General features: G+C 32.7%; 7 protein-coding genes across 9 annotated transcripts; 2 read left to right on the forward strand and 5 right to left on the reverse strand.

Moving 5' to 3' along the window:
• Window positions 1–5,432: 5,432 nt before the first annotated feature.
• LOC101259281 (subtilisin-like protease SBT4.15) lies at window positions 5,433–12,198 on the forward strand. The gene is made up of 11 exons (XM_019215464.3): window positions 5,433–5,582; window positions 5,778–5,869; window positions 6,382–6,482; window positions 6,571–6,711; window positions 7,366–7,471; window positions 7,836–8,343; window positions 8,742–8,842; window positions 9,572–9,793; window positions 10,369–10,477; window positions 11,029–11,245; window positions 11,593–12,198. The coding sequence occupies exons 1-11, from the start codon at window positions 5,502–5,504 to the stop codon at window positions 12,147–12,149; spliced, it is 2,235 nt and encodes a 744-aa protein (XP_019071009.1). The 5' UTR covers window positions 5,433–5,501; the 3' UTR covers window positions 12,150–12,198.
• An 89-nt stretch (window positions 12,199–12,287) lies between these two features.
• Window positions 12,288–21,320, reverse strand: LOC101258988 (uncharacterized). 2 transcript variants are annotated; one of them, XM_026032753.2, is made up of 8 exons: window positions 20,916–21,141; window positions 20,750–20,828; window positions 18,028–18,223; window positions 14,131–14,244; window positions 13,976–14,053; window positions 13,677–13,742; window positions 13,422–13,487; window positions 12,288–13,308 (listed from the first exon to the last, which is right to left on the reverse strand). In XM_026032753.2, exons 2-8 carry the CDS (start codon window positions 20,752–20,754, stop codon window positions 12,532–12,534), a joined length of 1,302 nt encoding a protein of 433 aa, XP_025888538.1. In that variant the 5' UTR covers window positions 20,755–20,828; window positions 20,916–21,141; the 3' UTR covers window positions 12,288–12,531. The 2 variants fall into 2 exon arrangements, with proteins under 2 accessions (XP_025888538.1, XP_019071008.1); XM_019215463.3 differs by lacking the exon at window positions 20,750–20,828 and having other exon boundaries at window positions 20,916–21,320.
• Window positions 21,321–21,751: 431 nt separating this feature from the next.
• LOC101256319 (IQ domain-containing protein IQM3-like) lies at window positions 21,752–25,817 on the reverse strand. The gene is made up of 9 exons (XM_004246473.5): window positions 25,035–25,817; window positions 24,751–24,865; window positions 23,987–24,052; window positions 23,800–23,888; window positions 23,506–23,593; window positions 23,164–23,310; window positions 22,977–23,069; window positions 22,640–22,741; window positions 21,752–22,366 (listed from the first exon to the last, which is right to left on the reverse strand). The coding sequence occupies exons 1-9, from the start codon at window positions 25,418–25,420 to the stop codon at window positions 21,875–21,877; spliced, it is 1,578 nt and encodes a 525-aa protein (XP_004246521.1). The 5' UTR covers window positions 25,421–25,817; the 3' UTR covers window positions 21,752–21,874.
• A 6,734-nt stretch (window positions 25,818–32,551) lies between these two features.
• LOC101255822 (glucosamine 6-phosphate N-acetyltransferase) lies at window positions 32,552–34,670 on the forward strand. Of its 2 annotated transcripts, none has more exons than XM_004246471.5 (2): window positions 32,552–32,736; window positions 34,129–34,670. In XM_004246471.5, exon 2 carries the CDS (start codon window positions 34,142–34,144, stop codon window positions 34,610–34,612), a length of 471 nt encoding a protein of 156 aa, XP_004246519.1. In that variant the 5' UTR covers window positions 32,552–32,736; window positions 34,129–34,141; the 3' UTR covers window positions 34,613–34,670. The 2 variants fall into 2 exon arrangements, with proteins under 2 accessions (XP_004246519.1, XP_004246520.1); XM_004246472.5 differs by having other exon boundaries at window positions 32,643–32,736; window positions 34,094–34,670.
• Window positions 34,671–35,110: 440 nt separating this feature from the next.
• Window positions 35,111–37,740, reverse strand: LOC101258691 (putative pentatricopeptide repeat-containing protein At3g08820). The gene has a single exon (XM_004246835.5). It carries the CDS (start codon window positions 37,705–37,707, stop codon window positions 35,641–35,643), a length of 2,067 nt encoding a protein of 688 aa, XP_004246883.1. The 5' UTR covers window positions 37,708–37,740; the 3' UTR covers window positions 35,111–35,640.
• Window positions 37,741–37,864: 124 nt separating this feature from the next.
• LOC101258404 (uncharacterized) lies at window positions 37,865–58,669 on the reverse strand. The gene is made up of 17 exons (XM_004246834.5): window positions 58,234–58,669; window positions 55,070–55,442; window positions 54,913–54,984; window positions 54,754–54,816; window positions 53,166–53,336; window positions 50,078–50,680; window positions 49,231–49,974; window positions 47,683–47,967; window positions 46,511–46,666; window positions 44,438–44,853; window positions 43,765–44,203; window positions 43,187–43,513; window positions 41,634–42,405; window positions 41,499–41,557; window positions 39,651–40,136; window positions 39,059–39,097; window positions 37,865–38,277 (listed from the first exon to the last, which is right to left on the reverse strand). The coding sequence occupies exons 1-17, from the start codon at window positions 58,605–58,607 to the stop codon at window positions 38,092–38,094; spliced, it is 5,565 nt and encodes a 1,854-aa protein (XP_004246882.1). The 5' UTR covers window positions 58,608–58,669; the 3' UTR covers window positions 37,865–38,091.
• A 9,984-nt stretch (window positions 58,670–68,653) lies between these two features.
• LOC101255524 (uncharacterized) lies at window positions 68,654–69,658 on the reverse strand. Its single transcript, XM_004246470.4, has one exon. The coding sequence runs from the start codon at window positions 69,608–69,610 to the stop codon at window positions 69,035–69,037; it is 576 nt and encodes a 191-aa protein (XP_004246518.1). The 5' UTR covers window positions 69,611–69,658; the 3' UTR covers window positions 68,654–69,034.
• Window positions 69,659–72,089: the final 2,431 nt, after the last annotated feature.

Genomic DNA, 72,089 nt, shown 5'->3' on the forward strand with positions numbered 1-72,089 from the left:
ATCCCTATCTGGTGGCATACCGGGCAGATCTGCAGGGAACACATCTCGAAACTCACGGACAACCGAAACTGACTTAATCGAAGGTACTTGGGTAGTGTCATCCTTGAGATGTGCCAAGAAAGCTAAACACCCTTTACTAACCATTTTCTTAGCACGAAGAAAGGAGATGATACGCACCGGATTGGAAGTGTAGTCACCCTCCCACACTAACGGATCTGTCCCAGGCTTGGCTAACGTCACCATTTTAGCATTACAATCCAAGATCGCAAATTGCGGAGAAAGCCAAGTCATACCCAGAATTACATCAAAATCAACCATTTCTAAGATAACCAAATCTACATAAGTGTTGCTCCCCACAAAGTTCACCAAACAAGACCTATATACCTTTTCAACTACCACAGACTCACCCACCGGAGTAGAAACACGAATAGGCATATCAAGTAATTCACAATGTAAATTTAGACCATTAGCAAATGAGGAAGATACATATGAAAATGTAGATCCAGGGTCAAACAATACAAAAGCCATGCAATCACAAACCGAAAGATTACCTGTGATGACAGCATCAGATGTCTCCGCCTCCGATCTCCCAGGGAAAGCATAACAATGGGCTCTTTCGTTTGTTTGTCCGTTGCCCCTACCATGTTGTGATGTAGTGGCTCCAGTTTTCCCATCACCCCGGCCGTTTTGGTGAGCACCATTACCTCGACCACCACGTCCTCCAGAATAACGGCCTCTACCATGACCACCTCTACCTCTAGCTATTGGGGGTCTATAACTCTGTTTAGGATAATTCCTCCTAATATGTCCAGTCTCCCCACATCCATAACACTCTCTAGAATCAAGCATAGGTCTCTCAGAGAAGTGTTGACCGGTCTGAGGTGGACCCCCAACTACAGTCAGTAGTGAAGACTGAATGGGTCGAACTGAGTAACCTCCGGAACCCTATCCTCTAGAGTAAGAACCATTAAACTCACCTCCCTTTCGAAACCTCTTTGATGTAGTTGTCATGGTGAAGTCATCTGGCTTTACTCCCTCTACCTCTATCACGAAGTCTACCACTTCTTGAAAAGATTTCGCTATAGCCGCTACCTGTAAGGCTGAAATCCGCAACTCTGATCTCAACCCCTTCACAAAACGACGAATCCGCTCTTGTGGACTGAAACAAAGTTGGGTGGCATATCTGGATAGTGCACGAAACTTAGCCTCATATGCATTGACCGACATCCTACCTTGCTCTAGGCTCAAGAACTCATCCATTTTCCTATCCCTCAAGGTCTGAGGGATATACTTCTCCATAAACAAGCTAGAGAATGAGGCCCAAGTCATAGGTGGTGCCTCTGTTGGTTGACACTCAACATGTGACCGCCACCACATTTTGGCGTTCCCTTGAAACTGATAACTCACGAACTCAACACCAAACCGTTCTACTATACCCATCTTGTGTAGTAGCTCATGACAGTCAACCAGAAAATCGTAAGCATCCTCAGATTCAGCACCCTTGAAGACCGGAGGTTTCAATTTCAAGAACTTACTGAAAAGTTCATGCTGATCATTTGTCATTATAGGCCCAGTAGTCAGACGTGGAAACGTGCCTATATCCAATAAGGCATCCATACGATGAGCCATAGTGGCTGCATGTTGTACCTCTGAAACTGGAGGTGTTGGTGCAGAAAACACTGGAGGTGCCTGGCCTTGATCAGATAACCCGCTAAGATAAGCGAGAACCTGATTGATCATCTCTGGGGTAGGTTGGGGTGGCAATTCCTCATTTTGCACTTGTTCATTCTCCCCATCCTCCCCTTCTCTTATTACTTCCTCAGTCGGTGGAGGAGTCACTGCCCTAGTATCAGATGGGCTAGGTGCTCGTCCTCTTCCCCTAGAGGACGTCCTCCCACAACCTCTTCCACGGCCTCTTGCCGCTACTCTTCCTCTAGCTACAGCCCCAGTGGCTGGCTCAAACGCACCCTGTTCCGCCGGTGCTGGTGTTGGCGCGGTTGTTGCTCTAGTTCTAACCATCTGCGAAGTAGAGTGAAGATGGTCAGATACCAATTTGTATCACCTAGATACCAATTGGACCCAAGTAATAGCACGAAAGAAAGAAAGAAAGAATGGAATTTTCCTAAAGTCTTATAGCCTCTCAAAGAAAAGTAAAGGCATCCCCCTACCGTTCCTTAAGACTCTACTAGACTCGTTCTTGTGTGATGATACCAACGAACCTAATGCTCTGATACCAAGTTTGTCACGACCCAAATCCGGGCCGTGACTGGTACTCACACTTACCCTCCTATGTGAGCGAACCAACCAATCTAAACCTTAACATTTCAATATAACATCAACAGAAAGTAATGCGGAAGACTTAAACTCATTAATAAAATCAATAACTATTATTATCCCCAAAATCTGGAAGTCATCATCACAAGAACATCTATGATCAAATTACTAAACTAAGAGTATTCTGAAAGCTAAAACAAATAAAAGCTAGTCCATGCCGGAACTTCAAGGCATCAAGACATGAGGAAGAAGATCCAGTCCAAGCTAGAAGCATTAGCTCACCCTGATATCCGGAATAATGAAGACTGGCTAGAGTTGCAGTTGAGTTGAAGACGATGGCACGTTTGCTGCACTCTACAAATAACAAAGGAGAAAACATAAAAGTAGGGGGTCAGTACAATCACAAGTACTGAGTAGATATCATCGGCCAACTCAAAATACAAATCAATATATACCAAGTAATATCATAAAATCAACTATGATACTCAACATGTAGCAACAACAAGTACTATATCATTAACAATTACCGTCAAGTTCACACATGAGGACTCAAGCCTCAATACCATACTCATTTGGGAATCATGTTCATTAGATTGAGTATATTAACATCTTTCAAGATTCATTATCTTTATTTCTCTTGTGTCGGTACGTGACACTCTGATCCCCTTAATCTACGTGTCGGTTCGTGACACCCGATCCCCTAATTCTACGTGTCGGTTCGTGACACCCGATCCCCTAATTCTACGTGTCGGTTCGTGACACCCGATCCCCTAATTCTACGTGTCGGTTCGTGACACTCGATCCCCTAATTCTACGTGTCGGTTCGTGACACTCGATCCCCTAATCTTCTTCTATCAATTCATCAAGCCTTCTTTCTTACCAAGGCATCATCAATCCCATTACTTTGGTTCATCACGCCTTCTTTTATACCAAGACCTCATTATTAACAAAGAGATTAGGATTTTGCAAGATTTGGGATTCAATAACTTCATCATGCTTATATAATCACAATTATATAATTACATTCATGCAAGCATACAATTGAGCACATAGCAAGGTTTACAATATTATCAATACATATCATTCGCTATTAAGAGTTTACTACGAATATCGTAAGAGAAACCATAACCTACCTCCACCGAAAATTAGTGATCAAGCAAGCAACTTTCCCAAAGCTTTGTGTTTTTCCCCTTCTCGAGCGTCTCTCTCTATCGATTCCCTTCTCTCTCTTTCTTTTTGTTCTTTCTATTTTTCTTATTCAAACCCTCTTTCTTTTACCCTAATTAACATGTAATTAAGTGTAAAAGATGACAATAATAACCCACAATTTAACTCAAGGTTACCTCTTTTATCCCCCAAGAAATTGAGTTATTAATATAAACCCACGAAATATGTAATTATAGCAGGAATAGTCCAAAACGCCCCTTTAAAACTTAACCAGAAATCCGACTCCGACTGGGATTACGCAACCTGTGACGGGCCGTCGTGCCTGCGACGGTCCGTCCTGCTGCTCCGTCACAGAGTTCAGAGACTGAAATTCTCTGAAGAGTCTGTGACGGTCCGTCACGCCTGTGACGGTCCGTCACGCCTGTGACGGTCCGTCACGCCTGTGACGGTCCGTCCTGCACTTTCGTCACGAAGTTCAGAGAGTCGATTTCAGTACCCAAATTTCAGAATTTATAAGTGTTTTTGAAACGAGACCCCTCGACGGTACGTCGTGCCTATGACGATCCGTCGTGGGTTCCGTCGTTTCAGCCTGTTTTTCCAGAAATAAAATCTGCTGCTCAAAACGACTAAACAGGTCGTTACAAGAATGTGGGAAGTATATTTCAAAGAGAAAAAAAATTTTGGCCAGAAAATTTGGTCAGAATTTGATCATAATGATATTTTTTCTATGTTATTTCACATTTTAGACATTTTTTATCCTTTTAATTTTAATACATTATAACTAAAAATGGAAAAATTATCAATTTTTTTTTAAAAAAAATATTATAGTATTTTTAATTTTCTGGCCAAATTTTTTTGACATTTAGAGCTTTCCATTTAAAGTATGTCAATGTTTTTCTTAGTAAATGTAATAAACAAACAGGTTTGAGACCCACAAACACAAAAACAATGGAAAATCTGCAACTGAAAATATTTTTAAAAAATAAAATAATCAGCTTTTAATTACGAAATCGGTTATTTTATTATATTTAATGATGAATATTTGACAATAAATTATCAAAAAATTCTAGTAAAAAAAATTATTAGTGCTAAAGAGAATTAAAAATAGGGACAATTACCCAGGATAATTGGCCACTATTTGCGAACCCTTTTGAGAGTCCGGAGCCTAAAGGATTAAAAATATTAACAAAAAATTTAAAATGGTATATGAAATTTCTTTTTAACCAAAACGATAAAATCATTCACAAAGTAGCGACTTTGTCTGTCGGAAAAAACAAAATCGCTGCTGTAGCAGCGATTTGTTAAATTTCATTTTAAAAAAAAATTAAACAAAATCGCTCCCAAAGAAGTGATTTTTATAATAAAAAATTTGTTTTAAGATTTTTTTAATACATTGCTGCTTATTTTATTAATAATTTTCTACCCCTTTTAGGCCTACGTGACACTATTTTGTAGGTCCAACGTCGGTTGACTTTTTTTTCAAGTTAGTATCATATAAGTCGAAAAGGATTTAAAAATTAAGTGTATCTCTAAAATTTTTGATACTCCTGCATTTTCTCTTAATAAAAAAATAAAAGTGATTATTTCACTCAAATTAGCCAAAAAATGGCATATCTGCTTTATTTATATAATAAGGATATAAATTTAAAAAAAAAATACCGACAGTATAAAATACATAAATGACAAATTCACATAATTGATAAATTTATGCTACAAGATTAATTATATCCCATAATTTGTGGAAACAGACATAAATGGATCTTTTTAACCACCAACCACTCCACAAAACACATAATAAATCAAATTTTTTATTTTAATTTACATAATAATATACACAAAACACATAACTAGATCTAAAAGAATAATTAAAATTGAAAAGAAAAAAAAAACAGAAATGTTAATAAATAACCATTTACCGTGAGATTAGTTCAACACGTCCCAGTAGTTATGGGAAGCAAAAAAAAAAAATTCACATTCAAAACAATATATAAATCTTCACAACTCTTACAACTAAATTAAATCTAAAAAAATAAATTATAGTTGAAGTTTAAAGAAAGAAAATGTGGAGAAGTATTTTTATTTTCATCTTCAATTTGTGTCTTCTAGTTAGTGCTAATGCAAATAATGACAATCAAAGAAAGGTAATTTATTTTATTGTTTTGCAAAATTCTTGTATTTAATGTTATTTTTCTGTGTTGTTAGCATGTCTACTTCACTCTGTTGAATCCTCGATTCACTTTTCATACTTGATTTTATTATACTTTATTTAAATCGATGTTTTATCATAAACACATCGTCGTATTAATGATGATGTTATTATAATGTGTAATTTGCAGTCATATATTGTGTATATGGGTGAACTTCCAAAGGACACAAGGTCCTTAATTAGCAATCACAACAACATCCTCAAACAAGCATTTGGATCAAAGTAAATATATTTCTACCTAATTTCATATATATATATTGAATTTATTATTATTGTTGATTGTTGATATAGTTGTAAATCATTGAAAGTTTATTGAGTACGATTGATTGGAGTATACGTATTATTTTATTATTTTATTTTTTCAATTGATATTAGAATACGTCAGATACTTGTATTCGACCTGAAGTAATTACTACTCAAGACAAACCCTAGTAACAAAAATAAGACATTTTGCTTCAATTGTTATTTAATTCAAAATGATGCACTAATAAAGTATTTAGTTAGTTATATTTCTTATATGAAAAACTATTATTACTATGAATCGAGTTATAGTAAATAACATTTGAATAGTGATTCTTTTAATAATGATTTAGTTAATGTGTTCATTTTGTAAAATGTCGATACCCTTATCAAAAATTATGTGTACGCCATTAATTTTTTGAAAGAAGATTTTAATTAGTTATTCGAGTCTTAAATTTTTTATTTTTTTTTAATGTTTTTTTTTCGATTTTCAGTTTAGCAGTAGCACAACTACCAAGGGTACTACACAGTTACCACAAAAGTTTTAACGGATTCGTGACAAAATTATTGCCAGAAGAAGCAGACCTTCTATCTCGTATGAAATAATATCGAATATCAATGAATTTCAATATCAATTTTTTATTTAATTTAATATGATATTATTTTTTTATTTTTTTTTTCAGATAGACAAGATGTTATTTCAGTGTTCCCAAACACAATTCGACAACTTCGAACTACAAGATCATGGGATTTTGTTGGCATGCCATTAAATGTCGAAAGAAATCAAGTTGAAAGTGATATTATTGTTGGTGTTATTGATACAGGTTAGTATCTATTGTTTAAAAATTTGTCAAAAATTATTCGATACGATATTTATACGGATGAAAGATCCTAGGTATCTGATGATAGAGATTAGTGGCAAAGCTAGAGTTCTAACTAATTCTTTTGCAAAATTGTATTTGTTAAGATATATTATAATACTTCGACAAGTTTCTTTCTAGAATTTAGAACTCAACACAAAATTATGAATTGGCTTATGCCAAATAAAATTATTAATGTACATTTAAACTAGCGTTTACACCATCATCATGATATGTGTATATGTTTTTAGGAATACAGGTCAGAATCCATTATAAACGATTAAGAATTTTTTTTTTTATGTAGTATTTGTATAGGTGAGATATAGTAAATAATTAACGATTTCTTTTTTGTTTTGGCTAAAACCTTATATTTATTATGTTAAGAAATCTACGCGTATATATATATATAGTTATACAGAAAACATATTTTTTCTAAAATTTATAACTCATAATTTGAAAATTCTTATTGATCCAACTATTTCACTAGGTGTGCGCAAACCGACTCACACTATAAAATAATAAAATATAATTGATTTTATTCAATCACTTGATCAACATATTATTGGTATGTCACCAATACTTCATTTATTTATTTATTTTGGAATTTAAATATTTTAGGAATATGGATTCAATCAGAAAGTTTCAATGATAAAGGCTTTGGTCCTCCACCTTCAAAATGGAAAGGCAAATGTGCCCAAGGTGCCAACTTCACTAAATGCAACAAGTAAGTTAAAAATTTATTCGCACTCGATAGTTTTTTCAATTTAATGAATACTAGTTATTATTTAATTTTAGTTATGCAATACAATGTTTTACTTCAATTTGTAATTACTAACGTTAAATTATTTGATTTGATATATATCAGACTATGACTAGCTAACTAACACATAAGTGGTAAAATTTCAATATTTCACTATGTGATTCCAAAATAAGATTTTATTATTACGAGGCTATTTTGTCATTAAATAGATTTAGAGAACATATTTTACTATTTAGGAAGTTGTTCGTATGTTTCATGTTCTTTTATAGTGATTCTTTTATGTTAGTGTATAAAAGTTAAACTCGTACGAACATTTCTATAAATGCAGCAAAGTGATCGGAGCACAATTTTTCAATCTTGGAGGTGCGGGAAATGACAACGAGCTCTCACCGGCCGATTTCGAAGGCCACGGGACCCACGTGGCGTCCACGGTTGGTGGAGTACCCGTCCCGGGCGCTAGCTTGTACGGTATAGCAGAAGGCACTGCACGCGGAGGTGTCCCATCCGCGCGCATTGCCACCTATAAAGCGTGTTGGTCCATGGGGTGCACGGACATGGACATTTTAGCCGCGTTCGACGCTGCCATCTCCGACGGGGTGGACATAATTTCCCTCTCTGTCGGAGGCGGAGGGCGCGAATTTTTCGAGGATTCGATTGCTATTGGAGCATTTCATGCCCTAAAAAAGGGGATTTTGACAAGTTGTGCTGCTGGAAATAGTGGGCCTGATTTGGGAACTATTGAAAATGTAGCCCCATGGATTTTCACAGTGGCTGCTACTAGCTCTGATAGAAAATTTGAAACTGATGCTATGTTGGGCAATGGAGTGGCTATTTCTGTAAGTTACACGAACTCTTTTGAGAAAATAGTCATTTTCTATAATAGTAATAGACTTCACCGGAAATACCAACATCGATTGTGGTGCAGGGTCAGGTGTGAGATTGTTTCACCATTATCCAGAGATCTCGAGTTCGAGTTTTGGATATGGAGAAAATTATGTTGAGAACATAACTCCTGAGCGAGTCATACAGTGTCCGATTCGAATTTAGTCGGAGCTTCAAATACCTAATGGAAAACCAAAAAAACTCCATGAAAAATAATTTCCTAAGAAACAATGACTAACTGTTCAAATTTAACTTAATTTGTCGATTTAACACCTCTATATATAATAAGTAAAGAAAAATTGTTGTAATTACAAGTTCTATATGATAAATTAATGTATTTTTCCTTTTATAGGGAATTTCAGTCAACACATTTGAACCAACAAAAAAATGGTTTCCATTAACCTCAGGAACTCTTGCACAAGCAAAGAATGCATCTTATTATGGAAATTACAGGTGTGTCTCAATTTATATGACATTATCTTTTTATTAATTTATTTGGAGTCAAACGTACATTTCTATACTCTAAAAAATAATTTAACTTCATGACTCACCTTACAGTAATATTTATAATATTGTATAAAGTATAAACATGTTCTCAGTGACCCAGTTTAACAACGCTACAAGAGTCTTCAACATCCACCCAAGAGTCAATGGCCCCCCAATCAAATCACTTATTCGTTCAGCATCAGGCGAACTCCGTGTGGGTCCGCCTCTAATTGCTCGCATAAACATTATGACATGTTTATAACCTCAATTTTTTTTAAAAAAAAAATCTTCACTTTTTTCTTCCCGACCCTAATAAATATTTATGACTATTTTTAAAATCATAAATTGCAAAATATCATCACAACATTATTAACATGACATATTTAAGAATATCACATTGTCTCCCTATGATGATAAATATATCAAAGGCTTTTCATTCAACTTATTTATTCAAATGAAAATTGAGATGTTTTTTTTACTTATCCTCTCCTGTTAGCCTTATCTCATCATTACTTTTTAAAATGCGAACATGTATCGACCATAACACATATATTAGTCATGAAATATAGTATAACATGTGATTTTCATCGAACAAAAAGGAAAATACTACTGTACCTACATATATCCACATTTGTATGTTGTCACCACACCTTTTTTATATTTATAATTTTCATTTCTTTCTTTCTTAAACTTCAGTGCGTGCGATTATGGGACTTTAGATGATACCAAAGTGAAAGGGAAAATTGTATATTGTCTTGGAAGTAATCAACAAGATTATACCCTAAAAGCATTACAAGGAGCTGGTACAATTATATTATCTGATAAAATGACAGATACTCCATTTATTACATATATATCATCAACAAGTATCAACACAACATATGCTGCACAAGTTGACAAGTACATACAATCTACAAAGTAAGTTTTTTCTCTAATTTTTGGTATTATATATTCGTATAGGAAAAATTAATTAAATTCGAATTCGTGCCATGAAAATTTAATATTGAAGTAAAGCATTTTCTAAAAAAAGATACATCATATTTTGATATTTTGGAATAAATCGTGGTTAAGAATGAAAGAGAAACTTATTGCTCTATCACAACTTTTATAAATTAATTCTTTCATTTGGTATAAGGTGTTATTCGTATTTGAAAATTGATTAAATTCAAATTCGTGTCATCAGATATCTTTTGGAGCTTCATATTTTGGGCTCAAAACCGAAATCTGTGATTAAAAATGAAGAAAAAACATATTATTTTATCACAATTATTATTGATATTATTTAATGATTAATTAATAAAAGGGAAAAATGTATTCTCCTCATGAAATTATAGTTATTAATTTTTCACAAAGTATATATGACACCAAAATTGTTTTTCATGTACTTTTTTCATGTGTACTTATACACTTTTTTATATTTTCTTTCTGAAAATTCTAATTTCATCGCTGAATTATATATGTCATATTTATGTTTTTTTTTAATGAATATTCAGATCCCCTCAAGCTGTGATACACAAAACAAGAACTGTAAACATGACTGCACCATTTGTGCCTTCTTTCTCATCTAGAGGACCTCAATCAATCAGTCTCAACATTCTCAAGGTAAGAAAAAAAAATGAGAATCAATGGTTTCATGAGAAAATATGTTGCTTAAACTCATAAAAAAATGCTTATCAAAGTGTATTAAAATTGACATCCCTTGATTATAAAATTATTTTATATCAATATACTATTATATTGAATGTCTTTTGACTTCATTGTATATTTATTTTCTTTCATACTTCACTTAATGAAAATTTATTCAGTCAAGGGTCTATCAAAAACAATCTCTTGATATCCAAATTTCACATGTATGATCACACACAGTGTGTTGTTGTATACTATACATTAAATTTCCTTTGATTTTTTTGTCATCGTCTGTTTATTTTTAAACTACCCTTAAACTACATACACTCTACCTTCTTCTGACTTTTTTGTTATCGTGTGTTTACATTTGACTATCCTTAGACAACATACACCCTACATTTATCCTCTTCAAATATCACCCATTTTCATCAACACTTGTTTGCTTTTTAATTTTCTTTTAGTGAAAACTCTAATTCTATCACTGCTCTGACACGAAGTAATATTATTATTATTATTATTTGTGACAGCCTGACATAACTGCCCCTGGATTGAGCATCTTGGCTGCATTTACAGGATTGAATTCTATCAATAGTGATGGAACTAAAGACAAGAGAATTGTGAAGTATAATGTTGATTCAGGCACTTCGATGTCTTGTCCACATGCTGCTGCTGCCACTGCTTATGTTAAATCATTTCATCCTGATTGGTCTCCTGCAGCTATCAAATCCGCTCTCATGACAACCGGTATATTTTTTACACGTATCTCAAATTTTATACGCATATAGTTTACTTATCTCACTTATCATAAACGATCATCTTTTTAGGTGGCTTTAGTGACGATAGGATCATCAAAATCTAATATATATGGTAGATGCTCATTATGCAACTTAATAGTGTAAAAAAATATTATATATTATTGTTGTATAGAAGTTAAAACTTCTTTTTGTTTATTTTACTATAAATCTTTACGATTTAACCAACCTTATCTCTCTTGTAGTTAGCTTCATCGATGTTTAACCTGATATAGTAAATATTATATTATATTGTTGTTATATAAAAGTTAATGAACATTTTTTTTTGTTTATTTTCAGCTACATCTATGAAGATTAGACCAGTGGGAGATGAATTAGCCTCAGGATCAGGACAAATAAATCCAAGAAAGGCAATTAATCCTGGTTTAATATATGATCTGGATATTAACTCATACATAGGCTATTTTTGCAAAGAAGGCTATAACAGTACAAACATAGCTTTACTCACAGGAAGCAAAATGTACAACTGTTCAAGCATACCAAAAGCATTAGGGGCAGATGGACTAAATTACCCTTCAATGCACTTACAACTTCAAAATCCAAATGAAACTGATATTTCTGCAATTTTCTATAGAACTGTGACATATGTTGGGAATGGCAATGCTGTGTATAAAGCAAAAGTTAGGGGACCAAAGTGTCTTTCTATAAATGTTGTGCCAAATATTTTGTCATTTAGTAAAGTAAATGAGAAAAAATCATTTACAGTTGAGTTGAAGGGGAAATTCACTAGAGATAAATCATGGTATATTTCTAGTTCTTTAGTTTGGGGTGGGAATAAACCTAATGTTAAAAGTCCTATCTTAGTTTATAGGCCATTATTTAATGTTGTGTATTAAAAGCTAGATATTGTTTCAATAAGATACTAATAGATTTTGCTTTTCATCATTCTCACTTTTTTTTACTTACTCTTTCAATAGATGTAATTTACTCGCACCTGATATTCCCGAGGTAGGGGTAACGAGTTCACAGTCAAATTATTTCGAAACAACTAAAACTTTTGAAATGTTCAAAATATAGGAGCACATATATTTTACATCCTCTTCTAATATTTACTCTATAGCAAAAACAAAATTCTCACAAAACTTGTAAATGCTTTGTTGCCGTTGCATCATGATATATCTCCTACTGAAAATTAAAAGATGGCTTGTTAAAAGGAGTGCACCTTTACTGTAGAGATTGTCCATCGATATTTTTCGCGTAACTTCAGGCCTGAGTAGTTTAATGGTGGCCTTTCAAATGCAGCAGCTCTTTCCTTCGTTTCCGAGCTTCTGTTGCTGCTGCAATGGCATCTGCCGTCTTTTCGCTAGAGCAGGTGATGGGTTCTTCAGATGTCTTTTCTGATGTATCTCCTCTGTGTCCCGCGGTACAAGAGAGAGCATTGGTATCAGGGGCATCGTCCTCTTGTTGATGATGAGTGTCAATATATCCGGAGGGACCAGTCGTAGGGATCATCTCTCTAGAGAGCTGTCGCCTTCTGTCAGATGCACACGAGTCTGGTGGAAAACCAAGAAAAGCTTCCGTCTCGGTTTCCTGGGTAGTTGCTGCTTGATTGTTCTCCATGTTCATATATGATGTACTACACTGATTTGCTGAGGAAGTCTCGGCATGTTTTTCAGTAACGGTAGAGGCCCACGGAAGGAACGGATTACTTTGAGGATAAAATGGGATCAAGCAAGGCAAGGGAAGTAAATATAGTGGATTTCCTGGATTCGAAATCTGTTGTCTGTTGATAGAATTAAATTCGCCGGCAATAGGTGAAGGCACCACTGATGCAATATCAGAAATATTTTGAGTACTACATTGTAATAGGTTGAAAGGTTGAACGATGGATGGCCAAAAGAAAGGTAATATTGGAGGCTGGTTAAAAAGAGAGGTCGGAGCTGGAGTTGGAGTCGGATTTGGAGCTGGAGTTGGACTTGTAGTGGAGATTTCTACTGGTTTCGACCTAGAAGCACCATCTGTTTCCTCTGCTTCAGCCTTCTCTATTCTAGACATCTGCAGAACGCCAAAGTCATGTTTTTTCACAAGAGACTGTTCAAGTGGATCATATCTCTCTTTCATATTCTGAATTTCTAAGTTGATATTTTCCCCGATAAAACCAGGATTACCTGTCGTCTTAAGGTAACATTTTCGTTCTTCAGATAATCGTACTCCTTAGCTGCCAGCTCCTTTTTCTAATTGTAACAAACATCATACAGACAAAAGTGAGTTCGTGGAGAATTGTAGCATACCATAAAAAGAAATGCAATAGTAGGACGAGCATCTTAACATCGCATGGAGCCATGGACTAAGTTATAATTACTTTCACAACCAAGTTGTTTTTCAAAACTCGGATAATGCAAGTGAAGAGAAATTCTGAATACCGTCTTCAGATTGTTGTTCTCTGATGAAAGATCAGCTGCTTTTCTTGTCAATTCCTCATACATAGCCTAAAAAGAAATAATAACATGAGCACGATACGTGAACGACTTTACATGAAGTCCTATTGCATTAATCAAGACCTTGCCATGTCATTAAGTATTCTATTAACAAGTGAACAGGATGCAGACGTAATTTCTAACATATACCTACCGCAAGGAGATACAATCATAGAACTCGAATTAGTTAATTGAGATTCACTTATAAACTGATGTTACCAAAAGGATCCCTCAGATGAACATACCTGTCTCCGGCGAATTGTTTGCCTAGCAGACTCTCTATTCGCCAAAACACGAGAGAGTCTCCGTTCTTCCTTCTCCTCCTGAGATTACCAAAATCAAGCAACAGTGTAGGGACACCCTGAAGGATATTTAATGGGAGATCAATAATTTTCAGTACCTCAGTCATATTCTGCCTCGATCTTCTGCTGGCAACTGGTGGATAGTTCAGAACATGTCGAGGACTTGTTTTTGGTTCAGATTCATGCTCGGACTGTATCGTTATTACATGTTCCTGTTAAAAGCAAAAGAATTACTCAACTCCTCCAAACGATCTGGTAATAGTATCAAAAGTCAATATATCTGTCTGCTTAGATAAAGATAACAGAATACTTTATTTTTTCTTTTGAAGAGTACCATTTTCCTTTAAATGAGAGTTAAATGCTCATCAAGCAACTGGATTAGGCAAAAGTGATCATTTGTCTTCAAGAAAGTTGTTAGAGACCCAAAAATCCCGTCTACAGCTAAAATTAAGCCCATATTGCACTAGACAAACTACTCTAACTGTGCCTTCTACACAAGAGAGAATGTCCGCAATTCCACAACAATTTTAATGATAAACTTCAATCTGCATGATCAAGCAGTTAAATAATGGAAATGGTGGGCTAACTTCCTCTACGAGCAACCAATAATTTACAACAGTAAGTTCAGATAGGTTGCCTCAAGAAGAAATTCTTGTCAATTGTGTAAAGTTTCAAGAGCCAAGCAGCACAAGAATATATGCTTTTTTTTTGTTACCTAAATTCTGCTCTATTTCCTACCATAGAGTAAACTCATTTAGCAAGAATTCAATAAAGAAAACAGAATTAGAATCATTAAAAGTAAACACCTCGAATTCTTGTCCTTTGAAGCACCCTACCTTGTGAAATTCTTAGTGGAAGGAAACTTACAGCTCTTTCTAACAGCTTTCCACTAAACTAGCGACACGTACTATACCAATGGTGGAAGGGAAATGGAGTGGTTCCAGAGTAGTGAAGTAGTCATTGCAATGACAAATTCTTAATATCATCAAGCATCCATGATGAAGAAGAGAATTGGGAAGGGATCTTAACCTCAATCTTCATAGATGAATGACTTCCAACAAATTGAAACTCAAACTGGCATCCCTAAATCCTAAGCTATATCTATTTCTACGTATGGAAATGTCGAAATGCTATACGGTACTGATCAGACATGTCATTTGATGCTGCTCATCATGTAAGCCCTTAATAAGCTTATAAGCAAACATGACAAGGTAAGTGTTTTTGCATGGTTGGTGGCCAGAAAAGCATGCCTCACACATGAAGCTTTACAGAAAAGAGCCATACAAATAGACTCAAGATATGTTTTATGCCAGGAGGCAGAGGAAACCAACAGTCCAAGTGTCTTAACTCTTTCTACATTGAGAAGCTACAGCACAGGTTAGGGGTCTATTCCATAGTATGAGCAAGGAGGAATGAAAATGCCATAACATACAGGAGACCTTCTCAGCTGCTGGAATAGAAGTTGAGGCAGTAAGATACATACATGAAACTGTAACGTCTGAGTTTGAACTTCACGATTCATCAATGCTTTGAAAAGATGTTTCCACCTCCTATAAAGAGACAATAACAACGAGAGAAACCCTTACTTAGGATTTTCTTTTCCAGCCATATTTTCGATTCTACACTCGGGAACCAACAGTTTTCAGGAGTAAATACACGCAAACTAGAGAGTAGTATTATCCATTAGATAAAGCTGATATTATGAGAATGGACATACCCCCAACTACAGCAAGAATATGTTAGATAATCATGATCCTTCTTTCCTTATGACTTGTTTCTTGAATTCTGCCCCAGCATGTTATAATGCTAGATAGAAACATACCTTGAATATGCCAGTGTGCATGAAATTATAATAAAGAGTACGAATTTTACGATAGACGCTTCGCACAAGTACCAACATCAATGAGTATATATAATAAAGAAGAACTAAAAGATATTATTAAATAATGTGCTCGAGCTATGGAAAAATTAAAGGAAAAGTGCAACTTCTCACTACATGCTCTCGTTGATTGGACAACCAGCGGTCCCACAACCTGACCTACGGATCCACCACCACAATTAACCGATGAGAAACCAACTGATTGTTGGGGTTTAGCAAGTGTGAATGGGAAAAGAAAAGAGAGAATATGAAAAGTGAAGGAACTATTTTGGATCATTTGCAAAGTGCAAATGAAAAGTCATTTCTCACATATCGGCAAACGAAAGGGAAATTGTTGTCCTTATATAAGGAAACACTTCCATTACTTCTTAAAGAGCTAAGAAGAAGATGCCCCTCGCGCCGTCGTCGTCGCTCGCTCGGCCTCGGATTTGGATTTGGATTTGGCAAATGATGTATTTGATTGATAAATTTTTTGGACAAAATTTATTTAATCAGTAATATTATCTCCTATACATTTGCAGGTAACGGTAACATTCCGAATATTTTAGTGAAGACACCATACGATCCAAAGGCTGCATCCACCTTTGCACAATGGGTTGAACTTAACCTAGTATTTTCGACAAAAACCAGAGATATATATGTGTAAAATCCCAAAACCTTGAACAAATATTAAATTTTGAACCCATTATTTGTAAAGTTCAAATCTTGAAACCGCCTCTAATGAGCTCATTGAGCTACTTATGTTTAAAATATGTGCATTATCTTTTCCACTGGTTTATACCGGAGAACTTAGTAGTAATTTAAGTTAAAGAAGCCGGTGCAATCTACATTAGGCGGATCTAAGATTTGAACTTCACGGATTCAGAATGCAACTATACTCGTTGATCATTTGAATTAATGGGTTCGACATTTAATATTTGTTCAGGCTTATTAAATCCGTATAACAAACTACACCTAAAGTAGTACCCGGATATTTAGTTGTGCCTACAGCTCATGTGCTCTTCAGAAAAGGACATATACCCAAAACACATCAACACTTGTACAGGGTCTGGGGCAGAGTTACTAAACTCAGCTGAACCAGTAGCTCTACTTGTACAGCCGCCCCTGCTTGCGAAATTCCCCGAATTGTAGATTTCAGGAGTAAAAACAAGGTAACATATTTTGTCGTTTCAGCAAACACGCAACAACACAACATACCCAGTTTATTTCCACAAGTGGCGTCTGGGGAAGGTAGAGTGTACTTGGACCTAAAGACCTCGTGAAGATAGCGAGGTTGTTTCCGAAAGACCTCGGCTTAACACATGACAATGCAGTTTGAAAGGACAGTACACAGGTAAAACAAGGCTTAGCAACTAAGACATAACAAATAATTGAGAAAGCATAACAAATCATACAGAGCAAAATAATGTGATAAACGAAGCACAAGAACATCGTTTCAGCAAACAATGAACAAAACTATTCACTACTCAAAATTTTCACTAAAACAGAGGAGATCACTCCTAACTCACCCCAAATTGTTACCAAGATTACTAGCAAAGTTTAAGAGGCTACAGTTCCAATCATGGAGTCACAATGTACAATAATCATCGAGTTGATTTCTCGTATAGTCCCTTAACCAATAGCTATTATCTTAGCAAAGCACTTCCCTTATTGAAGGAAACTGGAATCGAGAAAGGAGTGATTTTTCCGAAACGTGAAGAACAAACCACTTTTTTGCTCCAATCTACTAACAAAAAGTCTAAAACAACTCTAACTTGTGTTCATGCCCAAACTCAATTCCACTTTTCAAATACCATTAAAAACTACTTTCTCCAAATAGTCAACTTCCATAGCCAATCGCCAGCTATTACCTGAACACGACCATATGAGAAATCAACTCAATAATCATCATAAAATACACAAATTTGCATATGACCAATGCCTGAATACATATACACATATCATCATAAATTTGCCCATTTCAACTCAATATTCACTACATAACACATCCAAAATCAAAATTTCAAAACACATACTTACAAAATCACAAACTAGTAATCACAAACTAGTTGGAATCGACTATGATAACTCGAAATAAACATGAAAAAAAAATTCTTCTCTATTCAAAAAAAAATACCTCAGAGCGACCAGATGGTCCTGGAACTGAAAATTCATCACTTCTACTCCCTGGATTAGCTAAACAAGCCAATGCTTGTGCTGCTTCCATTTCAAAATCCACCAGTTCACCTTTTTCATCTCCACCAGCAAACTTCCCTTCCTCCGCCTTGCACGGCGGCGTAAATTTGTCCTTCATTTTGAAAAGAAAAACAAAACTGCACACCAAAAAAACAACTTAAATTTAAATTAAAAAGTGAAGAGAAAAGAGCAGAAATAAAAAGAAAGAAAAAAAAAGGAGTAGTGAATGAGTGACACGTGTCATGTCAAATCAGAAAAAAATGCACAGTCCACTATTGTACTGTATCACCAAAGACCACGTGTGTGACAATGTCACATATTGAGGCTTGGCACATGATGGCTATGTGGCGGGGCGCGGGTTCGGACTCCCAACGCACTCATTCATAAATCAGTTATAGATATAAACAACGTAAAAAAACCTAGGTAAATGAGTTAAGAGTCGAGTCTATTCATGAACTGATTACTATCCATACTTGAAGAAACATAACTAAAAGATCTTAAGAGTCTACTCTAAGAAATAGTCGATTCATATACTTTGTGGTTGGGGCTCAATTCGCAAAAATTCAAATATCTCCTCGAGTTTTGCTCTACGTAAGGTCAAACGGGCTCGATATCCCTAACACATTGTTTGAATCATTGTTACTCACTGTTTCATACTATATTGTATTGTACTGTATTGTATGATAGATACCATGTTTGACTAGACTGTATTGTTTGTTGTTGTTTAATAACATTTTAATTGTTTAATTCGATCATAATATAATGAATAGTAATTTATAAACTTACTAAAAAATCCTAATTATTCTAGGGTAGGTTTGACTAGATTTAAGGAATTAAGATAAAGGGTAAAATAATATTTTAAAATATTATGTAAATATATAATTGAAAAAAAATTAAGTAATAATGAGAACACACCAAATTGGTTGTTCTATAAAATAAGGATTTTTCATTGTTATGTAACAACGAAATTTAACGATACAATACGATACATTTTAAGTAACAATTAAAACAAACATTGTAAATATAATAACGATACGATACGATATAATAGGTAACAATAATCCAAACATAGCGTAAGTGTTATGAGTTTTATAAAGAGTGAACAGCTCTTTTGATCATTCATAAAAAAAATGAATAGAAGAAAATATGCTTAAAAAGACCACAAAACACTAACAAAAACAAAAAATTGTTATAGGTGCAACAAACAGTTCTCAATAATAATTAAAAAAAAATTATCTAATCTTATGCTATTATTTTATACTATATGATTGTACCTGATTAGGAATAGATTTTTTAGAAAACTACTTTCAAAACTTAGCCATATAAAATTAACAAAAAGAAAGTATTGACATAAAATAATGTAATTTAATTTATATGTAGCATGTTGTTTAGTCATTCTATGAAGAGAGAAGAAGAGAGGGGGGTTACTGACACGTGGCCAATTGAAATACTGACACGTGGAAAATATAAAGCGTTAATTCCGTAAATTCATTGTATTTAGAAAGCTTCGAATATATCTTTGCGGCGCCTTTTGTTGTGTTACATGGCACCAACGTGGCTAAAATATTTACCACAATAGTAGGGACAAAATAGGAAATAAATAATTAATTATATCTTTAATTTAATAAGTAATTAAATATTATATTTATAAAATGTTCAACTAATATGAAACGGAGAACGTACCTCAAAAGGAAAAAGAGATGGAATTAATCCAAATTTAAATGACCAAATTGTTGTAAACAATTAATAATAATACAACAGATATAGCAAAAGAAATTAGTGGAGGGAGATATTTTTCTTTTGCTTTTCTTGAGATATATATACATATATACTAAATTATCTTTTCTATTTTTGAGGAAAAAAAACATAAATTTACTTGCAAGCTGCTTTGTAAGCTACTTATCAGCTACTTCATTCGTTTCATTTTATACGTCACATGCTAAGCAATGATGTAATTTTACTCTTCTGTCTTTATTTATTTTTAAAAAAATTCAAGTTTTCAATCTATGAATTAGCTAGGTTAATCAAATGTAAGTAAAATGCTTATAACTTACAAGGGTAAAAAGAAAACAGAAAACGATATATTAATTTATGCATTGATTTTATGAAATGATAAGTATTATGAATCAACTATTTATAAAAATGAACGACATATAAAATAAGACCGAGGTAGTGCTTCATAAGCCACTTGTCAACTAGTATTTTAGTAAGATATGCTTGTTAGGGTTATTTTTCGTTTAATTTTATTTGTCCACTTTATTAAACTCAAATACTCTTACTAGAAACGAATATAGATATTCTATTTTAATTTATATTAAAATCCAATTCTTATTAAGTTTTAATCTGGTTGTTTTAATGACCTTATGACATTTGAATTTATCGTAGTGTACTACGTAGGTCATTATGGTGGAGGGATGTGGCCCCTTCTACTGCCGCCACGTGGAAATAAAAAGGGTAATTCCGTAATTAGACTCAACTTTAAGGTTTTGATTCTATCTTTGCCTTATTATTTTTCTCTTATTTCTTACCTATATACGTAGCAACGACGTGTTTAAATAATTAACCATTTATTTCTCTGTAACTTAAATATAAATTAATACTTCAAATTAAAATCAAACTACATAAATCCCATAATGAAAAAATAGGAAAAAAAACAAACTAACCTCATAGTCAAACCTTCGATTCGATTAGGTTCACGTGAATTCAGTAACTTAAATTCAGTAACTTTTATTTATATATATCCTGTTTATTACGTATTGAAAAAGTTCAAATGAACATGTAGATTATATATTAATTTCAAATCGCCGTAATAAAAAAAGTGATCATAACCTTCGAATTTTAGATCCGTCTCTATATGAAATCGAACTTTGCGTTGCTTCCATTTCACAATCCACCAGTTCATCTTTATCGTCGTCGTCGACGTTGCTACCGGAAAACCTCTGTTGCTCCGCCGTGCACAGCCGTGTTGTTGAATTTCCGATGTGTTCATAGTGTGGTGTAAGAGAGAATAAAGGAGAAAATGAGACTCGAGAGAAAAAAAAATAAAGCGGTGAATGAGTACTACGTGTCATTGCCAGATCATAAATATAGGTAAAAAAAAGCTGTATGTATCTATAAAGTACACGTGCGAATGCTAATTTTGGTACTTAGTAGTAGTTTCTAGCATAATACATTACCTTCTTTTTCAAACCTATTCCGATACATATATTGAAGTACGATTATATTAAACTTGTATCGTGAATAAATATTTTACGATTATATTAAACTTGTATCGTGAATAAATATTTTTGAATCTGAAATATCTCATTAAGAGAGAGAATCTTATTATCGAACTTGATATTTATATAAGATAATTACGTCCACTAAGATTAAATAAATAAAAGAAATCATCTTCTGTGTTTTTATTTCTGATGAATTTCAAGTAAAGAAACATAAAAGATATTATTGCTAGTCAGAGCTGTCAATACAAACTTAGTAATTTAATCACCCATAATTTGATAGAATTAGGTCCAAAAAAATTGAGTTTAATCTAAAAATGAGATTATTGTGTCCTTTGCAAGTAAGTTGAATTCCGCTGCGTGTGAACTGTGAACTATGAGCTACTCAATATTCTTCTTCTATATTACGTGTATTCGCGGGATTAATTTGAAAAAACAATAGGAATATGCGAGGACATAACTCATACTCGAATGTTAGGAAGTACAAATAACTGAAGAACAAAGGCATTTACATTTGCTAGAGTAATATTGCAGCAGGAACATGGAATTTAAGAAAACAAAGATTCGAATTCAAGAAGACTTGACAAGTACATTGTTGAAAACTGGGGAAGAACAAGTAGGCGAACAAAGAGCGTCTAAAGGTCTAGGAGTTGATGATGGAGAAGGTTTAGGTGAAACATTAGTTAGTTCCAAGGCTTGCCATCTTAGTTCAGCAGGGTAATCAGCAATGCAGCCAATTCTTGGGCCGGCGCCTGTTGACCAGACTCGAGATAGTTGATGGCCTAGTTGATAGGATCTTGAAGATTTCTTCGAATTGATCCTTTCTAGTATAGCAGTCTTTGGTACTTCTGTTCGCGGGCTGTGAAGGCCGCCTGAGAGCGTTCTCTGGTAGCAGCAAGTTGGACTTGTTGCAGCTTGTGGTGATCCAATTGATTCTGTGGAATGCACTTGCTTCTCTTCTTCCACTGATGGTGGAGGAGTTGAAAGTTTTGGCGGACGTTTGTCAATAGATTTTATATTTACATCTGTGGAGGTGTCATAGTCTTCACTTGCCTTTTTTATCTGATGACAGATCACAAAGATGAGGATTATTTAGACATTTTGGTAAAAGGCCTAGGGACCTCCTAAAAACTGCCTCCCTTGGTATTGAAGGTGAATCTCGCCCCAAGCTTCCAGCCCGGTATTGGGGGGATTCACCTCGTATTCAATGTCATTTTGAAGAGTTCAAGCAACATAGCTTAGAATAGGCTTTAGGGGAAAATAATTTTTTGGATTATGTGTTAGATGCAGAAGAGTAATATGGATGTAAGACTAGACACATGGATTATCACTCACCTCAACTTCATCCACGTTGACTCCGTGTTCCTTGAGAATTGATAAAAAGGTATCGAGGCTATCATCTGATGGCCGATAATGGCCACTGTAAGGTGAAATAGACTGAAGAAAAAGAATGTCAGAGTGTTGCAGTATTCAAGCAAAACATTGTAAACAGCAACGCAAAAGAGTCTGTACAACAGTTTTATGGTGTAGAGTACTGGAGTTGCCAGGGAATTGCGAAAGAATTATCACAGACAGAGTTATATAAGGATCATATTCGACGAAGGTAAACATAATCTACTTGATCAATTTGATGTTTGATAGTTAAAGATTTACGATATTTAGATCAATTTACCTTCACTGTTCCATCCTGTACCACTAGTCTTCCAGCAGCTAAAGCAGCCCCACCAGCCAGAAAACTGGAATGATGAAACATTCCTTTCTTTTTCTGAAAGACATTACAGAATCGTAAGAATAATGAAGTTATATTAATAAAGGAAAACAAAAGCAAGAAATTTATGCAGCAACACTATACCACTCACCTCACCAGCATATAGTCTTTTTGATGTGCTCATCACAAAGATCCATTTTGCCCCTTCGGGGCCTTTAGTTGTGTCAAGAGAAGTTCTGGTTAGCTTATGCAGTATCTGCCCGCCAGCAATTATGTACTCATAATGTTGTCTTTCTTGCTGATAACAAAAAGATGAAGAAGGAACAATTAGGAGTTGTGTGCTGGGACATGCATAACAAGGAATCAAGTTTAGATCGTGTATGACGGAGCTGTTGGTGCAAGTATTTTAGTGGACATATGTCTGTTGCAGTGTGTAATTGATGCTAAACTACATGATATGTAGATCATGAGTAACAAAAGATTCAGCACATACAGGTCCAAGATACTTTATGCATTGTTTCTGAAGCTTAGCTCTTGGACATTCTTTGAGATCAACCTTTCTGCCATCTCCAAGATCCAACCTGCACATGCCTAGTCATTCTAAGCTACCCAGACTAAACCTTATAATATTTAACTGGTATCACATGCACTGTCTCAGATGTAAATCTTCATGTCGTCAATGTCTATGTTGTTCTACTCCAAAAATGCACTACTTTTTGGAGGATATAGACTTTGGCGACCTGAGGATTTACATTTGAGACAGTGTTTCAGCCTTCAGTTTCCTTACCAAAAGAAGAAGGGCTGACCAGCATCAGTTTTACACCATTCTTCATAATAGATATGCATGTTATGTCCATATCGATGGCGTGGATCAATCTACAGTTACCACAACACATAGATCAAATATCATATCTCATTAGTAATGAAATTGAACAAAGCAAGACCGGGCAACAGAGTAAAAAGGACAGACTCACAGCCTCAATCCAGTGTTGAAAAGCTAACGTCTGAGCTTCAGCATCTTTGGATAAACCTTTACCAACCTAACCAGAATGTACATATAGTTAATACTTAGCTTGTTTGTTTTTTTCAGATGCCAAAAATAGTCCTGATATAAATTCTGCATTACAACTATAAATTTTGATTAGAACAATAATATATTCAGTATAATACTCGGTTAGGAGTTTTCGGATTGTTTTGTTTGTAGCATAGAATAATTCCACATAGCTATTTCTTCAAAACTTTATGTGGGGACTATGCTAAATACTACACAAAATAAATAGTGGAATATGAAAGATTACCTAACATGACAAAAACAGCTTTAAATTATGGGACCTTGTGCTAGTTCTTCTAGTAAAACTAAAAAAAAGGCAAATTATATTATATTCTATATTATAAAAAACAATGAATAGTATATAATAAGATCTTTTAATAATTTTCAATTTTATATGAACTAGAACTTGCAAAACTATACCAATTGTAAAACTAATCCCTGAGCTTGGTATCGAGATCTATGCATAATTTAGCCATCAATCATCTGCAAAGTAAAATTTCTTCATACTTAAAATTATCCGTCGTAATTTATAAAAATAATTATCTCAAGTTATTTTTTATTTTAGAAAATCTAAAATAAAATTATCTAATTTTATCTTGAGTAGCAATTATTACCGAAGACAATGCCTCAATTATGGCGATGTTACGTAAAAGAAAATTACGATTAATAATTTGAGATCGAGAGTACCTTGGAAGCATTCAAGCCGACGCGATTCCACCGTGAAACCGCCGTCTCCGGCTTCGAGTAATCGAAGAATGAAATTGTACTATGATTCAACCGAGCATAATCTATTGCTTGCCACCTTCATACAAATGACAAAGTCAATTTAATTAATTTTTACAGTTATATTGAAATAAATCGAGTTTATAATTTTAAAAATTTACAAAAAAAATATTGCTACGATGCAATTTTTTCACGTTAATATAAAAAAAATGAATTATATTTGATTAAAGTAAATTATTGACTCGTACCAAAGCTCTTCAGCTACCACAGCAGAGTCAGCTAACATACGCCGTGTACGATAACTCCGATAAACTTTCTGCAATCTCTTCGCGGCATTCGACGGCGTCTTTTCAACGGACTCAGTAAAATCACGTTCCTGGCCTACATTTTCAGATACAGAAGGAGACGCCGGAAACGAAACCATACCGTTTTCACACTCTACACCGGCAGAAACCGGCGAACCGAATCCTTCGAGTTCCGGCATGTCGTCGGAGCTCCGAAAATCGGGAATACGGAGCTCCGTCAGTTTACAACCCGACATGTCGATGAGTTTTCGATACGGAGGAAGAGAACTAACCTGAGATGAAGAGTTGTTGAGATCAAAATTTGACACGCCGGTAGTTTCGACTTCCATTGAGAGAGAGACTCGGTCAAATAACTGCTTCTGCTCTACTAATGGCCTTGAAATTCGGACAACGAACGAAGTCCAGTGAGTGAGTTTTTAGAGAGAGAAAGTTGTAGAGAGAGAGAGTCGCCGGAGAATGAAACGGAGTACGAAATGTGTGGGACGAAGTGTATATATATTTTTACAGACTGCGTTTTTTCGCCGGTAAGTTTACTTGTCAAAATTCCACGCGCTCGAGTATGAAAATAGAGAGTTATACTCGCCCGTACGGACTTTGAATAAAGGGTTCTTTTGATTATTCCACAACCAAAAACATAAATTAATTAATATATACCCAAAGATTATATTTTAATATTTTTTTCTCGAGTTTCATATTTTAATTATTCGTTATTATCTTCTTTGTATTAAAACATACAATGATGTTGGTTAGCTAAATATATATTTCAAATCGACATTATGTGTTGGAGGTCAACTTAAATTGAGGCGTGTTTTAATATAAAAGGAAATAGAAATAGCTAATATATGTAATGTAACATATATTAGGCTTATATATCTAGCTTCTTCTTCTCTTTTTTTTTTGCGAGTTTCATATCTTAGTAATTCGTTATTTTAATTTATCTGAATTGACGTCTTTTTATATTAAAACACACAATGATGTTTGTTAGTTAAATATGTGTTTCAAATCAACACTAAACACATCGAGATCAACTTAAATCGAGATGTGTCTTAATATAAAAGGAAGTAATGACTAATGTTTGGTAGTATAGTTTCTATATGTTTTTTGTTATTAACTCCAAAAGTGTGCTTTCTAAAAGGTTATATTATATTAGTGTCTTTAAACGTGTTAATTCTTTAAATATAATATATTTAGTACTATTTGATTTGTTATGGAATTTAAAAATAAAAAATATTTAGAATTTATGATTTGAAAATGAATGTTAGATATTAATATCACTATAAATTATCTTATGAAATTTCAAGGATTTAACTTATTTTTAACTATAAAAATAAGATTTTTTTTGTAACGAATGAAATTTTTGATTAATTGGAGGATATATCAATTCAATTTTTAAATGATTACATTATTGAATGATAAACTAGCTTGAGTTAATCATAAATCATCATCACCTCATATAAATTAGATAAATTATATTTTTATAGACGAATTTTATCATCCGAAAAAAAATAGTGTGTTAATAATTGTTGCTCGAACTCAAGTCTCATCCACAAGTCTTTGATTGTACGTGGTCTATTTTCAAAGTTTCATAATTTGGACTTTAATAGGTTATGTAGGACCATATATCATGAATATATGTGTATATCTTTTTAATAATGAGTTGATATTTTATCAAATAGAGTGATTTAAGATTTTGCCAAACACTTACATCTCTATCAATAAATACAATTCACTTGGAAACTTCAAAATCCTTAGAATGTATAAATTTAGAATTGAGTCTAAATCATAGGTAGTGAATGATTCTTTGTATGAATTTAATAAATTTATCATTGATGATATTACTAGAGTGTTAGACTAATCAAAATTGTAGGAAGATGAATATAACTTTTTTTTCCCTTGATTAAAGTTTTTATGTTCGAAACCTGAAAATGGAAGTGTTTTTACCATCAAAGAATGTGGGGTAGTGAATGAGGCTACTCCTGTCTTGACTAATGGTCTCGGGTTCGAGTAATGATATGAAAAAGTAATTGACAGGGAGTGTTTCCTCCAATTAAGGCTAGCTCTAAACAGTGCGAATTAGAAATAGTCTGGTTCTAGCGGTGTAAATTTGAAATAGTCGAGCTTTAATACAGTTATCCAACATCGAGTGAAAAAATAATTCTTCTTTAAATGAACCTTACACGATACGAATCTGTATTAATCGAAACATAACGAAGGGGGGAAAAAATGGAACTAGAATGGCACATCTAAAGAGTAAAGAAGCTATTGACTTTGATATTCTCCTACTTCTTTATTGCTTCTATTTTTCTTCTTTTTGTCTTATTTCTTTGCTTTTAATCCTCTCAAGTATTATTTTTGTTTTTTTAATTACAAACTTCGATCTACCCTTATGTGCATATAAAGAAAGCACTCAAAGTCTATTTTGCACTTTTTGTACTCCAAATAAATGATATATATTTCTTTTTTTCAAAAGTTTTATTTAAGATTATAAATCAATAATTCACTACTATATATATATTCTTTATTTCTTCTATATAACCCTAATACCCTATGATGTGCATGTACCAAAAAAAAGTAATTGCAATAATATCTACGTATAATAACTTTGCACTCAATTCAGCCTAACAATCAACAAAGTAAATTTAAAATTATAAAAGTTTAGTGCTAGATTTTAATAGAGATTTCTTCGCATTAGTCCAAGTCTTAATAAATGTAATTATCTAGTACATATTCATTAAAAATAACATATTTTTATACAATTATCTTGAAAAAGCTTGAAAACTGATCCGAATATCATATTTATAAGTGCATCATGTAAGTTCCTTCTAAGAACTCATGAAATGAAAATTGCATTACTCATTCATTTATTATTATTAATTAATGTATAACTTATCTTCTAATCAGACGATCGATAGTTTATCCGATTATATTGCCAAACTCAGAAGTGGCCTTCACGCCCTTTAGTATGCGCGTCTAATGTAAGAGAAAAATATAGTAACATTAAAATAAAAGATAATATAATAGTACAAAAACCAAAAAGTTTCCAATAATATTAATAACAAAATAATTGACCAACAAGTTCCAAGTCCTTCTTCTTCCCTCCTATATGTCGTAATCGTTTTAAAATTTGACTAATTTAAATTTATGTTAGAATATTTATTTTTAAAAAAATATAATACTTCTTATTAGAGATGATTATGATTTGAAATTTCTAATTAAGAATAATGAATTACGTAATATTTATCACAATTTTCGACAGTCAAGTTATCTTTTGTTACAAATATATAATTCACAGAAAATCAACATCTAAGGGTTTGTTCGTGCGATCAATAAAGTATTGAGAGTCATGAAATATATAATTCAAATCTATTCTTTAAATTAATCGAGATACATGAAAGTTGATCTGAACGAAGCGATCATCAAAATTAAAAAAAAAATAAAAATCCCAATGCTTACTTTTCTACTTCTCTACTTTTCCACTCTATATTGTCTTGGTCAAGCCTTGCTGGAAAAATGATGTTTTTTTTTTATTTCTACGTTGCATGAGTCAATTTTAAATCTATTGTAATGTAATTTTATTTTTATTTTTATTTTTTTGGTTGGTAAATATTTAATACAGTAGCCAGAGTAGACCAACTTTTTTTTCTTTCCAAATTTCAACATTTTGAATATTTTTTTCAATGATTTAATAGTTCACGAATATAATAATTTCAATTCCAATTTGGAGACAAAATTGTGATACTATTATAATGTCAAGCAAAACAAAAAAAGAACATTAATATATTATATTTTTCTAAGACAAAGTTGTAATATTAGACATTTAAATTTTCCAAGTTTCAACTGCCCATTAAAATAATTTCCATTAACTAATGTTAAATCAATTGATCATTTTTCTTTCCTATTAACATATTATATATGTAAAACATGATTAAAAAATGGTATGTTGACTCAATTGACCTAGCAAACAATAATAGAGAAGCTCATTTATTTGACTACCATTTCAAACAATTAGATTCATTTGACTAGGTGAAATTTAGAGGGTCATGCTTCTTTAGATATTTTTTTTCTATTCGATGTTTAATATTTGTATTAATATTTTTATCAATCTGTATTATGTATGATCTATAAAAGGAGGTGTTCATTATCACGTATAATAAGAAAATGTCATGCATAATATTAACAAAACTTTCTATTTATATTTCACTTTCTGACATCTCAGATATATTTAAATTCATTAGTCTGATTAACTAATTCGAATCAAGTAGTAGATCGCTTCAGAGGAGTAGTTATAAACGGGATTCTCTACTAACAAATATACTATTTTTAAGGGCTTGATCTCTAGAACTTCAAGTAAGGTGAAGGGAGTTTAATCATTTTTATTATCAGAGATGGAATAATAATTTATTGTTTTAAGAATTTCTGCAACGATTTAAATTGATATATAATAATAACTGAATTTACAGTTACACATTTATATACTTAAAGAAAATTTAATAAATTATATATAGAATATCTTGATAAAAACTACTAAATTTGCATGAATCGATGTGTAATATTATACATCCTTTGATTGATATTGTTTGTTACCTAACTTTAATTAATTTTGTAGACTTGAATTGGATGTGCAATTCTTATTTTTTGTGTTTAATATATAGTAGGCAACATGGTCCCTCTATGACAACAAATACTCAAGTAGGGACCAAATTAGGGTGCATAAATTTTGAATTGAATTGCATACCGACAATTATAAGGTTTGGTAAGAAAAATTTTAATTGAAAGAACTTATAATTTCCAAAAAAAAAAAGAGGCTAAAAATGGTGAGATTTTCTATTCAAAATCAATCGAAGGCTAAAAATATTTGGGGAATTTATATAAATTTCATTAGTTTAAAAGCTAATTATTAAGATATACTTTAGTTTGCGATATTACGTATCTTATCATCAGATTTTAGTGTCTCCAAATACGTCTAGATACATATATCTCATATACATGAGGTCAAACTTAAGTGTAATTTGTTCTAGATATATTGTATTCAAGTGGATTCGCATGTATTTGAGATACACTGCAAATCTCGTTTGCCTCCCTTGCCTCTCTCATATCTCGCTTGCTACTCTCCTATGTATCTGGTATCACAGGGCATCCATAAAAAGCATACGATCGTTATTGTGCTGTTAGTATAGGCTAGAGGATCCACCAGTGAAAAGCTCATATTTGAGCCAAAATGATATTGGTGCACCCGCAGTCTTCAAATTTTTGGTTCACCACTGATCATAGATACATATGAACCTTTCCAGATACATATAAATACGTATATCTAGTATATTCACATATACTTGAGATACATACGAATCTCACCCTCCTCTAACCCTATTTTTGTGTATATTGTCTTCAATATACGATAGAAAGTTCTTAGTTAGTGATCAAATATGTAATATTTTGAAAGTATAGGCAATAATAGTTTACAAAGAGAAGTATGTCTAATTATGTAGTTTTACCAAAATATTTTAGATAATTTATTTCTATCCGTAAGTCGTGGTGAGCAGATCATGATATATATATTGGTATGAGATAACAGATACACAGTGAAATAATTGAAGGTTGCGTAAAACCTAGTGAACAATAAAATAAGAATAAAATCATAAAATCTTATGTTTGAATTTTAGTGAAGTTAAAAAAAAGGGCAACTTTCACATATAGCAAATAAAAAATTCATATTTGTATGTTGTAGCAAAGTTTGCATAATTGCGCTCCATAGCAAACATAGAAACTGTATAATTCGTTATACATATACAGTTGAAGCAAATTGTATAAAACGAAGTGTATAAAACATGAAAGAGAAAGACACTTGGGCAGAGAACTCTATAAAAATAAAGTGTATAATGTATTATTATAAGTGTATAGAACGATTATATACAATTTGAATTTGTATAAAATGAGAAAGAGAGAAAGACAAAAGAGACTTGACAAAAAATATACGATTGAATCAAATTGTTAAAACGAGAAAGAGAGAAATTAGATACAATTTAAAAATTGTATAAAACGAGAAAGAGAGAAAGGCAAAAGAAACTATGCAGAGGAGTATTTTTATTGTATAATTACAAGTGTATAGGACGAAAATATATATAATTGCATGTGTATATATAATTTTCTCACGATTTATACAAACAGAAACGCAATTTATACATTTCGCTTCTGTTTGTATAAGTGACAAAGACGAGGGTGACGAGTGAGATTTGGGAGAGTGGTGAGCGAGATCTCAAAGAGGGGAGAGAGGGGAACAAAAGTATATGTATTTATATAATTTTCTCTGCTTTATACAATTAGAAATAATTTTTATACACTTGTGTTTGTATAAAAAGTGAGGAAGCGAGAGAGATTTGAGGAGAGTGGCGAGCGAGATATTTGGAAGAGAGGTGTCTGGAAATTTTTTGCAAACGTTTGCTATGGAGCACAATTAAATAAAACCTTAGTTACTCTATTAATTTTAGGTTATTAATTTGCTATTATATACAATTTTTCCTAAAAAAAATATGAGATGTTTTCTTTCTATTGTTTAAGTCTTATACAATATTTATGCTCAATGAAATAATCGAGGTATAAAAAATAAATATGTCTTCAAAGGAGGACTTAGGTGAATCACATGTAAATTTATCCACAAACTACACATACATAAATTATACTCTAATAAATACTGATGTCATAGCAAATATTATATCTGTAAAATATGTAGCAACAGAATAATCCGTCTCTGTTTAAGCTGTTACCTTAATTAAATGAATTATTTTAAGTCTGTATATAACTTAATCGTACTGTCATATTTTTGGGATTTGATGTCCTGTTGTCAAAAAACTAAAGTGTATATGCCCTTCACTTTAACGGAAGATTAAAAAGAGACACGTAAAGCAATCTTATCATCGATTTGATGTTGAGTCGGAATAAGTTTATGACACCTGTATGTCCATTAGTATAAAGGGTATATATGCTCTAATTTTTGGACGACATGGGAGACCAACATCCCTAAAGTATGACGAAGGATATCGGCATAACATTTATGATAGTTCAGAGATATATTTGCCCTTTTTCCCTTTTATGTTTTATCTCAACAATATCTACAACATTGTGTCAAAGGAATTGAACATATTAATATAAAAAAAAAAATTACTTATAATTTAGTGATAGAAAATTATATACATAAGTTATGCAAACATTAGTCAAGCACTTTATTTGATATTTTAATAATATATAATTAATTCATGATATTAATAATGTAAAGAGTTTTAATAAAAATATAATTGTCTATCAACAATTCCTTCCATTATATTTCATGGGTAATATTTTTGTAGTTTTTTTCTTCTAAAATTAAACACTACATATTATTTTAATAAACTAAACCAAACATAAAAAAAAATAAAAATCAATATATCTCTATACCATTATAAATAATTTAAATACACAATTTCTGTAGTTCGAATTCAAAATACCCTTTCCATTATACTTTGTAAAAAATTTACCTTCAAATTTAATAAATTTACCCCACCCATTAGATCGACCCGACCCGACCCGACCATTTTGTTTTGTCCATATTGCAATTGACCCAAATAAATTTCACTGCAGATCTTCTTCTCCATATGATTATTTGCTCTCTCAGGTCAGTTTTTTTTTTCTTTTTCAAAATGAACAATAATTTTCTATCTCCATTGTATATGATTTGATTGAAAGTAGCTGATAGATGATAAATGTTGATTATTTTTTTTAATTACTGTTTGGATTAAGCTAATTGAGAGTAGTTGATAATTTAATAACGGATGAAAGTTTGTTGAAATTGAATTTTTTTTTTTTATGAAAGCACGAAAAAGTTTAGCTGTAAATGATATTGAATTGACCACGAAAAGCGGAAGAAGAGAAAGTTTTGTTTAATTTGCTTGTGATTCTGTATTGGATTTGTGGATCTATTTTGTTGTATATGAAGATGGTGAAACGCAATCCATTGCTTTTATGAATTACTAGTTCAAAGCTATGGTGTGATTTAGTTTGATTATTTAGAAGATGTTGTTGTGTGCTAATTTGGGGAAAAAAATTTCTTGTCCAAAGACTAGAGAGACAAGTATAGTAAGAAGTTGGTAAAAGGGGAAAAAAAAAGATATAATGCTAGTAGGAAGAAAGTTGCAGGTTTCTAGTCCTTATGAGCAATACTCGTTTTTTGCCTTAACTAATAGAGTACATTGATAGAGTTCAACTAGGCTGCTTTCGATGTATGCTATTCGCCTGCTTAGAAGAATCCCTTTGTTTGAGTCGAGGTGATAGATTTTCCATGCTTGGTTGATTTTAGAAGATGAAGTGGGCAACTCATTATTCTTATAAATGAGAGATCTCGGTTTGGAAACAAATAACGGATTTATAAGTTTAGGTTTTAGGAAATATAGCTTATTGAGTTCTGATGCGATTATAGATATAGTTGTTTTGGCCAAAGCTATTGGGAAACCGTAATTGATATTCTAGTTGTGCCTCTACTCGGAAATTTATAAGTTATATCATCTTTCGTTTAAGTTCTTTTTAGAAATCCTTTTTCTCCTTTTGATGATTTAGTTAATTTGAGATAAAGCTTAGGAGAAGTCTTTGTTTTTGCAAATTTCGGTATTTGGTGTTTTGTGTTATTTAAGATGAGGGTCCTTTGGATATAACTCCTCTATTTACACGAGGTAGAGGTAAAGTTTTTGTAAAGACCTCACTTGTAGGAATACGTTGGGTATTTAATTTGAGATAAAGTTTAGGAGAAGTCTTTGTTTTTGCAAATTTCGGTATTTGGTGTTATGCATTATTTAAGATGAGGGTCCTTTGGAGATAACTCCTCTATTTACACGAGGTAGAGGTAAGGTTTGTGTATACTCTATCCTTCCCAGACCTCACTTGTGGGAATGCGTTGGGTATGTTGTTGTTAATTTTGGTATTGACATTTTACTTATATTGGATTTGGTCTTATGGAAACTTATTGTTTTTTTTTCAAGAAAATCTAAAATGATTGTGCTGGAAAATTGGTTAGTGTTTGAAGGGCAATGATGCAGAGCGAAAACTCTGTTGAAGATTCGCTTCATATCCGCAAGCTGGAGGTTACTGATAAAGAAAAAGGCTTTATTGAATTGCTGAGACAATTGACTGTCTGTGATTCTGTTTCGGACGAGAGATTTAAGGAGAGATTTGAAGAAATCGCGAAATATGGGGATGATCATTGTATTTGTGTGATCGAAGATGTTCGATTAGGGAAGATTGTTGCTACTGGAAGTGTGTTTATTGAGAAGAAGTTTGTGAGGAATTGTGGTAAAGCTGGACATATTGAGGATGTTGTGGTCGATTCGAGTGCTCGTGGGATGCAATTAGGTAAGAGAATTGTTGAATATCTTGCTCATCATGCTCATTCAATGGGGTGTTATAAGGTAATCCTTGATTGCACTGAAGAGAATAGACCTTTTTATGAGAAATGTGGTTTTAAGAAGAAAGAAATTCAGATGGTTAAGTATTTTGTTTGATGAATAATTTTGTTCCTAGAAATACTGAGTTTATCATAAGATAAGTTTGATCGCGTAATCTTCTGTTTTCTTGTATGCCCTGTGGCTTTGTTTTGAGCACTCGTGGGATCGGGGGAACATAGCACAATTCTTCTTAGAGGAGGGTTATTTGCCTGAGTGAACGTTAACGTGAAAGTATTTGTTTTTGACCAGCATGAATCCACCATAGTGCATTTTCGAAGTTATGAGTAATAGTAGTGATCTTTGTGGATTGTGTAACATATATACCTATGCTCTTGCTTAAAGTATTGAGTTCAGATAAACTCGATTACGATACTATGCATCATAATGTCAGAGACACTGTTAGACAAAAGAAGTGATGGAAAACAATCCCAGCACGCAAATGGTGGAACGTATAAGAAGAAAGAAATCTGGGGCGAAACGCTAGCTAAATCGAACACATAGCCAAACCAAATATTTTTCTTGCTATGTTTTTAAAAGCACAAAAATAACTGATAATTTAGATAATAATTTCTAAATTTCTCATAAAACAAATCGGTTTCTTTATTAATACAAAATATCCAACATAAACAACTGTGTTTCCTTTTATCCTGAGAAATCCATTTGGAGCCAAAAACTCGGGGATGATGGGTCCGCTCCTCTACACTTCTCCATCGGAACACTAGGTTTAGTTCTCTCGGCGTAGAGCTTAGGTAAAAAATGCAATGCGTTTCAAGGTCATTCTTTCTTTCTGGATAGTCCACCAAACCTAGAAGATGGACTGGAATCAACCTAATGCGGAGGATTGATCAACCTCTACATCACAGAGGATCAATGAATCGTCAAAAATGTTTACTTTCATTGCTCCTCTTCCTTGGAGTAACGGTAAAGTTATCTTCGTATGACCTACAGGTCACAAGTCAATCAACCACCCATTGGTCTTATCGAGCTGATGAAAGATAAATATTAGGTCTATCTATTCTTGCATAAGGGAATGGCACCAATTGGCCTCAATTCTCTTCTGCAACATCATATTACCAACTGAAGTCTTACCAGTAATCGCCACAAGAGCATGAACCTTCAAGGAAACAATGGAAACGGTTATTATCTCGTAAGATAATTTCTCTCCCCGTTATCATTGAGACAAGCTTGAAGAACGTATGGCAATCACCACAGATACGAAGATTCTTTATTATCCTGATACCATCACCAGGTTTCGTACTTAGTAAGCCATATGCAAGCGCGAGCTTCTCACTATGACACCCCACGAAATGCTCCTTCTCCTCCTCTTCGATGTCAAATAGAACGTATTCTGTTCTTGGAACATAACCTACCTCTCTTAGCTCCTTGCTCAGTTCACCGAGTTTGACGTATATGTTATCTGATATTGGATGGTATGTATCTCCAACAAGAAACTCATGAACTATTCCATCAATCTCTATCCAACTATATGCAGGTATCTTCTGCATTCTTCTTTCGTTCATAGACGACCTGATCTTTTCTGAATCGTCCCATTTATTGTTAGATGCATATATATTTGATAAATGAACATAGTTACCAGAGTTCCATGGTTCCAGTTCAATCAACTGCTTTAGCACATGTTCAGCCAGCTTGGTATCGCGATGTAACCTGCAGCCACTTAACAGAGCTCCCCAAACGACAGCATTAGCCTTCATTGGCATACTCTCGATCAACGAGTGAGCTTCATCCAGCAAGCCAGCTCGACCTAGAAGATCAACCATACATCCATAATGTTCAATTGATGGTTCCAAAGAGTATAAGTGAGTCATGCTCTGGAAATATTTACGACCTTCGTCAACAAGGCCAGCATGAGTGCAAGCACAAAGGAGACCGATGAATGTGTTTCCGTTAGGTTTTATACCAAGTTTCTCTACTTGACTAAAACAACAAAAGGCAGATTTTACGTACCCGTGCATAGCAAGACCAGATAAAACAGCATTCCAGATTACTCTATCCTTCTTCACCAACATTTGTTTGAAGATTTCCCAAGCTGATACCATCCGTCCACATTTAGCATACATATCGATAAGTGCTGTACCTAAAACAGCATTAGACAAAAACTCATTCATGTCCATCAACTTACTAGCCCATTCGCCAACTTCTAACGCTCCTAACCTTGAACAAGCTGAAAGCACACCAACCATTGAATAGCAATCCGGTCTAACATTCTCTCGTTGCATCGTGTAAAACACCTCCAACGCCTCTTTAGGTAGCCCATTGACCGCGTAACCCTGTATCATAGCACTCCAAGACACAACATCCTTCTCTACCATCTCATCAAAAACCTCACGAGCTTTCGCCATTTCCCCACATTTAGCATACATATCAACCAAACCAGTATTAACAAACACATTCCTCCCTATACCCATCTCCACCGCGTACCCATGTATCCACTCACCAGCACTAACATCCCCTACCCGACTACACGCAGACAAAACCCTAACAAGAGTAAAACTATCCGGACTCAAACCCATCTCCAACGACCTCCGAAACAAATCAATAGCCTCCTTAAACTTCCCAAAATCAATATACCCCGTAATTATCGCAGTCCAAGATACAACATTCTTCTCAGGAATATCATCAAACATCTGGTGTGCATCATCAAGAAACCCACACCTAGCATAAAAACAAACCAACCCAGTCTTCACAAACACATCATAATCAAACCCCCCTTTAACAACAAGCCCATGAGCCTTAACACCCAATTCAAAATCTGATAACCTCGTGCAAGATTTCAACAAGAATGGAAAAGTAAAATTGTTAGGCAAGAAACCTTCATTTCTCATACCATGGAAAAATTCAATTGATTGGTGAAAACAATTATTCGAAACCAACCCACGAATCATAGTATTGTAAAGAAAAATGTTGGGTTCTTGAGCTTGATTGAATACAAGCTTAGCATAATTTGGATTGTTGAAATTGTTCAAAGTAAATTTTAATAATAAGTTCAAAAGATAGTTGTTTTGATCAAAACCTGCACGAATAAGGCGAGCATGAATGTGTTTAAGTTGATTGAATGATTGGAAGCCATTGAAGAGAGCTGTTTTTAGCTCAATTAGAGCTTTGGGAGCAGCAGCTGAGAATGTTGTATTCATGGCTTAAACAACCATAAAATTGAGATCCAACTCTAATTATTTGTACCCGTACTACTGTATATAACTAAAATTCATGTTGTACAAAATAGTAAATGTGAAAATAATGTATTTTAATTTCCTAATTGAACATTTTTCTAGCTAATATAACAACCACAGGTTAATAATAACTTGTAGTAGGATTTTTGAAAATCTATTAAATTACATTTACATATGATTCTGCATCGGACGGGCATAAGTTGTGCAATTTTTTCCTAGAGAAATTACTATACAAAGATGAGCAGGAGGAGATGACAACAACAACTACTATGCCTTAGTCCCAAACACGAACCAAGAGGACGAAAAGATCAAAAACAAATAAATAACTAGATCCAACATCTACCTACATTACAACAGGTGTGTACTGGAGGGGTTTGCAAAGAAATGTTCCCTTGAAACTAACTTTGGTTTCTTGAAATGGCTACCAATAAGACTACTCAGAATTGTTGGTGCTCCGCTTGGATTTGCCTGAGGAATCTTACGCGAAAAGATAACGTTATCCAGGACCATCATGTTTAACAAACTTCTGCAACTCTGAAAGACACAACAAGAATTGTTTTAGCAGATGAGAAGATGTAAAAGTGTCTTGTCTATCTCATGCCCATAAAACATTACTACTACACAACAACATAACTTAGTGTAATTCGATAAGTGAAGTCTGGTGTAGGTAAAGTGTAAACATACGTTACCTCTACCTCGTTGAGGTAGAGATGCATAACACATTACAAGCAAAAGGATTTGAATAATTGTTGAAACTTTAAGATCTCCATTAGGTGCCAGCAAATCTCTGCCTCAAGAGATACGGAGTCAGGATTTCAACTTTATGGGTTCTGGGATTTTAGAACAATGACTCCAGAAGTGTTGATAACTAGATTCTAAATTTAATGTGTACATATTTAATAAATTTCTCAACACAACTACATTATTCAAGGAAAAGCTATTGGTTTCGACCCGTAGCTGAGCTTCTAACTCCACCCCTAGCCTAGGATGCAAACTATCTCACTAACTAGAAATATCCCGGTATGTAGAAACTACAAGTATGGTAAGGAGATGAACTTTGTTTATAGAAGGCACATCAGGAGTTCCAAATGCGCACTCGGAAGGATAAATCTGGCTAGAGGAAGTCACAGATTGGTTTAATAGAAAACATGATAATTTTGAGCAGCTCATAATTTATGGAAAGAGAGCCTTGGGAGAAGAGATCATTGGAATTTTATTATTTCTTGGGCAAGAACAATGATACTGCTTCATGTTACATTTTATCTGATAATCAACAGACTGAAGAAACAAGTCCGAGGAAACAGAAATAACATACCTGAGGATTCAGAACATGCATGTGGCAGATAATATCACCCTGAACAATAATTAAGAAGTCAGTTTGAAACTAATAATATAAGTTAAAAGTATCTGTTTATATATATATATATATATATATATTGCTACGAGGACGGATTATACATAAAACAGTCAAGCTGAAAATATGCAGTGTTCATCAATGATCAAGATGAAGAAAAAGAATGACCCTATGATTCAATCATCAATGATTGAGTTCCAGTATTCATTAGGAAATGAATCCATATGACATGAAGCATAACAAATTTATATGAAGTGGTGTTCCCAAGAACAGTACAAAATCTGTGAGAACATTGAAAAAGATAGAGAAGCAAATGAACCTAGCACTAAAGACTAAGAGAAATGAAAAAAAAAAAGATACTGTATTGACAACGAGAGCTAGAAAAAAATTAAGAAGAAATTAACTGATTTATTCTACAACCAACAAGGATCAATTGTCCCAAATATTTTGAAGCAATTCATTATGCACAAAATTAGAAAGTAATACTTCAAAATTGCACAGATTCACTGGTCATGATCAAGTATATATGTTTTTACGCAAGTAAAAGACGTACCTCTTTTATTCCCGGATTTTGCATCACTATGCCAAGAACACGGCGTACAAGCCCCTTGTAGACACGTTCATTTGTAGTACCATCACCATTTAGCCAAGGCAATATTGGCTTACACAAATGCAAACCAGTAGAGCGGAGATCATATGGTTCTTCTGGGTGATTTTTTGTGGGTGAACTAGCTTCAGTAGGCCGACAACCTTTTGCCTCATTGATGGTTTGCTTTTCCCTTGAAGGTTCAACAACCGCTTTAGGAAGATTAAGAATCGTGACTTTGTGTACCTTATCAGAATTCCCACGTATTTCCTTCTGCAACTCCACATCTTTATGATTTTCTCCATTATGTGTAGCAGACTCCTCATCTGTTTTAGCCTTGGAATCTTCACAAGGAGATGACGTAGCATCTTCATGAATAGCAGCCACTGGAATCAAAAAGTACTTGGAACGATATAAAGAATCAACCACCCGAATAGAATCGTAAGCATTGACCTGCATTTTGTGTGGCCACTAGATGATTAGTTAAATAGAAGATGGGCCTTCTACTGCACTCTGTTCCATTCTCTATTAATTACATCACTAGCTATAGTGCCATCTTTCCTTACTCAAACCACATGTAAAACAAACAAACTACAACAAGCTTAATACATAATGTCACGGGTCTCTTATTGAGTTATAGTGGTTACCTCCACACAATATTGCCGAAGCTACGATTAAGCATGTAAATCAATTTTATTCATAGAACAAGTGGATCAATGATATATTAATCCACAACACTAAACATACTAACACTTAACTGAGAAGAACGCCAACACACCAAACTTAAACTCATGAGCAATCTACAAATAATACAAGAATTTTGAAGTACATGTTCATGACAACTATGCCAATTTGGGTGCCTAGTTACATGATTCATTTTTTAACCCACAAAAGTTTCCATATCACTGAACCAACTCAAGACATCAGGGAACTCTCATCAAAGCATTTTGGCCTCTTAACTCATATTTTCTTCTCTTTCCAACCCGTCTTTATTGTACATCATGCTTTAACAAAAAATCAGGAGATGTATGGTAGATTCTTTATATAAACAACAATTTTCTTAATACTCCCTCTATCCCATTTTATTTGACACCCTTTGACTTGGCACGGTGTTTAAGAAAAAAAGAAAGACTTTTGAAACTTGTGGTTTAAAACAATCCTTACATATTTGTGTAGCTGAGTTTCATTTCATTGAGTGTAAAAGAGGAATTTAAAAGTTAAAATTATTTATAATTATAGTAAGGTGACATTTTTTTTGGGACAGACCACAAAGGAAAGGGTGCCACATGACACTTTAAACCAGCATATTCATGTTAAAACATACCAAATATGCCATTATTCTAATTACAATACAATTTGGGGGCTATGGGGAATTTCAAAGTAATATCCATCTGTTTTCAGGAGCAATCAGTCAGTGTCATATGAAGTAAATTCTCAAGATTCAACGCACAAGTGACAAGACAAACACTCTACACAGAAAAGTAAAACACACAATGAAGAGACATAGAGGAGTTTCAGGCAAAACTAGTTTACACTCAATACAAGTGAATCCACATGACCATACCATTACAAGTATCCGTTTTAAAAGCAAATGAACCAACAGCTTCTATTTCTTCTACAAGAAAGACTCTTTTTAAAACAATCCATTTACTAATATTTCCTATTCAGTAAATGAGTGAGAAGTCTTATTTCACAAAAATAACATCAGATAAACTATAACTGAGGATTTCATCAGAATTCTTTCATAACTCTATGCAGGTGCATGAAACTTCATCAACAACAAGGGAAGATAGCTAATTGTTAATTCAGACGCACCTTCACAACTCGTCCAAATGCTTCTAGCACCTCAATGACAGCTTCAGAAAGCTTTTTATCTGTAAAAAAAAAAATAGAAGCAATGAGTATTTAAATGGCGGGGTTAGAAGACCTTGTAGGTTTGTGGTTAGATACCTTGCATCTTTAGAATCCTTGAGATATCTTTCATGCACAAACCTTGGTCACCAGCCACTTGGATAGCTGAATAAACAGATCTAAACATTTCCGGATATACCAGAGAGTTCTGTTCCACACAAGAACCAAAGAAACAAACACGTTGAGCATAGGTCGTCATGGCTTGCCATGGTGACTCGGTCGGAGAAACTGCGGTATATGGGACCCCACTATCATGAAGTTCATTTACTTGGTCATCTGAGTCGAATGAGACACTGCCAATATCAGTGGCTTGATGATCTTTAACAGATTGTGCACAAGTATAGTTATCACTGTCTTTGAGTAAATCCATAATTTTTATTCTTGGAAGTGTAGCATGCCTCAAGCACAACCTAATTCCTGGGAAACCTTTTGCCCGGCGTGAGCAAAGCTCACTATCACTGGCCATTGAAGTTTTCAGCTTTTTATACCTGTCACTGTCAGAAAATTCACTGTCATCATTCTTGCGTTTAGATGTCCGGGAGTCCTCAACCTCTCCAACACCTTCATCGGGTAGGCATGGTGCAATAGATAGTTCTCCTGAAGAAAGCAGAGCAAGAAGGTGGTAAACATCTCCACACTGCAAATCTGTTGGAAGATCCACCCCCTCAGCAATCAATTCCTTCTCTCTTTCACAAAGCCAGCTAGCAAACTTAGCAGCTCTTTTTCCGGTATCACTTGGGAATGGAGAAAATTCTATACAATTCAAGAAGGTTTGAGAAAGGACAAAAGGACAATTGGAATGACCACCAATCTGCAAGGAGAAATTTTTAAAGCTTAGGAAATATTTGCAGGAGAAAACAACAGATGAAGACAAATCTTTTTCTAATTATAGGTCAAGACATAGGATGGGTCTTTGTAGCAACAGTTGCACCTACTGAAGAAAATGATAGTGAATTTCATTTAGTTTACGTTTATAGTCTTGATGAAGTAGTTTACGTTTATAGTCATAGGACATAAGTGAAGACCGATTACTTGTAAAAAACAAGCTGTAAATTTATACTCCTGTTTTTTTATATGGCATTTGACTAGCACAAAATTTAAGACATATATAAATATATTATACTAACTGAAGTGGAAGAAAATATTATGGTGATCCTATATAGATGATCCTGTAGCGATTGTAGACATCTTAGGATCCTTGTAAGATGAGATAGGATCTAGAGATAGATTTTTTTTGGGTTGCTGAGCCTACTCAGTTGTAATTAGTTCTGTGATGTAATTTTTTTGGGACCCCAGCCTTAATGCTGAAGATTTATACAAACACTTGTTACCTTTGTCAAAAAAAAAAATTATGGTGATGAATGAAAAGCTAGTCCTACATCACATAAAAGTACAAAATAATTTCAATTGTTTGATGAAATTAAATTTTTGAAAATTGATGAAACATTAGACTAGTATATGTAATGGAATCATATAAAGTATTTTGAACATCTCTAAACAGAAATATTATCACATAAATTGACATGGAGAGACAGTTAAAAAATGTACCAAGGCCAGCATCTAAATACATAGTAGTAGAAAACAAGATTTACCAAAACTTTTTTCTCCCTGAGGTAGTTGAAAGCAGCAAAAAGATCATGCTCAGAATAGCGCCTTAAAGTTTCAGCAAGCAAGGTTGGCACAAGTGGAGATTTTGAGCTACAGAGAAAGATGAGCTTAAATAGCTCTGCAGCATTAGCAACTGCTGCTGATTCATATAATCGTTTACTGACGGGGATGCCACCAATAGTAAGATTCACATACTTCTGAGCGATCCTATTTGAGCTTATTGGTGTACCAGAATCTTCAGTATTTTCACTAAAATTATCAACATATTGGCCACAAGAAACTGGTAAAACTGACTGAGGACCACAAGAAACCTGAAAGAGAAGGGAACATCAAACAAATGAAATACAAAATTCAAATAACAATCTTGTAAAGAAAAAAATTGAGTTAGTCACAGTTTCTTCAGAAAACCAGATAAGCTACACTTCTGCAAAATACAGAAAGTGCCGGCACCTCAAGTTGCTGATATTTTTGTTGAAATGCTAAGGCCTAAATCTAAATAATTAACGACTAATTCATGCCACAGAAGTTCATGAAATAACTGACAAGAAAGCATGAGTCTCACATCTTTTTCATCAGTATTAACATCTGAGTTGTTATCAAAGAAAGGATGAACATCTTTGAAGGTCTCCGATTTAGATATCTTTTTGTAACGCAGAGCATCTTCGAGGGCCAATTTTATATCGGCATCATCAAAGTTATCCCATGGATCTTGAGCGAGGAAGTTCGAGGTATTTTTAAGACAACAACACTGTGTTGCTTGATGACCCTCATGGTTCAATTGTTTATCTTTGGATTTCTCAAGGTAATCCACATAACGCTGACTAAGCACGTTACACAGTCTCGTAATAGATTTTCTGAACTGCCGATTTGTTCTCAATAATGCCATTCTCCTTCTGCAGGCATCAGGCGGTGCTGGAAGATTATGAAGCTTTCCCCAGTCTACACGATTGAATTTTGCTCCAAGAGAAGCTCTGTGTCTTGCATATTCGATCACCAGTTGCCTGTACATAAAGTTTCTCATGTAATCCAAGTAATAAGCTTAAACATACAAATAGATCCGGGCAACAGGATACCATGGGTAGCATTAAGGATGTAGCAGTAAATCACCAATTAGATGACAAGAATTTAAGCTCAAAAATCTTATTATCATCAGGAACTTCTGAAAAAGATCTGTTCATACCAACCAGCCATTTGGTTATTGACCTCATGAGGTAGGAATAATTCATAAGATTTACCTATCTACATCATCTGTCCACCAGAACCTTCCCTTGCGTGTAGGCTTCGCTCTTGACAAGGCAATTTTATCAAGAAAAGCACGTCCTACCCCATCATCTTCAGGTAATTCTGACTCTTCAGCAGCTACCACGTCATCTCGAAGGTGATATCCCTCCAAGCTGCATGTCTGTGCACATGAAGTAGACGGGAAAGAGCTTTGCTCTTCGTTGAATATCTGGCTCAATGGCTGGGGCTGTCCAAACTCGGTACCAGCCTCTGTAGGCTTTGAAGATTTCCTTGTTACAGGTCTTTTCCTTTTCTTTGGAGAAAATGTAGGTGTACCTTGATGCGGCTGAATTTCGCCCTTTCCAGCATCTGAAGCTCGATCAAAGCTGGTAAGTCGTCGTTGTCGTTTATCATGATAGACACGAAGGACCTGCAAGTGAACAGTAACCTGACTGAAAAATGTAGGAACTTCAATGATATAAATGAGACATCAGTATTGGAAAAAGCTTCTTTCTTTTTTTCCAGTGACAGGTAAGAATGAACTTTCCCCGAGAATGCGACTGTTTTAAAACAAATTTAATTAAATATTGTTTAAACAAACAGAGTTTCCTTCAAAAAATAAGAATCTCTTAAGGTCTAGAAGAATTTCTCCAGTCATTACATAAGAGAGTAACAATCAAGACGATTTCTAATGGAAAACTACTCTAGCTTTTCATGCATGCAAAAGTGACCAGTAGGTGTTGTTTGATGCATTCACTGATTCATCATTTAAACGTGCTCCCTAATTAAAAAGATGAAGTTTCAAATTCATCAAGTTGAGCAACAAGAAAGTGAGAGTTCACTGTGTACATAGCAAATAGAAGCTGATTTCTACCATGCTGCTTGTTTGTGACAGATTTAGTAATAAACTGATGTAGGAAAAATTTGAAGGCAACACAGATCCCTTACTCCTGGCCCCTCGTAAGCAATCTTAGGTCCTTTAACATGATGATTTTCTATGCATCTTCTTTTATTTGTATGACAATGATGTGGCTTCCCTCAAACATGCACGTGTTCGAGTCAGGAGCACAAAACATAATTAAGAGCAGTACTATTGCTCCCTTAACAGAAATATATAGTCAGGAGTGTAGATTATTAAGTACAATATTGACCTTTATTTTATCAGTGAGTGCTGGCCTTATGTGTCTAACTAGAAGTCCTTTACAAAGTCAACAACAACTGCCACCTCATCTCTTATCCATTTTTTTTTTTTGCTTTGTTGTTTTTGACTCACCTTTTTCTTCCTTCTCTCTTTTTACAAAATCAGCTGCAACTCCTCTATATCCTTTTTCAGATTAACACTGGTAAAATTCCTTCTGTCCCTTAGCCTAGTAGCTTGGGTGTATCTTCAACATTTTTTGTGTTTTCTATTATTTCCCCTCTTTAATTTTCCAATACCAAACTAATTCAGCTTTACTCATCTAGTAGTACGTGAAAATGGCAACTATCTTATTTTATGGCAGAACAGCAATTAAACACTGACATTCGAGCAAGTCATTAATCTGGAAAGCCTGGTTTCCAACAATAAATTGTTAACCTAGAATCAGTCAGTTTGCCAGCAGCATATTTCCCAATATATATGCCTCAGCAACTCTGTTTTATAGGCTTACAAGTAGATCCAGATTTTAACACTACTGGAAGAAGATGGCAACAAAATAAGTAAACGAAAGAGGAAAGACTATGTTGCGCATGAAGTTTCTTAAGCAGCATCACAACATAATTACATACAATTCAAAACCAAAAAATGCGGAGGAAGACTTGACATGATTTTACGCTGAAAACGAACAAAATCGGAGATGTCTACTTTTATGTAAATGAGTACTCCAAATGCCAAGAACATAACTACATTCCTGGCATCCCATTGAAAGAAACGAGTTGATGAAAGCCAAACAGTTACTAAATGATCTCATAATATCTAGTCATCAGATAAGTTAGATAAACTACCGCATCAACACTTTTTAACAGATTCAGCTTACAGATGTCCTGTAAGTTTATTAAATAATTTTCTTATTGAAAGTCAGAGAGCAGCAAAGAGAACACAGAAGAACCTGCTCCAAAGTCAAATTCAGATCTTTAGCAATCTCCTCACATTCCTTGAATGAAAGTTTCCTCTGTGGGCCATCGTTAATAACACGCTTAAGGAGTTCAGCCCGTTGATCAGCTGTCATAACTCTGATTGAGGCCCATGATCGGAAATGAAATACCTGACGAACATTTTACTTCCCTCTCAGTACAAACAGAAACTGAGAATAAATAATCAAGAGGGACAGATAGCCTAAATACAATGCAACAGAAGATGAAACAAAAGTACTCCAAATATAATACTCATTCAGCAGCAAGTTCTTAAGAATGAAGAAGCATCAAACATGCAAAAGAGCAAGAGACTAACCAAGTAAAGCAAACCATCTTATTATATAAACAAATGAAAGTTCTAAAAGACAATCTTTCTTTAGGATAGGCATAGAAGTATCTTGCATGACAATCCACTATATTCCTCCAAATTAACAAATCAAAGAAAAACTACTCATCCTTATTACTTTCTATTTTGGGCCAAAGGCTCAACACCAGATCCATTTCTATACAAATTTCACAACTTTCAATAATTCAAAGCACTACAATTCAATATTCAAACTTTGACTTGATGGTTTCTCTATCAAGGTAACTCTTCAACCATTACTTCAATATTTTTCTTCAATACTTAGCAAATATAATATTCAAGTCACAGACTCACAGTAACATTTTGAACTCCTATTGCGGCTGCCATGTATAACAGAAGAAAGAGAGTATTTTTTCAATAATAAATAAGTAAATAACAAATCATAGAGAAATAGAAGAACAACAAGAAATTTCCCCACGTTCTTAACCATTTCAAGGATGCAATTGAACTCTACAGAAATTAGACATGCTATTAAATGCACGACTTCATCATAAGTTGGCTAATTAAGGCCCTTGGCGTTACACATTTTGTTGCATGAAATATTGTCAACTCTTGGCCATTACTCGAGTTGTTATGTCCTTTAAAAGCTGAAGATACCACTTAAGGTAGATCAAATACTCAATTGTAGAAAAGATTATAACAGCCTCTTCAAGAAATGCAAGGTAATCCTGCATCAAATACAGACTTACTGTGGTCTGGCCTTTCCCGTGGACATCCACTATGCTCAAAGAATGGAAATTCAAAGTAGTCACTGAAAGACAAAGAAAATAGAAAGAATTAAACCTCATTAACTGAGCAGCCAGGGAATGCATGCAAAGCGGCTTTACGATCACTAGCAGAATAGCAATACTCCAAAGTGTTCCAGTACTCCTCAACAGCTTTTTTACTTGAAAGAACGAAATCATGTCTGATTTGAGGGCGAAGATCTGGACAATGAATAGAATGAGATGAACCCACTAAGCAAACAGGTTCCTCAATGTAAGGTTTAAGCTCCAATGTGTGAGTCAGAGTAGTATGAGGGAGATCTGCAGTGTTTTCTGGATGTCCACCGCATACAAGCCTAATCAACTGCCATAGGAAAAATACACAACCAATTAAATATTGCATCAATAAACAACTACCATAAACTCTTACAGACACAAGAGTAGGAAGAAGTTCAATACATTGAATTCCGTAAGTCACTTTTGATTTTCCAATATACGAAGCTTTTTCACTTCCAGAGAGTGAACTACGATTACCAGTTTTTTATGTTTCTCAGACTCTTCAAAAATGTTGCAGCACCTGTGTCGGATCCTCCATGAATGCACTACTTTTGGAGAATTCAACATGCATCCGTTGACAGTTTTCAAGAGTCCAAGCAACATAGCCAGCTTTTGCACTAGTTATTGAAACTTTGGGATTCCGTTTAAAGTAATGACCAGTAAGAATGTATTTCACAGGGAGAGATATGTTGTCAGGCAGTTAGCACCAATTATAATTTATGACTCTTTCTCTTGTGTTCTTTTCTTTATTGGAGAGAGGGGATATACCACATAACACCAAACTAAAAGCATCATCAGGAATCCTGAAACTCAATACCTATTAGACGTCCTACAAGTGTCGCAAACAGCTTTCAACTACAAAAACTGCTATTTCTTTGAGTACTCCACAGGCTCTAAATATTGTGGAAGCTAACAACTTTTCTTTTTATCGGAAAAGACTAACTTTATACATTAGATATACCAGCAAAAAGAACGTTGCTAGGAAAGTTACAAAGAAAACAATTTTCACTCTCATCAAGGTTCTTCCTTAAATAATTTTTGAATTAGTCAAGAGCTACAGGTGACTGAATTTTATGTATCAGGTTCTCTACAAACAACCTGAACTACACTATGCTCTCTTTTTTATAAAAGTAACGTTTTGTATATTGATCATCAGCCCAAAGCTAGTAACCAGAAATTTACAGCATAGCCTACACCACAGGAGTGTGCCTATCAAACAAAAAGATAAAGAAAAAAGCAAAACTACCACTAGAACCCCCCCCCCCCCAATTCTTATAAGGATCCTAGGATGTCTACAATAGCCATAGGATTATCCTCTTTTATTGAAAAAGCATCAGGAATACATCAAGTGGATAATGGAGATCGTAAGTGAACTCCAGCAAAACAGCTGGATAACATTTTAGCTCCTCTAGAAATAAGGCATGTATATAGAAGAAACTTCGTCTTTTGGGAAAACAATGAACTCCTATTTCCAGTAGCAACATTCATATCTTAATAGTCTAAGCCTTTCCACAAACCACACGGTTCCAAGCATCAACAATTTAAATTCTCACAGTAAAATTCATTGTACCTTCAAACGTCGCAAAATGTCAATCAATGATGATAGTCGTCCAGTCGCTCGGATATCCATCAGATGCTTGTACTCCAACAGAGGAAGATCAGAAAGGCGAAACCCCTTTTTACATTTCTCAATCGTATCCTCAAACTTTTGAGTAGAGCCAACAACTTGTAAGAACAGTTCAAGCGGCATGGCCTTAATAGCTGCATTTAGATCAATTAATTTAGATGTACTATGAGGATTTTTCAGGTCATGACCATCTTTAAAAGATGACAAAACATCTTCACGACCAGGCAAACTGTTCACATATTCCCATAGATAAATGTGAAAAATCTTTGTGCGAACCATCTTGGCCAGTACATATCCATTTGTACGCATAGCTTCAGCTCGCTCAGCTTGGTTCAATTTTGTGCTTTGATGTGTCCTGGTGACATCATTCATTTGAGGAAATGGCTCTCCCTTTTTCAATTGAGAAGAAGCTTGAGTGCGGATGTATGTTTCAAAAGACCTGAATCTCTCATGAATCTGTTCCGCAGATACGCTAGAAACTGAAGGATGCAAAACAACCTGTATCTTACGACTGTGGTTACAATTTGTTAGAACAGGGACATAAGCAACGATAAGTTTACAATGTCCTCCTTGCAAGAGCTTATTCAGACAACGATCTAAGGTCTTTCTGTCTGTCTCTGTCGTCTTCTCCTTCTCAAGATCCTGAAGCCGTCTGTATAGCTCTGATTTGACCAGGAACTTCTCCTCCTGATTAAAGAAAATATATTTGTGATCCTTTATCTGTAGCAATATAATTTGTAGCAATATCCTAACAAACAGGAGCTTAAAAAGAATGGGCAAATAAAAACACCTGTAGAAATTTAAGTATCCTCTGCTCCCTCTTTGCACTGGTTGCTTCCAGTGTGAGACAGGGATACCTCGGATAAGATCGGCGTCTTGGAGGCGTCGGCACAGCAAGAGCCAGAGCATCTTCTGGCGCAACATATGATGCTGCTGCACTCACTATCTGCAACTCTGCATCAGAAGTGGTACTGCTTACCTTGATGGTCGAGTCCAGTGAACTGCTCAGACAAACTGGGACAGATCCATTCTTTTCATCCAGCACCAAGCCATCAGAAACTTCTGGGGAAGTTCCTGTGCTTACACTTTGGCTATTAGCACCACCATTACCTTCAGGAACTGAAGCATCCACATCTTGTCTGGCTAATGCTGAGTTCTCTTGAATTTCTCTGTGTGTTCCAAGTGGAGAGCAGCCAGAAATTTCGGAAGGGTCTTCTACTGGTTTATTCAGAGTGATAGGTGAAGCTCCAGGATTATGGTTTCCAGGTGTCCAGAGTCGGTAAACCTTAGCTTTGTTCATGAGTTCTGGCTCCATATGTATTCCGAATCTATGAACAATATCAAACAGCCGATTGTAGTGTTGTTTATTGCTTAATCCCAGCCTTTTGCATACCTGAAAAAACATTATAATGGCAAGGAAAGTTTTGATATCACATATGTATATCTGAAGGAACCCTCACATAAGATACATATTTGAAAAGTCAAATGCACACACAAATACATGAATCCAATCAACAAATGTGTTTCATACCTTATAACTGAAAAGCAATCTTAAAAGAGGCATAAATGTAAAACAAAATAAATAATTGCTACTTATAGAAAGCCTTTTAATGATTGGGAGATCCAGAGAGTAGTAGAATTCTACAGAACTCTGGATATTAACCAAACCTTTTGCAATATATTTATTTTTGTAGCTAAACTAACCAAACCTCAGATTCCATCCTTAGTTTTTTTTTTTTTAATGACAAAGGAAACCCGCAGCCACTACCCTTTGGGTGCGCACAGGGTAAAACCCCCGCTCCTATGCAATAGCTCGAGGTAACCTGCACTAAGCAAGCCTTGTGCGACGAGCTCGACCCAGAAGGCAAACCCCTTGCTTTTGCTGGCAAGGGGTTTCGAACTTGAGACCTCCAAAATGGAAGTCCCAAGCTCAAACCACTGCCACAGTAGTCCTCTGTTGTTGGTTGAGGATGAACACATTAGGGAAAGGGGTTTTTAAGGACCTTGTTCCAGCCAACTATCTTCCCAAAAGAAGACCTTCACACCATTTCCAATCTTGATTTTGCAGTTCCCTCTAAGTTTTGGCCAGAGATTCCTTATGGCTCTCCAAAGGCTGGTTCCATAAGTGTTGGTCACCATATTAGTTGACCAGTGATCTTCCATTTCATATTTGGCCTAAATCACCTCCTTCCATAATGCTGGTTCACTGGAGGTTAGCCTCCAGAGCGATTTCATTAGTATAGATTGATCTTGAGTCTTCAAGTTTCTCACCCATAGACCTCCAGCTTGTTTATTCCCAATCAAGGCTTTCCATTTAACCAGGTGAAATTTTTGTCTCACTGTTGCCTTCTCATAGAAAGTTTCTTCTTAGAGCATCCAGTCTATCAGTCACTCCATCAGGAATAAGGAAAAAGGGACATCATATAAGTAGGCATAGAATCCAAGACACTATAAACAAGTGTAAGTCTTCCCCCTAGGGAAAGATATTGGCTCTTCCTATTCACCAATCTTCTTGCACACTTTTCAATCAACCCATTCCAAATACCTATACACCTGCTTTTAGCTCCCAGAGGCATCCCCGAAAAGGCACCTAAGAAGTCTACAAGTTAATCTACTTCCTCTATTCAATTCTCTTAACACCACCAAAATAGAGAGAGTATGCAGTCAGAAATTTGTAACTTCTTCCCCAGAACAGACAAGTTGGTTCTACTTTTGTGTGTCAAAACTCAAATGAGCAGGTTGGATTAAATTTGGGTAAGTCAAAACGAGTTAGTTAATAACGAATAGTAATCCAACCAGCACAACATTTATTTGGGTCAAAATGGGTTAGGTCAAGATGGATTGAATTGTGGGTCATAACCCAACCTGCCCAATAATATTCATATTCAACCAACATTGTGATTTGTGAGCAGTATTATCCAAAGCAAAAAGCGCAAAAAATCTCTGAAGGTCTGTTGGAGCTTTTAGCGCAAATAAATTGTGGGCTTTAATGAAAAAAGGTGCAAATGGAGCAAATATATATATATATATATAATTATTTCTTTTCAAATTGAGAAATCACCAGGGTTAATGACATAGGGTTCAGAACTTGGCGGATAATGCGCCCACCCTCTACCCATCTCACTTAAATACCAATCTTTGTCTGCGGTAAAATTTGAACCAGTGACGTGCATCTAACAAACACACCACGTGTTAATTTCTTACCATTAGACAAAATCCCTTTGTGTGTGTGTGTGTGTGTGTTGGAGGGGCCGCGGGGGGTGGGGGGGACCCTCCTGTAAATACACATTTTGATGTCGCTTCTTTTGTCACTTATTTCATAGTATACACATAAATGAGTACCAAATCACAAAATGCTGACTCAAAAAAGACCCAAAATATGATCCAAGGCTTGAAGAATGATCATGTTGAGAATATAATTAAATAATAAAAGTATGCTCTCACTAATAGCTTAAGTTTTTAGATGAGATGGCTACACACTTCAACATGGTATCAGAATAGGCAAAGGTCCTGTGATCGAATCTAACTGCCACCCAAAATTAAAAAGAATTTTCACGTGCTTGGCCATGAAAAAGAATCAGGCCCGCATGTGAGGGTGTGTGTTGAGAATATAATTAATCTTAAGCTTTTAAATGAGATTGTCACACTTCAACAAATCATAAAGATAAAAATGAGGCTTATGGTGAAATTGCACCTAAAAGTGATCGTAAAGACATAATCAACTTACGTTCAAAGTTGACTACGAAAAGAATCAGAAATTATGATCCAGGACACAAATTACAGCTTGGGTGAAATTAAACCAAAATGAAGAAGACAATAGCACTACTAAAATGATATCAACATTAGTTTTGACATTCATAAAAGAAAACATCCAATACCTGATTGAAGGGCAACCCTCTATATCCCTCAGCATCAACCATATCGTAAATTTGATGCTCAATAGGAAGCTCTGAAAGCAGGTCTGAAATATTACCTCCCTTGCCCTTTTTCATCATTGTTTCAAAATGTTTTGGTGAAAAACCCTTCAACAGATGTAGACACTTAACCTCCTGCAATGCGGGCATATGATAAGCAATTAATTAGCCAGTCAAAGTCCTACTTCCTATAAAATATGTAAGAGCTCAAGACTGTCTCTACACTTCTGTTATGGCACATATGTTTTTTTTTAAATCGATCATACAGGAAAAAAAGTAGTATTCTGAAATTGTTAGTTAGAAAGAAGATGAAGACAAGAAATGGTGAAGCTAAGAATTATTCTTTTACAAAATAGTTGTGGATAACAGCTGTGGGATAAGGTGAAGCTAAAAAACTTGCACTGGAATCAATTCAATAGGTAGTAAACTAGCTATCATTCAAGTTATAGGTGTAAGTCTCTCCGCCAACATCCCCCTCTCCCTCTCCCTCTCCCTCTCCCAAAGTAAGGAAAAAATAAAGAAAAGTATCAGCTCAACCCAGTGAATCTTTACGCTACTCTTCGGACACTAATTTCAAAGAAATCCATACAATGTGTTTGAGAATTTACAGGAAAAAAAATTTGAAGAGTTACTTAGCAGAAGACAATAGCTGCTTCCAATCTCCAGATACAACTCTTATATCTTATTAAGATCAAATAACCACATGAATCAAAGTACAAAACTAAAAAGAATCCAAGAACCACCAAAAAAATAAATACTTCCCTTCCACTAAAGTCCAAGCTTGAGTTTAGGCAAGATTGACCTCTATTTAGGAAGAAATTTGTCATAATCTCTTTAATTTTATGGAATTGCAAACCTTGTGTACGTATGTATTTCAGTCTCAGTTTCCAATGCAGTAAATCACAATTCAAAATTTTGGGCCAATAACAACTTTCAGAAAAGGACAAATATATCATTTAGTTGCATTAACTAGGTTGAATCAGCAAATAGTCTTAGGTAAGAAAAAGAATTACTTCCACCAACAAGTATACAATTCATCAAAGTATTACGTAAATATTTAAGTGTCTCTCACTTTATCTATTATCAGAACTGCTTCAAGTTGAAAGTCAAGAATATACTTCTTTAAAGTACAAGTTAGACTAAACAGCTGCAAAAGATCTAGTCAAAAACTTTCTTTACTGTAAGAGACGAAGTTGATTGAAACACCTATCAAACAAAAAGGAAATCTAGCATAAATAATCAACAAAAATTAAACTGATTTCTGCTAGATTAGATTTGTTCAGAAAGCTGATGAATTTGACCAATTTTCAGTAGATTCCCAACAAAGATGTTCAATCCATGATTCCAATAGGAGAAAATGTTAGAAAAGAATTATAATTACCCTTGGATTTAAGTCCATAAAGGAAAAGGAGAAACAGTAGAAGAAATGGGAGTATATGCAGTAAAGCCATGGGCACTTTCAAGGTGTCTTAGATACTTGTATGGGAAGTCTAAAATGTAACAGATGAAACCCTGAGCAGTTGGTACTTATAAGCCAGTACTTTTCACTGACCTTCCCATCCATAATGACCTCATCCTCCTTCACCAAGTGAGCCTCCTTCAGCTTCTTGAGAATCTAGGAGTAAAAATTTTGGATTTAATATGATGCATGAGGTGGGTTTATGAGTTGCAACATACTGAGGATACAAAATAATAAAAAGGAAGAACATACATATCTCCATCTCCTATGCCCACGTGTCCCTTGATAGCCAAGTTCTGGCTTGATATCAGCCATAGCAAGGACCTTCATAAATTAAAATAGATAAAAGAATCAGCAATAGAGTACATTCAAAAGCCAGATAGATGGAGCATTTAACATCAAAACCAACCTTTCCCTCAGCATTTTCAAGCTTATCACAGACGGCTTCTAGTTCTGGTAGAAAATCTTTTACGCACAGATCTACATCAAGAGCTTCCTCAGCAACACCAACACTATTTTCATCTTCACCATCAGTGATCTCACTATCCTCCAAGGAATTAACTCCCTTGGTTATCTCAAGCCTTTGTTGACTACCCAAATTCTTTGCATAGCGGGATAAATAGAGCATATTGGTAGAAACTGGACCCGTGTCTCTAATCCTAAGGATTGTTGGCTGTCTGACAATCAATCCTCGTTTTTCAAGCTTCCTCACTATGTAGAACATGTCGTTGCCTTTGATCTTAAAGTCTTTGCCAAGCTCATTTTGTGCTACTCCTTTTCCTCTGAAACTCAGTCAAAGTTAAGAGACCTTGGTAAGCAATTAAACTACTTCAATTACTACTTAACCTAATAATTTTTCCCCATAGCAAACAACCAAGGCCCAAGGGTATGGCCTAAATATGAATAAGGGAAAGAATCTTGGGACCAAGGTTTAAATCCTGGCAAACAAATACCACTAGGATTTTTTCCCCATCTATCTAAGCCTTGTAGAAGAGTTACCTGCTACTAGTGGGAGGTAGCAAGTATCCAGTATAGCCCATGTGCACAAAAGTTGATCGGACAACATTTGGGAAGAACTCCGTGGAATTAGTTATGTGCACAAAAGTTTATGAACATCAAGGTTTAGATGGATGGGAAGAAATAGTTTTTTTCCACCCCTCCAGGAGGAACAATAGCGTTCTCACTTACCCTACACGTGACTCAAACCCTCAACCTACCGGTTGACAGTGGAGGTGATCAAGTACTTGAAAAATCACCTAGGTGTTGTTTATAACCACAAATTTCAAAAGATGCATATTTTTCTCAAACTTTCCCTTTTTACCCTTGATGAGAAATTTTTATAACCACATAAACACTACAACATGTTTAAGACTACAGGTTACAAAAGTCTTTTTTTTCTCTGTTAAACTTCCAATTTTACCATTCATGCAAAAGCTTGTATAGCCACACTAATATTATGGCATGGTTAAGACCAGAAAGAAAATAACATTAGTTTCTTATTACTTAATAAAAAAATAACATTAGTTTCTTATTACTTAATAAAAAAAATAACATTAATTTTTTTATTACTCAGTCCCAAAAAGGCTGACATCTTTCTAAATTTGAAAACAATTTCATTTTAACTTCTCACTTTAGCATTAAGGAGAAGCTTTATGTTACAAAAGTTTTACAGCCCCCAAATGTAATGGCACATTTATGACCACGAAATTTACAAGTCCTACTCCCAGAATACATGTCACGTCTCGCTTCTGAAGAGTCAATTTTATTGATGTTCAAAACTAAATTGCAGTAGATTGATTCAATATTTCAAATTAAAATTTAGATATTCCAAAACAATGCGCTAAAGTACTACAATTTGCAATTCTTCTGATATAAATATGTTGAAAAATATACATTAAATGTTCCATCAAAGTTTTATGTCGTTTCACACCCCAGAAACTAAACATGACAAATATTTTGGGACATGGGGAGTAATTTTCTTCATAGTACCAAACTCGAAAAAACAAGATAGTTTAGGTGTTTTTTTAACAATCAACTCTAAATTACAATTCATAAATGCTCAAACTATATGGACTTAAGCAAGCATCTAGACAATGGAATGCCAAGTTGTGTGAAGCACTGATCAAACTTCGAGTTCAGACAAAGTGAGTATGACCACGCAATGTTTATCAGAAAGACACCAGAAGGGGCAACATTATACTCATCTATTTAGATGACATGCTGATCACACGAGACAGTCAAAAAATAATAGAAGAAACCAAAGGAAAACTGAAACAAGCATTTAAAATGAAAGATCTGGGTGAGCTGAGATATTTTCTAGGAATTGAATTTGCAAGGTTTGAACATGTAATATTGATGCATCAGAGGTAGATTCTCTGAAACTCATCTCAGAAGCTGGACTCAGTGGTGCTAAGCCAGCAATAACACTACTAATGCCAAACTAACAACCAGACAATATAATGACTCCATCAGAACTAAGGGTTCAACCAGTGAAATGAATGATCCTCTGACTGACAAATCAGGATACCAAGGATTTGATTGGAAAATTACTTCACTTCACCATGACTAGGCCTGATATTGCATTTGAAGTACAGACTCTAAGTCAGTTTCTACAACAACCAAAAAATCTCCCCTGGAAGCAGCCTTAAGGAACCAAAGGTATGTGAAGAATCAACCTGGACAAGGCATGTCTAGGAAATCCAACTCTACAATCCCAGGCTTTTGTGATCCAGACTGGGCATCCTATCCTCATTCAAGAAAGTCAGTAATAAGCTACTTAGTGAAGTTGGGAGACTCCTTGATAACCCGGAAATCTAATAATCAGTCAACAGTATCAAAAAGCTCAGCAGAATCAGAATACAGAAGCATGGCTTCCACGTGGCTGAACTTATATCATTCTTAGGACTTCTGAAGGATTGTGGAGCTGAAGTAAAGGAACCTGTGAGCGTAAATACTGATAGTAAAGCAACAATGCAAATTGCAGCTAACCATGTCTATCATGAAAGAACTAAACACATTGAGATTGATTGTCAGTTTACAAGGGAAAAATAAACCAAGGATTGGTGTCAACTAGCTACATTACTACAAAAAATCAACGCACACACATCCTAATCAAAGGACTCAACAAGGTTCAACATCACTACTTGAGTTCCAAGCTAAGAGTTTCTGATATTTCCTCACTACCTCAATCAATATTGAGAAGGATGATCAAGTAGTAACAATGTAGACTAAGTGGAAGAACTTTCTAATTCTATCTCTCAGATTGTTAGTATTAGTTGTTAACCATAATTAAGATAGTTAGTCAGTTATAACTGATCGCTCGATTAGTTAGTCCATATAAAAGGACTGATTTGTAGAGGCAAAAACTTCTAATAAGATTTTACTCTTCTTCTTCCTTCTCACTCTGTTTCACCTCTTAATAACTAGCTGAAATAACTGCATGCAGGTGATCTATGTAGAGAAACTCAGATTATAAGCATAAAAGGTATAAAACTCGAAATCCAGCATAGCTTTTATCAATTAACTCTAATAACAACTCATAAATTAAATTAGAAAGAAAAAACAAACACAAACCTAACAGTAGCAAGGTAACGAAGAACACGCCATTCACGGTCAGAAAGTTTAGCATCGGAGGCATCAATATCATAAACTCCAATAAAAGCATCACACATATGCTCCGGCGCGATGATTTTCAAATCCAATCGCTCACTTTGCTCGAACGAACGAATACAACTATCAGTCGGAGTATAAACAACGCCATTGGAATCGAATTTAAGGCCAGGAATCTCAATGAGGTTAAACCAAAGAACTTTTTTGACGTTTGGACAAAGTTTAAGTCCTTGACTGGAAATTGAAGGTTGTAGCTTCGGCCATAGCTTGGAGAGATAAAGACCGGAATCGCCATTGGAGCAAATTTCTTCAAGCGCTGAGTTAACGAGAGTATCCATTAGAGAGAGGAAAATTCATTAGTGGGAAGTTAAATTGAAAAAGGTTAAATAAAAAGAAAATCGATTTATTTTAGGGATTATATATTTTTTTTAAAAAAAAATATTCTTCATCGGGTCTGTATGCACTTCCTATTTATCTAATTTTTCGAAAATTAATTTAATTTAATTTTTAAATTTTTAAATTAAATTATGTTAATTATTCAAAAAAATTACTAGAAATTGTATTTTTTTTATCTATTGGATAAATTTTTTGCATACCTAGAATATGAATAAGCAATTTAGGAATGAACATATTTTCAGAGACTGAAAGGACCATAAATAGTTTTACCACAAATTTAAATGTATCCCATATTATATTTTGGTAATAAAAAAAACGTTTGTTTCTGTTATATTTTTTTAGGAAAAAGATTCAAATATGTTATCGAACTTTTAAAAAAGGCTTATTTATGTTATCGGTTAAAAGTTCGGCTCATTCATGTCATTGCCGTTAAAAAAAGGTTAATTCGTGTCAAACTTTTTAACAATGGATTTTGCAAAACTATTTTTAACAGGTGATCAATTATAATTCAGTCACTTCATCAATTTTCTTAATAAAGTTTCAATGTTTTTTTTATATTAGTTTTGATATAATGATATTATATTTTTAGTATAAGTTTTTGACATCTGATTTATCAACCATATGTTTATAAATAATAAGTTTCCGCATGACGCTCTAATTCCCTTCATAACCTCACCAAGTGGTATCAGAGCACATGATTCAACGTTCCTATACCTATTTGATTTCAGATTAGTTTTAGTTGTTAAAATGTAGTTATCCTCCTTAGTCCTTATGCCTATTTGTGATTTAACATTAGAGTCTGATTAGTTTTTGTTTGAAATCCAGTGATGATTAATCAGTCATGGTCACTGCTAATTGTTTGTTGCTTTGTTCAACTTAATTAATTTATTTTACTATAGTTTAAGGGTCGTTATTTTGTATTCACTCTAATGCATTTATTATCTTGTTGCTGATTAATCCTCACTGTCATTCTGAGTTACAGTATTATTATTGGATACTAATTCTTATTTTCATTTTAGTTATATATGAAATCTGCCTCGAGTCCTCATAGACTCTATCTCTTCTCTTTGCATTCTCTCATTTGGCCATGGAGGTCCAGTTATTTTTATTGAGTCAGACAATCCTAAAATCGATGTACAAATGTTCAAGAGTCCAAAAAAGATCTTGTACACGACAACATGAGCGATACAACAATATACAGAGGTATACACCAACTAACTGTATACACTGTTTATAGTGACAGAAATGGGTAAGAAGCCCAACATGATAATCCAATTTTGTATTGTGTTGTAATTAGGTCAAAGACCCATCTATTTTTGGTATTATCTTGCTAGTTTTTGGACAGGTAAAAATTGTATAAAAAGCCCAAAAGAAAGAAAATTTCTATATTAGTTTAGGACATGTACAAATGGATCATAACGTAGCAACTAGGCCCAATTTAGGAAACACTTTGAAGTTTGAACCCTCACCTTTTTTATGTTCGTTGATTATGCAACTCGAGGGCTAGATAGTGGCGCAATCAGAAATTAGAACAGACGATTAAAAAATAAATAAATTAAAATGTTGTATACTTAGAAGCCTTTTTTATGTTAAGGAGATTCAACTGTTTATAAAAATATACACGATAAAAAACTTTTTTTAAAATTATGTTTGTATCATATAATTTATGGATAAAGGTAGAGATCGAATTCAGAATTTGAACCTCTATATATTCAATCTTCAAAATTTTAATATTGAACCCCATTGTACGCTCCAAGATGAGGATATTTAGGTTTTGAAACTGGTGTCGCGACACTTCTTCACCTCTAGATGGAGGGGGTTTGGTTGAACCTCTTTCATTAACTTCGATTCCATCATTGAGCTAAGAAAAAATTGTTTTACGTTAAAAATTGGTAAGAGAAAAAATACATACAAACGTATAAATATGTTAACTCAAATCAAACAATATTATACAATATGAATTAGAGTATCCTTAGTACTTCTGATGTATTTCAATTGTGTCCACTAATGAACTCTCAAGTAGAGATTATTGCTGTTATTAGTTGTTAATTACTGTGGAAAAATCCACCTTAATTTGTTGGTGGATTCTCACCAAACACCATAATATATATATATATATATATATATATATATATATATATATATATATTCATTTACCCCCATTTTAATTAAGTTAAAGAGCAAGTAGGACCACTAATGCATTTTGGTAATAAAGTGGTTGACTACTAATTACTATGATAAGTTAACACTCATTATATATATATATATATATATATATATTATTATTTTTTGCCTTTTGTGGATTTTTTGTTATTTTCTACTCTATGGTCGGTTTAAATTTAAAAAATAAAAGATAGTTAGATAATAAAAGTTTCATATTAATTTCATTTAGTGATGATTTAGAAGAATATTTAATTAGCTAAGAGATGTTAGCATTGAAATAATTGAGAATATTAATAAATTTCATAGCTAATTTTATATTTTTAGTAATGTTCGTAGAATTCAAAATTATCATTCATTTAGTTTTTTTTTTTATATATAGATAATGTTAAAAAGAATGAAATAAATTATCACAAAATACACACTTTATTCCTCATAAAGTAAATAATAAGTAACATAGTATAAATATTATTTTGTTGTCCTAATAATATCCTCAGGAGCACACATCTCACTTTGACATTTTATTGAGGATATTTATGTTTTTATCTATGAGCTTTCGATTTTGATCTATATAATATTTGACTAAAAATATTTAATTTATCAGCTTCAAAAATATGTATTTATGAAAAATATGTGATTATTTAATGTATTTAATCATGATACTATGTTGATAATGGAATAATTTAGCACTTAAAAATTCATTGAATAAGTCAAGGTAATTATATCCATATTAATTCATAGTATTACATTATTTAGTGCACAATCAAGTTGATTTTAATCTCAAGTTGTGTTCTATGGCGTGCAAATTAAATTTTAACATACCAAATATTGATTGCTTTTATTACACTTTTCATGCTTTATCCTCCAAATGTGATTTTATATATATATATATATATATATATATATATATATATATATATATATATATATATATATATATATATATATATATTAATACAAACTTAATTTTTTAACTTACAAAATAATAAAAAATAATTAATACAAACTTAATTTTTTAACTTACGAAAAAACAAAAAACAATTAATGATATGAATATGATATAGGGTCCCACTTTGATAACATCGAATAAATGGGTAACTACAAAATAAAATGCATCATAGATTTTTTTAAATAATAAAAAAATAGGTAAACTAGTGTTTGGTGATGTTATCAATACGTAACTATACAAAAGAAATAAAAAGAAAAGAAATTGAGGGTGGCTCAAGCATGACAAATTAAAATATAATATAATAAAGATCGAGCTGATTCAGAATTTAAATATATTATAATAACGGATTCAAAGTGTTACCTATAAATTGATTAAAGTTTTTATTCAAATTTTGAATCTGTCTTCGAATAATAGGTATTCTAGTTCAAAATTTTATTATATCTCATTTAATTTATTATGTTCGTAATTTATTATTTATACGTCTAGAGTAAATGTTCAACACGTATATATTTATTGAACTCAGATGAATCATGTAATACGCAATACATATGCATAAAATCCAAGCAAATCTTTATTAAAGAATGTTTTATCTTTCGATCATCAAATATCAAATAAATTTTATGTGTACGTTCATATTTACTCGAGACTCAATATGATATCGATTACCAAAAAATCAAAAATATATAATCCCAGCATATTTGAATATTTTGTGGGTGGGGGTAGATATTAGTTTGAATATATCCTTCATGCAATAGGACAGGGAAAAGGGATTAATTATTATTAAATTATTTTATTTTAATTAAAATAGAGGAAAGAAATAGGTAGGTAATATCAGCCACATTTAATAGCACTTTCAAATTATATAGTAATCAGCACTAAATATAACTCATGATATATTTTGGAGAATTTAAGAGAATGAAAGTTGCAAGGTATCTATATATTTTTAAATGATCATATTTTGAGTCAATGAGTAATATTTGGCCTAAAATTATACATTATAATTACAAACAATATGATAAAGTAGATAAGATTTTTTTTTTATATTTTATCGATTATCTTGAAAGGATAAATTTTTTTTTTTATAACCGATAAAGGTAGCTCTAAAACCTTTTAATATGGTACCGATTTCCCTCAAATGTTAAGAGTAGGTCCACATTTGATAACAAGTGATTCTCTCTAATTATTTTTATATGTGTGGTTGAATTAATCGAATCAGTGAATATTATATGAGATATATTATGTTTTTCTAAAGAAGGTGGATTACAATTAAGCATATGGACTTCAATTAATTGGTATGTACTCTTCTAATTATTTGTTTGATCCATATGACTTCAAATGAACTCACAAACTAAATGATTATCATTTACTAGATATTTTTTACAATTTTTTCAAATATATTATAACACCAGAAATTATTTTTTATTTATAGCCATTCATCAAACTTTTAAATGTATGTGATAAAAAGAACATTAAATATTGAAGCTATGTTCTTATCAATTTACTATAACATTTTATCCTTTTAGGTCCTTGTTCATCATAAATTAAGCTAAGTTTAATGCTTATATCAAGTTATTAAATGGTTTATATTACATCTTAATTTTTGAATATATTTTTTTTTTCAAACTTTATGTAAATACGAAATACTTTTTGTATTGAATTATCAGTCGATCATACGCTAAATTGAAAGGCTTCACGTAACAATAAATATCTCTTTGTTCTCAATAAGTATCCAGCTATTATAGTGATTATGTTAGGTATACATGATATGGTTTGCACTTTTCACTTTTATGTCAAAGTTTTTGTTGTTGTTGTGGCTTCTTTTAGTTGGTTGCATTTTGATTTATCACCCACACACAAATTGTAGCAATGACCAATTGGATAAAGACATATACCATAAAAGTACAATAATCTAAATATTAATTTCGAGATATTTAGCATTGTATTTTTTATTTTTAAAAAAAAAATTAATTTTGGATTATGCAATATGACATTTTACAATTTTAATGGAGATCCTACCTCATAAGATATTTTCTTCCATATATATATATCTGTCCAATTCAATATTAATAAAATAATAACTAACTTTTAGATGACATAAATATCATAAAAGTACAATAATCAAAATATTAATTTTGAGATATTTAGCATAATATCATTGTATTTTTTATTTTTTTTAAAAATTAATTTTGGATTATACAATATGACATTTTACAATTTTAATGGAGATCCTACCTCATGAGATATTTTCTTCCATATATATATATATATATATATATATGTCCAATTCAATATTAATAAAATAATAACTAACTTTTAGATGACATAAATACCATAAAAGTACAATAATCAAAATATTAATTTTGAGATATTTAGCATTGTATTTTTTATTTTTTTTAAAATTAATTTTGGATTATGCAATATGACATTTTACAATTTTAATGGAGATCCTACCTCATGATATATATATATATGTCCAATTCAATATTAATAAAATAATAACTAACTTTTAGATGACATAAATACCATAAAAGTACAATAATCAAAATATTAATTTTGAGATATTTAGCATTGTATTTTTTATTTTTTTTAAAAATTAATTTTGGATTATGCAATATGACATTTTACAATTTTAATGGAATATATATATATATATATATGTCCAATTCAATATTAATAAAATAATAACTAACTTTTAGATGACATAAATACCAAAAAAGTACAATAATCAAAATATTAATTTTGAGATATTTAGCATTGTATTTTTTATTTTTTTAATTAATTTTGGATTATGCAATATGACATTTTACAATTTTAATGGAGATCGAGATCCTACATCATGAGATATTTTCTTCCCTATATATATATATATATATATATATATATATATATATATATATATATATATATATATATTATATGTCCAATTCAATATTAATAAAATAATTACTAACTTTTAGATGACATAAATACCATAAAAGTACAATAATCTAAGTATTAATTTCGAGATATTTAGCATTGTATGTTTTATTTTTTTAAAAAAATTAATTTTGGATTATGCAATATGACATTTTACAATTTTAATGGAGATCCTACCTCATGAGATATTTTCTCTCCCTATATAAATATAAATCTGTCAAATTCGATATTAATAAAATAATAACTAACTTTTAGATGACATTAGGAATTGGTTTATACTATAAATTACATGGTATATATAATTAATTAAAAGCTTGAAGAAGCAATTAATCCATTTTTTTATGCAATGAGGAACTTATTATTGAAATTCATTTCATCATTCATGTTGTCATTTTTTTAAGCAAGAAAAATGCATACCTTTTCTATAGTAAGACTTTGTTTTATAATAATTAGACTATAAATATTGAATGTTATAGACGAATTTAAAATTTGAATTAACGTAATCAGTGGTAAAAGGTATTGATATATGTGTTAGCGTATACACCATCTCTTCAAAGTCTCATACTCGTAAAATTAGTTTTGGATATTGACAAATAATTAGCGTACAAATTTAAATATATTATTGATTTTTTTGAGAAAATGTTCATTTACATTATCTATTAAAAGTTTAGCTCATTTATATGCTATTTTCGTTAGAGAAATTTTTTTTATCATGTCATTATTTGTTAACTAATAATTTTGACTTATCAGTGCATGAGGAGTAATAATATATTTGTTTGCATACACATTATCCTCATCAGATCCTACTTGTGAAATTATTTTTTATATTATACATGCAAGTGTACTATATATAACGTTTTACATATGTGAGTACTATTATATATTCTTTGAGCCAAAGGCACGTAACATGCTAATAATTTGCTTATTTTGTTGATACCATTGTTAAAATACATTCACATTGCTCTTTGGGATCGTTAAATTAGTTTATAAAAATATAATTTGTTCAACTCGTTTAAATTCAATTATATTTATCACTTTTGGTTATATTAACTCAATTCACCTCATTTGAGCGTGGTCAGTTAACAAGTTATTTATACTTTTTCCTCTATATTGTGTTAGTCTTTAATTTTATACAGTAGGTCATAAATTTATATTTTCACATTATAGTATTTTATTATTTATAGTCATAATTTTGATTTCGAAGGACAAAAATTAAATTAAATATATCAGCCTATTTAAAAAAAGCAAAAATCAAATACCCATTCATTTAAATAGGCAAATTATAATCGAGTTTGGAGCCTAAAGGAACAAAATATTAACAAAAATTTCAAAACTGTATATAAAATTTTATATTAACCAAAACGGTAAAATCGCTGCATTAACAACAATTCACCCCACCGATTTTACCGTTTTGATTAATATAAAATTTTATATATCGTTTTGAAATTTTTGTTAATATTTCCCTTTAGGCTCCTGACTCAATTATAATCTATTAATTTATAAACTTAGTCAATTTTAATCCGTTCAAATTCATTTACGTAAATTTCTTTTGCCCTTGATGTTTTTCAATTTATGGTTGCTAAAAGTTGTTGTTGGTGTTTTTCAATTAACGTCTTGATTATATTGCTTGTAAGCCATTCTATATTCTAACTAAATCTTGTTATTATATTAATATACCTTTATTCATTAAAGAAGCCAAAATGAATAATTTAAAAGAAGAGTATACAAGTATGCAACCGTTTAAATAACGGAAAAAAATTGTTATAAGCATCATTATCTAGGACTCTGCAATACGTGATTCTAAATTTAGTTAACCGTAATATAATATTTAGTATTGGATAATTAAAAAAAATTAGCTTTAATTAATTTTCACGAAAGTAAACCTAACCCCCATCTAATAAAACACGACAAAAAGAAAAAGAATTAATAAGATTCCCTTATTTTCAGGTGATTCTCATTGACGAAAGACAAGTCACATAAGAAAGACTGATAAACTTCAAGTTTGACAACTTTTTGAAAAAAAATAAATATAACATTTAGATAAATTTTATATCGAAATGAAAAATTAAAGAATAAAAAAGTTTTTATATTAAATATAAGACAAATCAATTCACATAAAATACCACAATATCAAAAGAAAAATATACATATTATAGGCTAAAACTTTGATTTTTTTTAATGAATTTTGCTATCAAGATCATGATATTCTCAAAATGGAAATTAACCAACTATTACTATAAAAAAATACTATTTTAATCAGACAAATATTCCTTTTTCATTTACAAAATATAATGTCACCATCTCCTTTTTATAACCCCACATTCGAAAAGAAGATTATATTTTTAATTATATTTTCCTTTGCTTTTTACCCGTCGAGATGAGAAATACTATCATTTTCTAGTATTTTTCCTTGAGGTGGGGTGGAACCGAATTATTATTTCTAGTATGATATCGTATTAAAATTTGATTAAATTTAAATTTTTATATTATAAATTTTAACTTTTAAAAAGATACTTTTAATACAAATATTTTTTCACTATCTCAATTTAAATAAAGTTTTCTAAATTAAAATAAAAGAAATTTTGATTATTCTATCGCAGTTCTTGATTTTAATAATTGGAGACTAAGTGGACCATAGAGTCTTTTTATTTTTATACTAGTTCATTTGTTGGGCGGTCACCGCCAAAAAGATACGTAATAAATTAAAATTTGATATATTGACAAGGTAAAAAAATATTTATATAATTAAATTATTTAAAAAATAATTATAAGTAAATTTCATTTAATAATAATAGTAATAGTAATGTGTAATTTAGTTGAAAATGTTATTTTACGTTAAATTATATTGGGTACAATTAGTTAGGTACGTAAGGAAATTTTTTTGAATCCTTTCATCGTAATACATATCGTAAATATAAAATGTTAAATTCTCATGAATTTCACATCTCTATGAATTTAATTTTCTATATTTAAACTGAAGCTTTCTATAAGATATTAAAATGAAAACATAATTATGGAAATAAGTATAATTTTTTTTTTTAAAAAAAATAATTTTATTATGTTCATGGTTATGAATATACATTACTATGCACTAGTAACAGTTTAATCCTATTAATCTTTTATTCACATTCACCAACTAACATTAGCTTATATAATGGTCACAAAAATATGCTGAGTGGTCAATGAAAAGTGAAATCCACTAATTTATAAAAAGTCATCGTAAAATTAAAAATATTTAAAAATTTAATATTTTTATTTTTATAAAAATTTAATTTTAATTTATGTATCTACTATTAATTATTTCTTAATATGGTATATAACTTTTTAACAAATATTATTTAGTTGATCACCTTTTCGTTAATATAGCTAAGATATTGATAATTTTGGTTTTTGTTCAAACGTATATTTTGTATTAACAAATTAATTAAATCTATAAAAATATTATACTTAAAATAGATAATTACCACTTAAAATTATTATTATAAAATTCATAACCTATAAAATTGAATTATTATCAAGCCATATCGGACGTTTATATCAAATTAATATAATTTTTATTATCATGTGATTTAATAAAGTAAAATATATGTTAATTAATGATGGTTAAGTAAAATAAACTATAAATTTAAACACACGACATACATATACAGGCTTGATATATACGCCCAATACGAGTAAGTTTTATCTGACAATTATGCTATATCTCAATTTTTATTTTAGTATGGTACTAAAATCATCAAATTACTTTTTAAGAAAATAAAAAAGTCATTTGTTTTTATTGGAATATTCAACTTCAGTTCTCTTGTCGAATATAAAGGGCAAACTATTAACTAATATCCAATATGATTTAGGACATATAATCTTCAATCGTTAATAATTCTTTTTACATATTTTAAATTGTTAATTATTCAAAATATCTTGAAATATCACAATACTCGCTAAATAATAATTTGAACACATAAATTAAATCGAAGAGATATACTATATATTATATTTATATTGATGTATCATAACAAAGTACAAGGTCAACTAGTTCCTAATTTGTCTACTTTAATAGCTTCTAGAGCAAACAAAGAAGGAACTCATGTTAATAGTCAAAAAGATCAAAATTATCCTGTTTTGCTCCCTATAATTATGGGTGCATGTATACACCTATATACAAAGTAAACACTATGAAAATTTTGAAATACTACTAGGAAGTAGGTATATATGCTAGTAGAGCTCGAGCTTTGATGGGCAGAATTATCAGATATTTGTGTTGACGGAAAATAGTACGGATATCTGATAAAATAGTTGAACTGCACGCAAACAGACCTGAACATAGAAGGCTAAGTATGCTAGTGATCAAGTATTAATTTCAGCTATAATGTCAAGAATAGGCTTCCATCCTTTACCATTAGCTATTGTACTTTCTTCAACAATAGTTGTACTCTTGATCATATCATCAACTTTGATTATTCCACCTTCACTACTACTCAACAATTCTTGCAACTCTTTCTTTGAAATGACAATTTTAACCCTAATAACCTCTTTCTTTTGGTGATGATGATGATCATGATTAGCTTCTAATAATTCAACTTGATGATCATTTGCACACTTAACCTTCTCATCATTTACTAATTGATCATCATTTGCAAACTTGACCTTCTTTTTCACTTGATCATTTGCAAACTTGACCTTTTTTTTGGCTGATTTTGGCTTTGGTAAACTTGGCAAAAGATAATAAATTTGGCCACCTAGCAACTCATCATTTGGTTGAAGATGTTGATTTTCAATGACTTGATGGGAGTTAGAAATTACATGGTTAGAAAATTGTGATAATATTTGATGAACTTTGATGGGAGCTTTGTATTCAAGAATTTTCCCATCTGTTTTCATCACTTTTACAACTTTTTCTTGAAGAACTATGCAATTACCCATTGTTGGTATATTTGAGTATTAATGTTTATTTGTTGTTTGGAGCATATAATTTGTGTTTGCTTTTTATAAAGAAATGATATTTGTAAATGCCCCTTGGAATAAGGAATATTACAAGTATAACCTTACAACTTTTGGACCCCACCTAGTTGATTTTTTGTTGTTGATGTCTAATTGAGTGCTTATAATAAGAGTCCTAATATATCACTAGGTTGATATGATTATGCTCTATTTGAAACTCTCTTCCATGGCCATTTACCTTTGGTGAATAGGGTAAGAATGAATTTAGAATTTATATTTGATAAATTTAGTAATTAGGGTTTTTATTGTTGATAGTTTTGAAATATGAAATTTAAATGTAATATTCGCTTAAAATTAGATAGCTATCTATATTTTATGTTAGAAATATTGAATTAAGTTGAATTTACTATTTACGTTCTCCACCACCAGCTAGCAGTATATTTATGATTAAATTCAATTGGTTACAAAAAAAAAAGGACTTGCTATAGCTAGCTAGTCTACTTTTTTTCTTTTTCCCGAGCCAATAGAATAGCATTATTAATTACTTCTGTAACGAAAATAAACATTTCATATAACGAAATTTCAAAAACTAACTCATAAAATAAGAACTACGCAAAATCATACAAGAGTTGACAATATATATTGCATAGGAGATCCGATCGATAACCACTACAACAAAAATTATTTTTAGCGGTATTAAATATTGATACTAATAAAGAGTGCTAAAGTCTTTATCGGCATCAGTTAAGTGTCATCAGACTAAAGGCTTTAAGGACATATACAAAGAGTGGTAATTGTTGCTAAAAATACATATTTAACGATAATTAAGAGTTAAATGCCGTTAAAATTATTATTTTTGTTGTAATGAACTTAACTCGTGAGGTGAGGAGAAAGAAGATGAATTTACATATATATTTTGACTTGGTAAAACTTATTTTCCTCTCATGGTTTAAAACAAGAATGTAACACTAGTAAGGACCACTAAAACAATTGCAAGTGGTTGACTATTACATGCACCATAAATTGGTATATACTTAATTACCTAATTGATACTTCATTGACTCCTCTTCTATTGCACATTAATTAATTGACTATTATTTTTTTCTTGTTTCTTTTTTACACAGTGTGACTGATATTTTGTGCAAAAAAACTCGGTTTTGGCATCTAATAATATCATTGCTTTTCTCATTTCATTTGTGATATTTTAATTTGTTAGTTTATAGAAATAATTTATCTTGATTTTCTTAATATACTTTTTTGTAATATAGGCACATTTGATCTTGATATTGAACGATAAATCTCACTTTTATGACACGGTTTAGTCCAGTAATAAAAGCGCAAACATATTATGTATGAGTTTGACATATATTAAAATATTTATATGAAGACAGAGTAATAAATTGGACCTATTATCTATTTAAGTTTGAAATCATGTGCTCATTAATTTCTCTATTATAAGAAAATGTAAATAATTTTTTTCGGGTGTCTGATATTCATATTGAACCCTAACTAAATTTGAATTTGTGTCGAAGAGTCCCATATTAGGAGGTAAAACACTCCCTAACAAAGGCACCTCTGTACCAGAGGAACTAAGACTCAAAACTTCTTGTTAAAAATAAAAAATATTTATCACTCCGTCACAACCCTAGTCGATAACATAATCTTTGCTATTAACTATTTATGTAATGCATGAACCGTGGACTTGAGTTAATCAAGCCTCTCAAGTTGTGTGGTCCACCTAACTATTCACTATTTAAACTAGTGGCTAGTTAAACCACTCTTGCTATTTGCTAAGTTTAATTTATCAATCAATTAATTACCTCAAATAAAATGCTGATTAGGATAAGATTAATTAGTGGCTTGTAATTATAACTTTTCCAATTTGGACTCAAGCAAAATCATTAATTAATTAAAGACACTTTTCAAGTTTGATCCACACGCCTGAAAATGTATTTGATAATCTGCAAGATGCTATTACATCTCTATTCATATTATATGTCTTTTAATATTCTTTGATATATTTTTTAGGAGTTATATTTCACAACTTTAATCATAAGAATTTGTCGAAACACTAATATTTTTCGAAAACAAAAATAAAATTAAGTTGAGAAGAAATAGTTAGTGTATATAGAATCGTCTTTAGTAGAAAAAGTGTTACCTTAAAGTTCTTTCAGAGGTGTAACTTCTATTACTATATATTTTCTTATACGAATTCAAATTAGTCGAGTTTCAAAATGGATACTTTTAGACCCCCAAAGTGGGTTGAAAGATCTAGCTTCTACTGTGATCGATATTTAGTTTAGTTGTAGTGATTTTCTGATATGAATTCAAATTAGTCGAGTCTCAAAATGAGTACATACGCTGAATCACTAAAGTGCTTTGAGAGATATAGCTCCTACTATAAAGTTTAGTTTATTTACAATGACTTTTCAGTGTAAATTCAAATTAATCAAGTTAAACA

Source organism: Solanum lycopersicum, chromosome 9 (assembly GCF_036512215.1).
Source record: "Solanum lycopersicum chromosome 9, SLM_r2.1".
Classification (NCBI taxonomy): domain Eukaryota; kingdom Viridiplantae; phylum Streptophyta; class Magnoliopsida; order Solanales; family Solanaceae; genus Solanum; species Solanum lycopersicum.

Excerpts from the sequence above, each read along its gene's own strand:
- LOC101259281 (XM_019215464.3), top strand. The coding sequence starts at position 5,502 with ATGTGGAGAAGTATTTTTATTTTCATCTTCAATTTGTGTCTTCTAGTT. Across the intron at positions 6,483-6,570 it reads AGAAGCAGACCTTCTATCTC|ATAGACAAGATGTTATTTCA; the intron begins GTATGAAATAAT and ends TTTTTTTTTCAG. Across the intron at positions 8,344-8,741 it reads GCAATGGAGTGGCTATTTCT|GGAATTTCAGTCAACACATT; the intron begins GTAAGTTACACG and ends TTCCTTTTATAG.
- LOC101258988 (XM_019215463.3), bottom strand. The coding sequence starts at position 21,157 with ATGACACGTAGTACTCATTCACCGCTTTATTTTTTTTTCTCTCGAGTC. Across the intron at positions 14,245-18,027 it reads GACCATCTGGTCGCTCTGAG|GAACATGTAATAACGATACA; the intron begins GTATTTTTTTTT and ends TGCTTTTAACAG. Across the intron at positions 13,488-13,676 it reads AGAACAACAATCTGAAGACG|AAAAAGGAGCTGGCAGCTAA; the intron begins GTATTCAGAATT and ends TGTTACAATTAG.
- LOC101256319 (XM_004246473.5), bottom strand. The coding sequence starts at position 25,420 with ATGGAAGTCGAAACTACCGGCGTGTCAAATTTTGATCTCAACAACTCT. Across the intron at positions 24,053-24,750 it reads TCGGCTTGAATGCTTCCAAG|GTTGGTAAAGGTTTATCCAA; the intron begins GTACTCTCGATC and ends CATTCTGGTTAG. Across the intron at positions 23,311-23,505 it reads GCATAAAGTATCTTGGACCT|CAAGAAAGACAACATTATGA; the intron begins GTATGTGCTGAA and ends TTTTGTTATCAG.
- LOC101255822 (XM_004246471.5), top strand. The coding sequence starts at position 34,142 with ATGATGCAGAGCGAAAACTCTGTTGAAGATTCGCTTCATATCCGCAAG.
- LOC101258691 (XM_004246835.5), bottom strand. The coding sequence starts at position 37,707 with ATGAATACAACATTCTCAGCTGCTGCTCCCAAAGCTCTAATTGAGCTA.
- LOC101258404 (XM_004246834.5), bottom strand. The coding sequence starts at position 58,607 with ATGGATACTCTCGTTAACTCAGCGCTTGAAGAAATTTGCTCCAATGGC. Across the intron at positions 47,968-49,230 it reads ACATTTTGCGACGTTTGAAG|TTGATTAGGCTTGTATGCGG; the intron begins GTACAATGAATT and ends TTCCTATGGCAG. Across the intron at positions 44,854-46,510 it reads TGAATTTGACTTTGGAGCAG|GTCCTTCGTGTCTATCATGA; the intron begins GTTCTTCTGTGT and ends GTTCACTTGCAG.
- LOC101255524 (XM_004246470.4), bottom strand. The coding sequence starts at position 69,610 with ATGGGTAATTGCATAGTTCTTCAAGAAAAAGTTGTAAAAGTGATGAAA.